Here is a 72,089-nt window from a genome sequence, read left to right on the forward strand (position 1 = left end):
GCATCTCCATTTGGTCATTGGGATGTATGTCTTTTACATCAAATTTAAATGAATTTTTCTTTTAATTTGATGTTGTCTTAGGCTATGGTATCTGTGCTTGGAGGAAGGCCATCTTCATTTTTCCTTTCTCAGAGTCAAAGGCTGACAGTAGGGAGCTAGAAGTCTGCTTCCAGAACTGATTATATATATTGATCTTCAAAGCTTCATTTCTTAATTTGATCTCCATGAATATAGCAAATATGATCTGTTCTTTCTCCCTTGTGGTAGATGTACTGGTTTTCATAGCTTGTTGCTAATCCTGTGAAGCTGTCGAAGTGGTAGGCGAAAGTGTAGTCTGATCACCTACTAGTGAGGAAAGAGGTGTTTCTTTAGTGGTGATAGTCTCCTCTTGAACTGAATCCTTGCTTAGCATTAGTTTGGAGTTGAGATTGGTCCTCTTCCTGTACATGATTTTGAAGTCTTCACTGGGAATATCAGTCACTGAAGCTGTCTCTTCTTCTCTGTTCCTTTTTCCTATTTTCTCCTTTGTAACAGGAGTCTGTAATGTTGAAGTTGACACAAATTTCTCCTCTGCCTCTTGTAGAGTGTTTTCAGTCCACTCTAGATGGTTCTTGTATTTCTTAATCTTTGGTCTGGATGTATGAAAATAAGAAATAGATTTGTTCTCTATCCTTAACTCGGAGATGACCCCTAATGGATCATATGACCATGTAAAACTAAGGCTGAATTGCATTTCTTTCAGCCATTTGTCTGCTTCTTCCCCTACTACCCTACTATTGCAAATGAAAGGTCCTATTTGAGTTTTGATTTTGAATTGAGATTTCTTCTTGGTAGATACAAAATGAATCTCATCAACATTGAGAATTTTCCTAATGTATTCTCAGGAAAAATTCCTCATGGGGAGGAATTTTGGTAGCTTGTAAGGAGAAAGTTCACAACCATATATCCTTAGCTCTGTGTAATTTTGGTAAAGATACCAATCTCCTATTTTGACTTGGTCTAATAACTGCAAAAATTTCCTAATTTCTTCACTAATTCATGGTTGTAGAGTGCTACTTAGGAGAATGAGTGTTGGATGTACACACATTTCTTTGAATTGTTTGTATGAATACTATTTTTTCTCCTTCATTACTAGCATAGTACAGAAGATGAATGATTGTTGATTTCCCTCTTCATCCAACTTTTATAGGGAAAGCTTGAGGCTGCCTCCCTAAAAATATAAAAACATGTATACTAACACAAAAGAATATTTGAATACTTCCTCAGTTTGGAATTTGGAAAACTGTTCATGGATGGAATTTGCAAAGAATTAGCTGAAATTGAACAAGATGGAAGGCTTGGAATCTATGGAGAAAATAGAAATGAAACCTATAATAGCCTCATCCACCCACTAATCTGAGTAATAACCAAGGAGGTAGTAGATGACTATGTAATCTTCTTGGATCTCTCAGGGAAAATGGAGGATGGATAGGGAGGATTTTTCTTGGGTAGTGGGGCATCTTCGGTAAAGAAAAGCTCAAGGGTTTTGGCTCTTTTTGCAAAGTCCAGTTTCTGGTACAATTCCATGAGGGCTTCATGAGAGAAAGGAGTGGCATTCTCTGCAACAGGAGATTGCATCATTTGATCTATTGATTGGGCAATTATGGTAAATAGAAATTCTCTTGTTGGGGCAATAATAACTCTTTGGCTAGCTAGATAACAAGCATGACATTTTCTGACGAATTCAGGGGCACTGTGGGTGCGGGGAAAGATATAATGAGGTAAATTTGATTCCCACAGTCCAATATCATCAGACTTGTCAATGAAATTATCTTCAAGCCAACAATACATTTCAAATAGATCAAATTGAGACAAGGTTTCATGTATTTTGTAGTCCCTGTCTGCCAAAGGTATATGATGAAAATCAATGGGAGGGTGGATCAGAAGGCTTACACATTTTTCCTTGGCCTTATCTTTAGGAGGCATGATCAGGTGAGGATGATAATTCTGGTGAAATCCTAATTGTGCAGGTTTATAGGGTGCAGAGATGGAATGAGGTTCAAGATAACAAGAAATAGAGGCGCTGGCTCGAACAAAAGTTAGCAGGTGTGATACTCGGCCGGGTGAAACTATTACAGTTTGAATTGGAAAATTGGTCATGCAAAAATGCTATTGGCAGAGTGCAAAATGGTAACCTGTGAATGGGCGAAGGGAGTGGAATATATAGTTTTCTGGCTTCCTGTTGATGGTGGCACAGGTCCGTTATATTAATTGTTAAGTAATTAAATTACTTAACAGACTGATTTTGGAGGGAGTGGATGTGATTGGCGGGATCTACAGATGGATGAGGTGGCAAAGGGGGATTGGCAGAGCGTAGTGGATAGGGCAGTGGTATTGCATGGTGGAGAAACCATTTTTTAGAGGGGGGCAAGGTGGTTAATGGTTTTGGCCCGGGGGGGTTCAAAAACATGAGATGGTGACACATTACAATGGGCGTGGGTTTGAATACCGCCCATTTTGAACCCCCCCCCCCTCCTGATTGTCTAGTTCGGATGGTGAGGGAGGGCCAAAATGTCATATAGGCCATCGGGTGTATGGGACCGGATGATGTGAGAGGTGGCAATACTTTATCGTGATGCAACAGGCGTATGGTGAGGTAGGGAAATGTATTTAATGGGATATGATTGGATCTGTGGTGGGGGAGGTGGATGAATGAAAATACAAGTGGAGGGGTGACTTTCGAGTAATGAAACTTTAGGAATAGTGGAATAATATACCAAATATTATTTGATATACCGAACTCTAGAGTAAGACTTTAATCCCTTAGCCTTTCTTCTGCACATGAAGATATATTTAAAATTCAACTTAGGATAAAATTTTCATGCTCATCCTGAAATCATCATTGTGCTTTTACCTACCCTTTCTCATTTCAATTCTTTTCTACGCTAAAATTTTTTTCTTCATGATTTGTAGGGTGCATTTAGACTAGCAGACCCAAGTCACTTTTTTAAGAAAAGCTACCATATCCTATCACTTATCTCACCATTGATTCAGATTGAACTTTTGAATCAATTTTATTTCTACCTAACTACTGATTTACCAAGATTAAACTGTTTGTTAAATCCTTATTCGCTAACCTATTCAACCGAAATTTAAATGTGTTCAATCATGATTAAACTGTATGACTTTAACACAACTTTAGTCATTTGTGGCATTCAAAAACAATTTGCACACAACCTTATTTGATAATAAACTAAAATAACTAACTTATCAGCAGTAGCATTTAGACTTGCAACACTTTCCGTATTATTTTCTATTTTTTCTTTTGTGGGGTTCTTATTTCCTTTTTTATTATTCATTTTTTTAACATACCCTCTTTTCATTTTTCTTTTTCATATATTTTTTGAAATCATTTGAATATTGAAATTATGTACAATATGAAATCACAAATGCGAAATACTCAATCACCTTGAGATCCTATAATTTATAGGACCCTAACACATCATATTTGGGAATAATTCTATGCAAATAGGAAGAATGTTTTCTATAGTGTTAGAATTAGTTGGTGAGTTTGTTTTCTTATAGTTATTGCCACCATACTTGTCCTTTGGAACTATTTCAAAATTTGTAATAGAAATCTAAGTATCTGCAATTAAATTTTTTGTTTCTCATGTTGTTCAGTAATTTGTGTAAGCACTAGCAATGTTAATGTCATTTTAGCATTCTTATCTATGAAATATGCACAAAATATTGGTCTTGTGTTATTTTCTTTGTCTAAAAAATTTCAATACATAACTGGCACATCCATATGGAAAATACTTGTTATTATATTGGTATTGATATATTCAATTTATATTTGTATAGGCTGGAACCTTTTTTTCTTAGTCATAAAAATTTGATTGAAATAAATTCTTGAAAAGAAAAGAAGATTGATATCTAACTGGCTAAACTTGGACAAAACTAGTTTTTTGATCCGTTTGTTCCCTATTTTGCTTGTTTCGTTGTCTTTGGTGCGAAATATACTTTGTAGTTGTATGATTCAGATGTATATTCCATTTTTTTTAATTATTTCTATATATTTGATATAATTCATATTTTTGGAGCAGGGAAGATGAAAACAAATATAACATATATAGTTAAAGAAAGTGATAAATTTGCTAAGAGGTGTTTTTATGTTCTATCTATCATCATTTGATTATATATTGTAATTACAAAATACACTTTTTCAATTTTTAGGAAACATATAACACATAGAGATACAAATCAAGGAGAAAAAGTACAAGGTAAAAGGTAGCTTGAAGATTTCCATGAAACATTTGTATATTTGTTTGTTTTTCAATTTAATATATGTAACAAGGAACTATAAATTAGAATTTGTTGAAACTAAAATCTATTTAGTATTTTACCTATATGCATAGAAATAAGATTCTATCTAGTAACTATGAACTTGATATTAGAATATACATTAGCAATGAATTTGCAATATCTGGTTTAGTCTTCATAACCCAATCTTACTTACTATCAATTATAATGTCCTTTCAAGCAGTGATTTCAATGCAATACTTGTGAACAGGCAAAAAATATTAGATTATGAACCAATCTCAAATAAATATATTATCAATGATGTGATGATAGACATGGATGAATAAGCCAACATGGCAATGAGAACAATTATAGAAGCAAATATCGCATGATACACAATGAAAGGAGCATAAAATAGACAAGAAATAGCAAGAAAGGTAGTTCTATCCAAGTTTAGCTAATTGGATATCAAATTTCTTTCTTTTCTAGAATTAATTTCAATTCAATGCTCATGACTAGGAAAAAAAGATCCAGTCTATGCCATTATCAATCAAAGATATCAATAACAACATAACATGAATCATTTTCCATGGCGATGTGTTGGTTACATATTGAACTTTTTTTGACAAAGAAAATAAGACAAGACTAGTACTCCATGCAGATTTTACAGATAAGAAGGAAGAAATGACTACAACGTTGTTTGTGCTAATACAATTTATCAAACAACATGAGGAAAAACTTATTGCAAATGTTGGTATTTCTATTACAAATTTCAAAATAATTCCAAAGCACAAATATGATAGTGGTGACTATGAGAAATTTTCACTAAATAGCTCTAGAATTGTAGACATATGTTGGAAATAATGATAATAATGAGAAAGGGGCGAATCAATATTAAGGCTAATTTTAACTTTTTATGCCAATTTACTTTTCTGATTCATTCTTGGCGACCATCCGTATAATGAGGGGCAATATAAAATCAACATACAAGCACACATCATGAGGATCATACACATGAGACACAAGGTTTTATGTGGAAACCCTTTCGAGAAAAAGCCACCAAAGCTTGATGTTGTTATTGATGTAAATAAGAGCATCTACTCTATTACATCAATTTGTTTTGTGAGCACCCACTTACAGGAAGTGCCAAATCCTTTTGATTGTTTTCTAGCAATGACTAGTAGGAAGCACCAACTCACTCTTTTTGTAGACACCTATCCAGCTTACCAGAAGCACCATGTGAGGCACCAACATCATGGATTTTTTTCAAGCACCAACTTGCAGCTCCAATTTTTGAAAGCCAACTTGCAGGAGGCACCAACCCCCAAGCCTTCTCAAGCACCCATTAGAGATGGAAGAACCAACTCCCTGTATGCAAGCACCAATCCACACTCAAATAGGAACTGAATGCTCTCTGTAATTTGGTAGCCACTCCTCTTGATATCAAATTTGTTCTCTCTGCTCACACTGCTCACTCTGCAGCAGCCCATTGATCTTCTCAACAATAGTCACTCATCGCAATCCACACATATCTGTTCTCTACTCTTCATCAATAGTCACTCAGCTTTCAACCTTTTTCTCTCCACAACACACACACAACTATTGACCTTCCTTCTTTGCACATGCACCTTCAAACTTTCTCACAACACAGGCACTTTTGGCCTTTCTCACACAACACAGGCGACATTAGCCTTGCTAACACAACACATACAATTTCTTCCTTTCTCACAACATAGCATAGGAAACTTCCACCTTACTCACAGAGCACACAGGAAATTTTTTCCTTACTCACAAATAACACAAGAAACTTCCGCCTTACTCACAAAGCACATAGGAAATTTTTGCCTTTACTCACAGCAGCATAGCTCTCGGGGTCTCGTACCTCTCCATAGGCATTCTCGACCTTTCTCTATAGAATTGGCTCTCTCTCAGCCTTACACAGTAGTGCACTCACTCAAAGATTTTCCACTTAGCTCACTTGCAACTATGCTACTTTCCCCCACTTTTCTCATCTGAGCTCTTGGGTTTTGTTCCTTTGTTGCCCCTGATCGATGTTGCCACTTTGTTATATGTTCACACTATGTGAGTGTACCTTGGCATGGATCTTCCATTCTGCTACTACGTCTACCTTGGTCTTTGCCACTGCATTAACCATGAGAATGGGCAATTGATAGTTTCTCCATACTGAGAATGAATTCTCAGTCTACCTACACACTCCACCAGGCACAATACTCTTTGTGTGCAACTCTCCTGTCACTGAGTCTCTCTGCGCATGGTAGACTCTGCTACATGTCCTATGGCTTTCCCCCTCTACTTTGGCATGGAATTCCTTGCTACTGTAGTGTCTCTTGTCTGTTTCTTGTCATAGTGTAAAAACAGAGATTGACCTTGCCGTCCTTCATCATCTGACTGCATGGAGCTCCATGCTGAGAAATTAATTCTCAAACGACCTGCACACTACTTCATGAGTCCCATACTTTCATTTAACTCATTGAAGACATGCATCAGAGCACAAATATGGCTTGTCTCATCTCAAGGCAGACCCAACACTCTTTCCCAAAGATCATGGTCCTAGTTTCCTTGACCCAACGATCTCTGACAGTCGCCATTAGTTCTGAGACCAACTCCTTTGTTTCTGCATTCAATCTCGCAGTTGCCGACCCATACACATTCACCTCTATGTACTGATCTATCAGAGAAATTTCACATTATTATACCATAGTGGTACAATGTTCCTGCCGGGGCCAATCTGCTTTTATGACCGCTCTGTGTGCTTGGCTCTATGGATTTACATGACAAAGAGCCTACCTAATATCGAACGCTACCTCCATCAGAAATTTTCAATAACCAATTGTTCTGAAGTTTCAATATCCTAATCCTCTTATTTCTGAGCTCCATCTTCTTAGCCCTTACAGTGGTTCTCACCATAGGACCACTACCCGTGACCTACCACTTAGCATTAATGAGCTAAGCCTTCAACTCTTGTCGGTGGACATTCTCCCTTTGTCAACTTCTCTGCACCCTTGGTTCTTTGGCCTCTCACAACCATGTGCCATCCCATTATTGAAATCCCTCTATATTGGAACTTTTCCAAACTCCAACCGTTCTAAAGTTCCGATGTCTTCAACCTCTAATTGCTAACTTCTGATATGACATCATCAACCCACATTGTGACTCCTTAGTGGTGACACGTGTTGGGAGTGGGATCCCCCAAGGGCATTTTTGGGGCTAAATGCCCATGTTTGAGTTAAATTTTGTAATAAATTGGTAAAGTCTTCACATTTTGTGGTTGCGGAGTGTGAAGGTGTTAGGTGTCATAAAGGGTAGTCTGCCCTTAGTTTTGTAAAGTAAAGTCGGTTGTAAGAGTTCTACCCACAGTTCGAGGACCATGGGATTGTATAAAAAGAGCTGAGATCTAAGTAGTTTTAAGGACATATAATGATGAATAATGTAAGAGAGTCGTAGCTCTGAAGTAAGAAGTCTAAGTCTTGGGTCGTAGCATAGGTAGAGGCTCTGCAGTTGAGTGTGTAAAGGCCTAGGGTAAAAGTTTGCAGCTGAGCGCGTGGACCCCTGCAACTGTGTGCGCAGGGTGGACAGAGTTTGTAAACACTTGAAAGATATCAATAAAGAGAAATATTCGGCAATTCTTGTGTCTTTGTTCTATTATTGCATCTTGATATGTTATGTATGAATTTCCTTTATTATGCTTATGTGATGTGTGAATGAATGCAATTACGTTGAATAATTGAACACAATTATGATTATCTATTTACATGGTGTTAAATATAATTATTTGATAAGATAAGCAAGTCACTTTGAGTAATTGGGGAATATCCATGACACTCTTCCATAGTAGCACAAAAGTACCTGAGCAACAAGCTAGGGCTGCGCAAAGGTCAATCGTACCCTTTCACAGAGGTATTGAAGATTGGAATAGAGGGCTAGCATTGCAAGCCATAGAGCAAAGCAACCTACGTGAAGGCAGGGATAGAGGGAATCAAACGACATCACAACCATCTCAGGGTGTGGAAACTTGGTTCCAACATCCCTCCATACTGCTTCAGGTGAGACTTCGGTTCACGCTTCGCGGGCTGATGCCGAAAGAGATAGTAGTGTAGGGATTTTCTTGGCTAACTAACGCTGAACCTGGGTCAGTCCCCCTCAAGCCAACAAATGTTTATGTTGCCAGGACCAGAATCTGAATAAGAGATGTGTGATGTCGTATCACTAGAATCCAAATAAGAAGGAGATTAGAGACTGGTTGGATAGAAAGTTCCACAAATTTGCAGCGCAGGAGAATAGAAACTTGCGATTGACAAAGGTACAATGGTTGGACAGATACCTGTATACAAAGATCCACGAGATCTATTTTTGCTCCTTCACAATTGAGCTATACGAGTGGATTGCGAAGCTAGCAGATAGCCAAGGAAGGTGGACACTTGACGGCCCTATTGTGTGGACCCCAGAGCTAATACAAAAATTGGAAGCATCTGGGGACTAGATCACCCACGCTGTCGATCATTGGCTCGATCATGTCATAGGAGGATTTGTGACTGAATTCGCGGTCGACACCTCAGTCAGCTACAACGAGGCGGAGAGACGATTTTTCAAAGGATCGTGAGGTAAGTATGTGAAATCTTTAAATACATGGATTAAAATGTTATTGTGCAAAAAATGGGTTATGTAGCTACCTTGATGTTCAGAACTACGCGAAGTGGAAAAAATTACAGAAATGAAGGAAAAAAGGGTCCGGAGTATATTCCATTGATTTCACCTCCGCAAGGTGACAATGAGGAGATAGTGAAGGTTTCTCCATGAAGTGATATTCAATTAATAAGACAAGGATTCCCGTGAATACCACCTCCACCCACACCAACTCCAACTTCACCCATACCACCTCCACCTCCACCACAGTTCAGTATGGAAAATACAGTGAAGCTGCCTTTGTTCAAAGGCTTATGAAATGAGGACCCAGACCAATTTTGGTTTTTTGTGAGGGTTGTATGGGAAGCTCAAGGTGTTACAGATGATCATATAAAGAAGGTGACACTGGTTAGTGCTCTGCAATATCAGGTGCTAACCTAGTGTATTAAGTACTCTAATGATAACCTGAATGCTGGAGTGGTAGACATCCAGACAACACTGAATAGAGAGTTCAATAGGCCTAAGTCTGAGGCATAGTCGATTGTGGGATTCAAGGAAATTGTGATGCAACCAGGCGAGACACCTTGGGAACTTGATCAGAGGTTGAAGTGTACAATCCATAAAGCCAACATGAATTTGACAGATGGACAACATCGTGAGTGGTTTGTGGCTTCTCTACTTTCACACTTAAGGGGTGCGTTGTCACAACAAAATATAACAACTTAGGAGGAGGCCTTGGAGATTGCCATGAGACCACATGAAACTCCGATGCAAGATCCAAATCTAGGAGTTCAGCAAATGCATGCACAACTAAAGAACCTATGCCTTGAGATTGAAAGTCTGAAGCAGGACAGGACAGTTTGATGAGAGGTGCACGAGGAGGTATGGTGCTTGAAATGCCAGAGTCTGGGTCATGACAAAGACAATTGCCCGATCTTTGCAAACTATATTACAGGAGGAAGACCGATGCCTTTAAAGCTAGAAGTTCAAGAAGGACCAAGCACGGGGCCTGCATTATGGTGTGCTATCTGTCAATTAGCAGGAAAACATGTCGCAAATAACTTCATTTTCTACAGAAGTTTGTACAGGCACCGCAACAACTGTTCTACAATTTTTGTAGGTCGGTAGGGCATGATGAGCATAACTGCAGGAGTTATGAATTGATGATGGATAGAAATCCTACCTATAGGGTTCAATTCGAAACACGCCATCATAACCAGAGCACAGGGATGGAGCAGACAGGATTCCAAGGGCGTGGAAGTGGCTGAGACGGAGGAGGACTTGGTAGAGGTTGGGGACAGTTGATTTTCTACAATTACGGAGGACCAGGACATTATACCTACGATTGCACTAACCCAACACATCCGTCGTGCAAGTATTGCACGTTGTTTGATCATGAAATGGAAGACTGTCCTACGATGATAGCTAGGAGACGTGACAAAGGGGTGCTACCACCTCTGCCAACTCAAAACCTGCAAATGATGAGGTTTGAGCCGCACGAAGAGGATCCCAATGTAAATATAGTGCTCAGAAGTGGAATTGTGATAGGAGATGATAAGGGGAAATAGCTAGAAGATGGTACATGGGTTCATAAAGCTCCAGCAAAGGAAACTAAGTTTGATTTGGAGCACGCACATGAAAAATTCATGGAAGTGAAGAAGAGCTTCGTTGAGATCTCCACCTCAGGAAGCAAGGATAAGCTTGATCAGGAGCTGGAACCCTCTATGGTTACAACTTTTCTGGAAACTTGTATGAAGTTACTAGCGATAGCAGGGTTGTGAAGGGGCTACAGGAGCTAATAAATAGATGCGCCAGAAACACTCTGACTGAGCTGCACATAGTGCGAAAGATAGGTAAGCATAAAACAAGGATGGGACGGGAGATGAGACTGACCGCGTAGATAGGGGAGTATGAAATGGATCAAGTTATCTTGGACCTGGGGTCAGATGCTAATTTCCCACCGAAACAGACTTGGGAACGGATGGGGAGACCTACACTGCAATGGTCTCTGATTCAGCTAACGATGGAAAATTAGCAAAAGATCATCCCCATGGGGCGGCTGCAGGGGGTGACTGTGGATATTGAAGGTGTGAGCTCACTGGCTAATTTTGAAGTAATAGAGATAGTGGATGAAAAAAATCCTTATCTTGTGCTCCTGGGAATTTACTGGGCTACTGATATGAATGGGGTAATTAGTCTGAAGAAGCGAAATATGATCTTTGAGAAGAAATCGTTGTGTGTAATAGTACCCCTCGATCCTGCTAAAGGATCACGCTACACTGAACCAATCTGCTATTATGAGAGTGATGATGATCTAGACTGTACCTATAAGATAACAACGCGAGACCAAGATTGGGTGAATCCAACAACGGATGGATGAATTACATGGGTTCATGAGAGTTCTTGGACCTTGGACTCTAATGAAGAATTAGAGCACAGGCAGAACCAGTTACATGAAGTAACTACGCAGAGCTGTAACATGATGACCATGTCGCTACGCTGTGTGTCATTAGAGGTAAGAAATATACCTACTTATGATGGCCTGAATGAGGTAGATATCTTTTTGGATGCATTTGAAAGAGAGGTACTAGAAAAGTAGCGCTTCCAAGCATTGGACTAGGCATTGTGCACTACACTCGCAAGGTGGTGGGGTACGCATAAGGGAAGCTTTGATGATTGGCGTGAATGTAGGAGAATGATGAGAACTCACTTCAGGAAGCTAAAGATGTGAATGATAGACAAGTATGATGGGTAGGATGATCCACGTGCATTGGGCCAAATGGGCCCAGGCTTATGGAGAAAATCCCCCACCTGAATGGGTGCACTTGTTCTGTCATACCCTAGATGTTGTCCTGATGAATCGGTACGTAGAAACAGAGCTCTGCCATGGGACAGGTGAATGGGATATCCTGCGTGAAGGGTTCATGATGAAATTCAGTTTTGAGGACAGGTTTGACAGTATTGATGAAGCGCTACAAGAAGTGAAAGAAGTAATATTTAAGATACTGCAGGATCCTTTAGAGTTGATTCAGCCTAAATGGGCTACTCAGCTGAGTTGCGTGCTAGAATGTTATAATATAACTGCTGAAGAAGAGGATGAGGATCCATGAAAGATTAACATTCTGGAAACAAAAGGTCATTACGAGGTTAAAGGACCACAGATTGAGAACCCTGATATAATCGTGCCATTGAAAATGAAACAAGTAAACATTGGTACGAAGGCAGAACCAAAATTCACGAAGATTGGAGACTACTAGGACGATGCAATGGTGGATAAGGCCATTGAATTTCTTTGCAAATATCAGGATTTATTCCCTACTAAGTTTACAAATATGAAGGGGATAATCGGGGACCTAGGTATGATGAATATTACATTGAAACCCGACGCGAAGCTGGTTAAGAAAATACCTTACCATCTCAATCCAAAATATAAGGAGAAGGTCCGCTTAGAGCTAGACAAGATGCTTGCAGTAGGTATCATTGAGGTTGTGGAAGAATCTGACTTGGTAAGCCCAATGGTGGTACAGGAGAAAAAGCAAAAGGATGAAATAAGGATATGCGTGGATCTCAGAAAGCTGAATGATGCTTGTGTACATGATCCTTTCCTGACTCCATTCACTGATGAAGTGTTGGAAAATGTAGGTGGCCAGGAAGCATATTCCTTCATTGATGGGTTCTCAGGACACCAATAGATCAAAATCACGTCGGAGGACAGGAGCAAGACAACCTTCGTGACTGAGTGGGGTTGTTTCTAGTACATTGTAATGTTGTTTGGATTGAAGAATGCGCCTGTAATATTCTCGCGCATAGTTGTGGTTGTGTTCAAGGAATTTATTCATAAGTTCCTAGAAGTATATTTTGATGATTGGACTGTGTTTGGGCTGGTTAAATGCCATGTAGCAAGCTTGCACTTGATGCTGGATACCTGTCGAAGATACCAGATCGTGCTCAATCTTAAGAAGTGTCTGTTTTGTGTTCCTTTTGGGAACCTGTTGGGGCATGTGGGTTGCAGACATGGACTGATGGTAGACCTCGCGAAGATCGCAGTGATACTAAACTTGGAAGCATGAGGAGTGTGAAAGAGTTGTGCACTACCTTAGGACATACGAGATATTATAGAAAGTTTATCAAAGGCTATGCCCAGATCACCACGCAAATGGAATTTTTTTTGAAGAAGGATGTCACATTCTGTTGGAATGATGACTGTAAGAAGAGCTTGGATGTATTGAAAGAAAAGATGGTCACCGCACTGATTCTAGTCTTCCCGGGTTGGAAGAAGGAGTTTCATGTACATGTCGACGTGTCATGTATAACACTGGGAGTAGTATTGACATAGGCTGGCAGAGAAGGCTTGGACCATCCTATCGCATTCGTGATCTGAATATTATCCGAAATGGAAAAGAACTACTCCACCAACAAGTGCAAAGGGCTAGCTATGGTGTATGCACTCCAAAAGTATAGACACTACTTTCTCGGAGGCCATTTTAAGATGTATACAGATCACTCTGCGCTGAAGTACCTGGTCAATAAGCCTGTGTTAGGGGGGAGAATCTACAGGTGGCTCTTATTGTTCCAGGAGTATGATTTTGAAGTTGTTGTGAAGCCTAGACGTTTGAACGCGGGACCAGATCATCTATCGCGCATCGAAATAGGGGAGGAACCCACTAACTTGGAAGAAGGATTTTCTGACACAACTATTTGCAGTGCACGTCGCAGAAGGTCATTTCAAGGATATAATACACTTCCTAATGATAGGAACTACACTGGAAGGATACACTATCCAACAAAAGAAGGAACTGGTGGTGCGCGTGGTAGATTTCTCTGTCATTACTGGGCATTTGTACAAGATGGGGACTGATGAGATATTGCAATGGTATGCACCTAAGATCAAAAGAAGTAGCATCCTCGCATACAATCATGGGGGTGCCACGGGAGGACATTATGCAGGAAGAGAAACTGTGAAAAAGATTCTATGCGCAGGGTTGTGGTGGCCAACCCTTCATCAGGACTCAAAAGCATATTGCAAGGCGTGCGTTGTACGTCAAAGAACTAGCAGGCCATCGCAGAGGGATGAGATGCCTTTGAATCCATAGATGACATTGCAACCCTTTGAAAAGTGGGCGATGGATTTTGAGGGATCCATTCAGCCCCAAGGAAAAATAGGAGCAAGGTACATTATCATCGTGACGAAATATTTGACTCGTTGGGTGAAGGCACAACCTGTGAAAGATTGCATAGGCGTTATTGCTGCAAATTTCTTCTTTGAGCACATACTGACATGATTTGGCTGTCCAAAGATCTTGATGAGTGATTGTGGTACGCACTTCGTAAATGAGACAATTAGCGCGCTAATGGAGGAATTTCAGGTATATTACCAGAAGAGCAGGCCTTATCCCCCGCAGGCTAACAGGATGGTGGAAGTATTCAACAAAGTTCTTGAAAACATGCTAACCAAGTTTTGTAATGCTCAGCGAAGCGATTGGGACCTACGCATAGCTACAATACCGTGGGCTTATCGAACGACATGCAAGAAGTTGACTAGACAAACCCCTTTTAGGCTTGTATATGGTGTTGAAGCGGTGATGCCCATGGAATATATTGTGCCTAGCCTACGCATAGTAGTGCTCATAGGTATGACAGATCACGGAGCCCTAGAGGAAAGGCTCGCACAAGTGGATGAACTAGATGAAGAGAGGTTTTTAGCTGGATTTCACCAAAAGGTCCAAAAGCAATGCAAAAAGGAATGGCATGATTAACACATCAAGCTATGCACATTTAAGGTAAATGACTTGGTTTTTTATATGATAGTAAGTTTGATAAATTTCTAGGGAAGTTCAGGATGCACTGGTTAGGGCCTTATGTCATTAAGGAAATTAATGATGGAGGAGCATGGTCAAGTTAAATGGAGAACCCTTCCCAGGAAAGGTGAATGGCAGTCGCTTCAGGCCATACACCAGTGGTCCGTCCATGTGACTAAATGAAGGTAGCATAGTCTTAGCACTCCAGGCAGCTGAAAGGAGGCTCGGGACTATAAAATACACTGCCTGGGCTGGGGAGCTGTGTGTTTGGAAGATGGTGTGAAGCAAGGAAGTGTCACTCGGTTCGCGACAACGTGGAGGGAGCTATGCTACTTAGGGAGAAATCACGCAGGTTGGATTGAAAGTAACCGTTATAGCCACTGTTCATGAAAAGAGGACAAAAGTGAGGCCAAATGGAGTGGGCGGCCGACATTTAAGACAAAATGTATGGTTTAGATCCTTGAAAATCTACCGCCAATCTAGCATTAATTAACTGATTTTGGGGGGAATGGTCGATTTGAATACAAAATGCCCTGTAAATTACAAATGGTTGTTTAACAAGAAACACTTGGTTTTCTAACAAGAAACACTTGGTTTTCTAACAAGAAACATTTTTAGTATTCAGTTGTTGAGTTCTCATACACCTATGGAGCCAGAGTTCTTCGAGGCTTTCAAACAGATTCCTGCATTTGCGAACTTGCCTGAGACGTTGCGAGCACTGATAAAAAGTGTTATGGCAGCACCCCCAGAAGTTATCAATACAAAGCAAGTAGTAGAAGAGCTATCACAGGAAATGGACATAGAGGTAGAAGTAGCTGCTCCGAAAGTGGCTGAAGTATTGGCAGAGGTACCTAAATCACCGAGAACACTGAGATCAAAGCCAACCCGAACTAAGGAGACTGTGAAGGAAAATAAGGGCAAGCAACCTAACATATCGGTGCGTGCATTGCCAAGAAGAAACCTACCAAAGCCCACTACACAGGAGAAGGGCAAGGCCATAAACCTAGAGCCAGAGGAGGAGGACATTGAAGACATCCCGATAGACGATGAGGATGTGGGAGCTGAAGTAGAGGAGGTTGAAGCCTAGGGTGCGGACCCTATTACGCATTTGTTAGAGTATGTCCCTCTATGCAAGCCTAAGTCCAAGGTCCCAAAGGACATTGATCAGAGTAAGACTCCCCTGCAAATCCCTCTGCTATCGGACAAAATTGTTTTCGATGGTTCGCATTTGGCATGGGTGCCAATACTGAAGCTTGAAGATTGGGACTTGGTAGACCATGAAAAGTTCCCACACTTGGTGACTGAGCAGCTGATGCATCGCATCATAGACACGAATATGGGGATGACTGCAGTGGAGCCGTGGAAGTGGCTCAGGGGAGTAGAGAAGGCAGGGTTTCTCAACCTGCTCTAAGTGTCGCACTATAACTACACCCCAGTGATAGTTTTGGTCATCAAGCAGCTGTTGTGCTTGGTGCATGATTGGTGTCTATTGCTGGAGGAGCTGATACCCATCACAATATATTAATTCACCGAATAATGTGCCTGCCATATACAGGTGAGAATCTAGCAATGATTTTCGGTAGCAAGGGTGGTGAGCAGGCTCTCACAGAGTCAATGAAGGAGAAATTTAAGTTGGTGAAGAAGCTGCGCGGGTACACTATCTCCATCATCTGCAACCTCGTTGTGAACGTAGCAACACAGATCATTGTAGGGAAGGTGATGTGGAAGTGTCGCGCCAATGAGGGGTTGACACTTGTCGTCGAGCTCGCACAACAGTGCGCCAAAGGGAGTCCAGTTTAACTGGTCGGACTACCTTCGCTGGGAGTTCCTAGAGAACTGTCACGAAGCACAAGAGCTTAGCAAGATGTTCCACTACACGTGGCTCTTGCTGTCGATTGTGCTGGTAGCGTGGGAGCTACCAGAGGATAGGAAATTCCCTTCGGTCGTGTCAGACCTCCCCGAAGCAGCGAAGTATGCTTCATTGTGGGAAACCAAGGACACACAACGAGTTTGTGACAACAAGATCTTCTGGATCTTGATGGAAATGAATATTAGGATGGCCATCAATCGCAAGCCATGATTGTCACCCACAGTGTACGCTAACCTGTAGAGCTATGCCAAGTTCAAAGCTAATTTCCATCGAGTCTCCATCAGGGTGTGGAAGGACCCTGCACAAAAGTGGTATGACTTGCCATATCTAGCCACAAATGATGCCATTGATGCGGTGCTTGATCAATGGTCGGTGGAGTGGCGCACTACCACAGACTTGGCAGTGGGTGGAAGCAAGTCTGTTGCATAGAAGAAGAAGGAGGAGGCCAAGCTGAAGATGGCATAGCTGGTCGAGAAGAGGAAAAAGGAGGCCACTGAAAAGGCCCAGGTAGAGCAGGTAGGAAAGGAGGCAGGAAAACAGATAGGTGGCACAAAGTGGGGCTCTGACAAAGGCACGTGGTTGCCTTCACCTGAGTCCAAAGGGGAAGACACAGAGCAACATGGCGTAGACCCTCAGGAGATGTCCGCCAATTTCCATCAAGTCTCCTTTAGGGTGTGGAAGGACCCTGCGCAGAAGTGGTATGACTTGTCGTATCTAGCCATAGATGATGCCATTGATACGATGCTTGATCAATGGCCAGTGGAGTGGCGCACTACCATAGACTTAGTGGTGGGTGGAAGCAAGTCCGTTGCACAGAAGAAGAAGGAGGAGGCCAAGCTGAAGATGGCATAGCTAGTCGAGAAGAGGAAAAATGAGGCCACTGAAAAGGCCCAGATAGAGCAGGTAGGAAAGGAGGTAGGAAAATAGATAGGTGGCATAGAGCGGGGCTCTGACAAAGGCACGTGGTCGCCTTCACCTGAGACCGAAGAGGAAGACACAGAGCAGCATGGCATGGACCCTCAGGAGACGTCCGCCCACATTAATCACTTGAGAGAGCTAGAAAAGGGAGGGTCCAGAAAGAAATCCAAGGCGACCAAGACCTTGCTAGACCCTATCACATTAATGGAGGGTGACTTACATGATATCAGTGACACAATCAGAGATGTCATGGCGGAGGCCCTACAACAATTTGAAAAACAACAACAGATCATCCTAGGGGCCATCTAGACCAGGTTATAGGAGTTGTAGACCCATGCATCGTAGGCTGGTACGGTTTCTACCAACTTAGCTATCAGTACTTCAGAGGCTACCAATATGCTGCGCATGAAGACTTCTAGTGCGATAGTGTTGCCAGATGGAGCACTGAACATAGAAGATGAGGTTGACAAGCCAACTATTAGCTCCTTGAAGGGAGTTGGGTTAAACCTGGTAGCACTTCCATGCGAAGCACTCCACCTCTTGCAGGATGGAGTAATTGTAGAATTGAGGGCCTGAGAGCACCGCACCCTTCCGGTGATCAATGAATAGTGTATCAACAATGAACATATGGCCCTACAAAGAAATGTTGCCATTGCTACTGAGACCAAGGCAATCAACCAGAGCAAGAAGATTATGTAGGTCATTGAGGAGGCATGTAGAATGGTCCCAGAGTTGGCCATTCCAGAGGAGGAGCCATTCGAGGTCCACATCCACAAATTGGCCACAGGGGTGTGCGACACTCGAACTGAGATGGCGTAGGTTCAATTGGAGTTGAACCCGCAGATTACAGAGCTATAGTTGAGGGCCCAACCTTCAACACTGCTAGAGGTAAAGAAACAGTAGGTGACCACTATCACAGAGATAGTAGCGGCAGTGGAAAGTGCAGTAGCAGACTGCATGTAGTTGTTCGATCAATCATTTGAGGTCCTGGCAAGCTTGTAGGAGGACCCAAATATACAGAGGCTAGAGATGGAAGTGCGCAAGCTACAACAATGCTACGATGAAGTTAAGGGCACATCACGAACCATCGCGCTGATTCAGAGGCTAGCCAAGCTATAGGAGGCCAAGCAGCTGAAGGAGCAGGTGGACACAGTGCTGCGCAAGGAAGCAGTGTTGAAGGAACGAATAATGCCCTGGATGGAGGAAGCTTACGTATTCATAGGAAATATTGAAGGCAAGCTTGCGACTCTGCAAGCAATGCAACAAAAGCTTCATGCTGACAGTGCAGGAGCAATGACCGAGAAGATAGTGGAAGATGGGAAGCAGGTGGCAAATCAGTGCACAGCCGAGGTTGTGGTCATACGATTCGAGCTGGACGGGTTTCGTGCAAAGATCTTCATGCCTACTAAGTGACTCAAGGGCGAGTCATGATGTTTTTGTTGGGGGCCTATTGGGAGCGGGATCCCCCAAGGGTAGTTTTGGTGCTAAAAGCCCATGTTTGAGTTAAAATTTGTAATAAAATGGTAAATTCTCCGCATTTTGTGTACGTGGAGCGTGAAGGTGTTAGGTGTCATAAAGGGTAGTCCACCCTTAGTTTTGTAAAGTAAAGTTGTCTATAAGAATTCTACCCATGGTCCACGGACCATGGGATTTTATAAAAAGAGATAAGATCTAAGTAGTTTTAAGGACATAGAATGATGAATAATGTAAGAGAGTCGTAGCTCTAAAGTAAGAATTCTAAGTCTTGGGTCGTAGCATAGGTAGAGGCTCTACAGCTGAGTGTGCAAGGCCTAGGGTAGAAGTAGCTGAGTGCGCAGACCCTTGCAATTGTGTGCGTAGGGTGGATAGAGTTTGTAAACACTTGAAAGATATCAACAAAGAGAAATATTCGGCAATTCCTGTGTCTTTGTTCTGTTATTGCATCTTGATATGTTATGTATGAATTTCCTTTATTATTCTTATGTGATGCATGAATGAATGTAATAACATTGAATAATTGAATGAAATTACGATTATCCGTTTACGTGGTGTTAACTATAATTATTTGATAAGATAAGCAAGTCACTAAGAGTAATTAGGGAATCTACATGGCACGCTGCCATAGCAGCGTGAAAGTATCTGAGCAATAGGCTAGGGCTTCATGAAGGTCGATCGTACCCTTTCGTGGAGGTATTGAAGGTTGGAATAGAGGGCTAGTCTTGCAAGCCTTAGAGTGCGTCAACCTGTGCGAAGGTAGGGATAAAGGGAATCAGAGGACATCACAACCATCTCAAGGTGTGGAAACTTGGTTCCAGCATCCCCCCATTCTACTTTAGGTGAGACTTCAGCCCACGCTCTGCAGGCTAATGCCAAAAGGGCCAGTATTGTAGGAATTTGTTTGGATAATTAACGTTGAACCTGGGTCAGGCCCTCTCAAGCCAACAACACGTGTCACCCAGTTCTAGCCCATTAGCCTACACAATATGGTTGAATATGCCTACCACGTGTCATACCATACTACCATGTCTTGTTGATGTTAGCTTCCATTGTACCTTATCATCGCTAATCAGATGTTGCCATGTGTCCTTATCGAAGCCAATCACATGCGTCCATGTGTCCTATTAGAGGAGAGAGAGGAGGACCCATCAACCTTGGTTTTGCACTGGAATACTTTGTTAATTCTCTTTTGGCATTCCTCAGTTCTCTTAAAGTCTTATCAATGCTTATCGATATCACAATATTTTAAAGGTTCCTCACTTGACAAAGATCTGACCTTGTGATCTCTGATATGGCAATGTTTGATATGCCGATGTTCCGATACGCTGATCTCCGGGATTTCAATATCCTCCAACCTTCAATACAACCTGCTTCGATGTATCGCACCTCTGATATTTTAATATTACAAATATTTTGACCTCCAACATTCCAATGCACTGATACATTGATCTCTAGGGTTCTGATCTCCTGACATGTCGATATGCTGAGCTCCGATCGCCAATGTACCAATATGATGACCTCCAATCTTCCTATGCATCGATATGCTAGACCTACGACATTTCGATCTCTGGTATGCTTATTTCCTAGATGTGTCGATCTTTGATATCCTAGACCTCCAATATTCCAGCCTTCTTAGGACTTCAAGTACCTGATCATTGGCAAGCCATAACTTTTGATCCAGGAGTCCATTTTTGGACTTCTACATATCGTTTCAAAGATCTTCTAGAGAAATTTCCAATGGATAGGGTCCAGTGTAGGTTTTGAGCCCATTTACTACCTCTAATATGGTTCCAAACTATCTGCCATTATTGTTCTCCTTGAATCTCTGGAAAGCTGAACTCATAACCACTAAGGTGATCCTTTGCATGAAGCCTACAACTACCATGAGATTCCTCCTGGGCCATCACTGCCAACATCTGTTATGACAAACATCCAAGCTAGTCTTGTTGACATCAATGCCAACACTCCCGTCAATAGTTAGGCAATGCTCTTGCCAACGATTAGTAAATGCCAACTTCCCAACACATCTCCCCAGCATGATTGTTGACATCAATGCCAACACACTTGCAGATGTCCTCACTATGCCATTGGCCATCCAAACAATTCCAGCTGCCCAACAATCTCCCCCTTTGGCATTGATGGAAACACTACATCCTTCTCTTCATGTGATGGAATAACCTCATGCTTCTTCCACACATCTCCTTGCATGAGACACCAATGGCTTGCTTTCTTCTACATAGGCCATCAAAACTTGTCCACAACTTCTCTCCCCCTTTGACATCAATGGAAAGGGGCTACAAATTGCCTTACTCTCCCCATGTAATCACTTGGCTTTGAAGACCATAGTCTAATTGTTGAGATGTGCATTCTACTTCGTAGACATCTCTACCAAGACTGTCACTGTTGCTACTCCATAAACTGGGAATATTTGATATGCTCCCCTTGAACATATACTGCCTTTGATTCAAATGCCTCCAGTTTTGGACACCTTATGGATGTTGGCTGAGCACTCTCTCCAATAATGCATATTTTGTATAAAAAAGATTGATACTCATTAAACTGCTCATGGTATTGATGATGCTACAAATACCAATTAATGATGATGCATTATAGATCATATTTCTTTGTTGTTGCTACTGCTTCTGAGGCTGTGCTCCACTTCTCCCCTTGAGATCATACTCATACAATATGGACCGTTTTTCAAATAATACCAATTTCTCCAAAGGAAATGATACAAATGGAACAATGTACAAAGAAAACTATAATATTTATATTCTTAAAAAGAAATGTCCATTTGCACACAAGGTTACTCAACATGAGCGCAACACAACCAATTGGCATAGCGATACCAATTGAGGGTTAAGGGACATGGAAAGCTTGCACCAATTGTGTTTCATGAACATAATATTTCTATGCATAAAAAAATTACAACTGAACTGAAATAAGGTTGTTTCACCATAGATGCAAACCTTTCATTTGCTGTGCAATCTCCATTTTTGAGGCTACCCATTGTTGCCTGACACTGCTTATCAAAGAAACTACCCCTGAGCCAATGCTCTTTGATCTCCTACAACAGCTTTCTTGCCTCTACTTGGGGACTAATCCTATGGACCTGACCTGACTATGAGCTTCCTATCATTCCGCTCTTCCACTGCAACCCATCTTCTTCCCACAAGATAAGATATTGCTGTGTTCTCCTCATGTTGGCTGCACTCCACCTTCATCAATCATATGCACCTTTCTGTTCATTCTTCTTGGCTTCTTACATATGACTTATTCAGCCTCGCTTGAGGCCTTTCTCTTCCTTTATAGAAGAGAAACAAAGGATGTAATCCCCCAGAGCATATCATCCCTTTCTTCCTCCATACCTTCAATGGTAGAGTCCTGACAGAAGAATTTCTCTCCAACTTCTTCTTTACCCATGTGTGGGTCTTCTCTTGACTGCGCAAAACTAGAGGAATTTCTCTTTCACCTCGTCTTTCTTTAGCTTTCCCTTTTGATATTGAGCATTAAAGACAAACTTGCATTCATTTTCTCTTTTCTTCCTTTTTGTCTTCAAATCCTGAGTTGCTACATTTGCATGCATATGCTGAAGAGCATGATTTTTCTTCTCATTTATGTAGCTAGCTCTCTTGTGCCCAACTTTTCCACAATTGTAGCATTTGATTTGGACTAAGAATGGGGCAAAGGAGTTACTCTTTTTGACAACATTCTTGCCAAAAATCCTATTGTGGCCAACATGCCTTCTTCTAGCCTTTTTATGCATTCTTAGGTTTCTTCTACCCAACACATTTTGTTTCCTTGCATGCAATATATAGTCTATGGATTTATGTCCAAAATTATTGCAAGAAAAACAATATCGATGAAAATTATTTTGATGACAAATGATACCTTTTATTTGTAAGCTTTCTCCTTGAGTATGAACAAACCTCTGTTGGTTGTTCATGTTCCTTATATGAAAACTTGCATTGCTATCATGCACTCTTTTTGTAGCTATCTTGACCTCTTCTGCTACACTACCAGCTACTTCTTCTTAGCCTTATGTTGCATTACTAGTTGACGCTTCTTATCCTTCTGCTGATGCCTTTTCTTCTCTCGTTGTTGTTTCTTTCCATGTTGTTGATGCTTTCCAAAAACATTTCTTTCTTTGCTATTGTTGGAATCTTGAACTCCCTTTACATGGTAATTTGACCCTTCAACATTCACAATCTTGGAGCTTGGGTTTTCCTTGAAACCCACACCAGTCTTGATGAGAGGGGATATTTTCTTGCCAAGCATCTCATCCAAGGGTTTCTTTCTCCCTTCAAGCTTATGATATTGAGACATCTCTATTTTTGACTTTTCTAAGTCATGTCTTAATGAGACTACCTCAATTTGTAGTCTCCCACAGTAAGCTTCCTTTTCACTCAATAGATTGGTTAACATCATAGTCAGTCTACTAGCCTCTTCTTGTTGAGCATTTCGTTCAACTATTGTTTTACTCAACTTCTCATTCTCAAGCTCATAGTTTTTAAATCTCTCCTCTTGCTTGATATTTACCTCTGATAGGTCCTTGACCTCCTTTAGAGCAGAGGTCAACCTATTTCTAGAAAATATCCTTTCATCTAAATTTGTTTCTTCACTACTAGAGGTGATATCTTCTGAGAAGCATCGTCTCTCTTCTGAGACTTCTTCCTCATAAACAAGAGTGTGATTAGCAACAACTTCTCCACATTCTAGTTCGTTGCTAGAGAAGCATGGCTCTTTAGCCTCTTCTTGAGCCAAATGGATATCTACACCATACATACATTGCAGTATGTCCAACACTTCCTTTGCTAACTCACAATGCCTCACTTTATCAACATCTGACTTAGATAGCCCCTTCATGATAATATTTTTGGCTTCTTCATTATGCTCACTCTTTTCTCCATTCAATACAAAGAGCCACATATCAACATCTAAGGCCATTAAATAAGTTACCATTCTAACCTTCCAAAATTCGTACCAAAGCTCATGGCCTCATCTATATAAAAATGGAACTCCTTCTGCTGTTAGCCAAGGTTGATTAGCCATTGTTTCCCTTTGATCTACCTTCTAGTGATTAAGCTGTTCCAAAAGGAACATGGCTCTGATACCAATTGTTGGAAACAATGATAATATTGAGAGGGGGGTGAATTAGTATTAAGGCTAATTTTAACTTTTTATGCCAATTTACTTTTCTAATTCATACTTGGAAACCATCCATATAATGAGAAGCAATATAAAATAAACATACAAGCACACACCATGAGCATCATACACATGAGACACAAGGTTTTACATGGAAACCCTTTTGGGAAAAAACCACCAAAGCTTGTTGTTATTATTGATTTAAATAAAATCACCTACTCTATTACATCAATCTATTTTATGATCACCCACTCATAGAAAGCATCAACTCCCTTTGATTGTTTGCTAGCACTGACTAGTAGGAATCACCAATTCCCTCTTTTTGTAGACACCTGTATAGCTTACCAGAAGCACCATGTGAGGCACCAACCTCATGGATTTTTTGTAAGCACCAACTTGCATCTCCTTGGATTTTTGCAAGCCAACTTGTAGGAGGAACTAACCCCCAAGCCTTCTCAAGCATCCACTAGAGATGGAAGCGCCAAATTACTGTATGTAGGAACCAACCCACACTCAAATAGGAACTAAATTTTCTCTGTAGTTTTGTATCCACTATGCTTAATAACAACTTTCTTCTCTCTGTTCACACTGCTCACTCTACATCAAACCAATTATGTACACAACAACATTCACGCATCGTAGTCCACGTAAATATATTCTCTGCTTTTCATCAATAATCACTCAACTCTCGACCTTTTTCTCTCCATAGCACACACACAACTCTCAGACTTCTTTCTCCATATAGGAACGTTAGCACAATCACTTTCAACCTTTCTCACACAGCACAAGCGACTTCGGCCTTGCTCACACAACATAGAAAAATTCAGCCTTACTCAAAGCAGCGCACAAGCAACTTCCGCCTTACTCACAAAGCGCACATGCAACTTTGGCCTTACTCACAAAGCAGACATGAAACTTCTGCCTTAGTCATAGAGCACACATGAAACTTCCACCTTTACTCACAACAAGACATCTCTTGAGGTCTCTTACCTCTGCATTGGAATTCTCAGCCTTTCTTTGTAGAACTGGCTCTCTCTCAACCTTACACAGTAGTGCACTCACTCAGAGATTTTCCACTTAGCTCACTTGCAACTATGATGCTTTCCCCCACTTTGCTCATCTAAGATCCTGGGATTTTTTCCTCTGCTTCCCCCCGATCGATGTTTCCACGCTATCCTGCATTCACACTGTGCGAGTGTACCTCGGCATGGATCTTCCATTTTTCTACTGCGTCTGTGTTGGTCTCTACCACTGCATTAACCATGAGAATGGGAAATTAATAGTTTCTTCATATTGAGAATGAATTCTCAGTCCACCTGCACACTCCACCAGGCACAATCCTCTCTGTGTGCAATTCTCCTGTCATTGAGGCTCTCTGTGCAAGGTAGACTCTGCTACTTTTCCTCTGGCTTACCCCTATACTTAGGCATGGCCTTCCTTGTTGCTGTAGCATCTCCTATCTGTTTCTTTTCGTAGTTCAGAAACAAAGATCAACCTTGTAGTCCTTCATCATTTAACTGCATGGAGCTCCATGCTGAGAAATTAATTCTCAAATGACCTGCAAATTTCTTCATGAGTCCCATATTTTCATTTAACTCACTAAAGAAATGCATTAGAGCATAGAGATGGCTTGTCTCACCTCAAGGCAGACCCAACACTCTTTCCTGAAGATCGTGGTACTTGCTGACTTGACCCAGTGATCTTTGACAATCACCATTACTTTTGAGACCAACTCCTATGTTTCCACATTTAATCTCATATCTTCCAACCCATATTCCTTTACCTATTTGTACTGATCTATTAGAGAAATTTCACATTGTTACACCATAGTGGTACAATATTCTTGTTGGGACCAATCTTCCTTTGCTACCACTCTATATGCTTGGCCCTATGGATTTACATGACAAAGATCCTACCCAATATCTAAAGCTCCCTCCATCATAACTTTTCAATAACCAACTATTCTGAAGTTTTAGTATCCTAATCCTGCCATTTGCAAGCTCCATATGCTTAGCCCTTACCATGCTTCTCGCCATAGGACCACTTCCTGTGACCTTCCGCTTAGCATTAAGGTGTTAAACCTTCAATTCCTATGGGTGGCCACTGCCTGTGACCTTCTCTGCGCCCTTTTTTCTTTGACCTCTCACGACCATCTTCCAGCCCATTATCGAAATCCCTTTATATAAAAAATTTTCCAAACTCCAACTATTCTAAAGTTCTGATGTCTTCAACCTTTGATTGTCGATTTCTGATATGATGTCATCACCCCACGTGGCAACTCCTTAGTGGTGACATGTGTTACCTAGTTTTGGCCCATTAGCCCACCTAATAAGGTTGAAAATACTTGCCACGTGTCCTGTTGTAATTCCACGTCATGCTAATGTTAGCTGCCACTATACCTTATCAAAGCTAATCAGATGCTGCCATGTGTCCTTATCGGATCCAATCACATGCGTCCATGTGTTGTGCTAGAGGATTGAGAGGAGGACTTATCAACCTTGGTTTTGCACCGAAATCCTTTATTATTTCTCTTTTGGCATTCCTCGGCACTCTTAAAGGCTTATCAACCCTTATTGATATCGTAATATGTTAAAGGTTCATCACTTGACAAAGTTCTGATATTGCTATCTTTGATATACCAATGTTCTGATATACTGATCTTTGGGATTTTGATATCCTCCAACCTCTGATACAACATGCTCTGATGTATCACACCTCCGATATTCTGATATCATCGATATTTCGACCTCTGACATTCCAATGCATCGATACGTTGATCTCTGGGGTTCCTCATATCATTGGAAAGCACTTCCAGAGAAATTTCCAATGGAGAGGGTCCAATGTAGGTTTTGAGACCACATGCTACCTCTAAATGGATCCAAACTCTATGCCATTATTCTGTTCCTTGAATCTCCTGAAAGATGAACTCACAACCACCAAGGTGATCCTTTACATGAAGCCTGCAACTACCATGAGATTCCTCCTAGGCCATCACTACCAACATATTTTGAGATAAGCATCCAAGCTAGTCTGGTTGAAATAAATTCCAACACTCCTGCCAACAGTTAGGTGATGCCAACTGCCCAACACATCTCCCCAGCATGACTACTAACATCAATTCCAACACACTTGCAGATGCCTTCACTAGGCCGCTAGCCATCCAGACAATGCCGACTGTCCAACAAAGTATTTTTCTTGTGTCTAGAGAGTATTGATTTTTCCAAAATATGACAATTGAAAATCTATTCCATAGTCAATATCCATTTCTAGTTGGCACAATTGGTGCCATTACTATTTCAACAACATACACATGGATAAAATACACACAAGAAATCAAAGACAGAAATGCTAGTTAGGACAAGGAAATAATAAGCTTAGATTTATTTTAATGTTTTAATGATAGAAAGTTATTGTCCACCTCTTGCATGATTTACATGTATTTTCTTACAAATATTTCATATGTGATAGCTTCAAGTACATGACAAACTTCTTCAAATATATCTTTCAATTCAAAGACAATTGCAATAAAATGTCTTTCCACTCATATTGCTAAAAACTTTAGCTAAAAGACAAAAATAGTTTTTCGAACTTCACAATCGACATTCATATGTTCATTGAAATTAGAGAAGAAAGTTGAAAGTCTAAGAAATTTGATTTCTTTGCCAAGTGGAGTATGCATTGAAAAATCTCTCTCTCTCTCTCTCTCTCTCTCTCTCTCTCTCTCTCTCTCTCTCTCTCTCTCTCTCTCTCTATATATATATATATATATATATATATATAGAGAGAGAGAGAGAGAGAGAGAGAGATTTGATTTTAGGTTGCTAAATCTCATTTTTATATATCAATGTTGCAACACTTGCAAGAACTAATGATAACCACTAGTGCATATACAAATCCCTTTCAGGTTGTGTGTGAAATGAAACAATCCAATTACAACTACTAGAACTATGGATGAAACTATGGTCTATTATACCATTTGTATGAAAAACACTCACTTTGTTTATTTCCATTGATTAAATTGTATGATACTTGCAGATGACAAGACTACAAAATATTATGTTCTATGAGACGTTTAATTGGAAAAACTATTTATTGATCTACAAAAAGTTTCCTATTAGTAATATTGTGTGGAAAAATCAACTGTTATTGATTTTTTTTCCAATTTCAAGATCCATGGCACATTTATAGTAAACCATCAAAACATTATTATGCATATACAATTATGTTCTCTTTATTTTAATTGTCAAGCAATCTAATGATGAAATTATACAGATGGTATAACATTAAACCTATATTATTGTCCAGTTATCAAAATTAAGAAGTCTTCGACGGAAGGTGAAAATATCCCTTTTACCAGTGGCTAGTAAGACTGAATTACTAGTGGCTAGTGGCGAGGGGTGTGGGGCATCCACATTTTCACACCTTCGATCTTAACTCCACCTTCTACTTTTTGCTTGAAAAAATTGATCATTTTCCCTTCTTGGTTGGAGTTATGACTCATCTTACTTCCTTCGATTCTCAATAATGAAGTGCTTGAGGAAATTTTCTTTCTACATGCATTGTCAAATATATGATCGGAGAGATTCTTTGGTCCTGTTGTATGTTTGGGATCTAGTTAGATCGTGTGGTTACTTGATATGTAGCTATCAAAATTGTATAAAGAAGTATTTCAATGAAGTTGATTGTTTAAGTTCCATGGTTTGAATTATGCTAGTTACTTATATTATATATACTCTAACATTCACAATATATAATGTGTAGCTAGCTCGTTGTCCTATGTAGTGTTTGCTTTTTTGCAATGTGATTTCTTGCATTTTTCATTGATTTATCAAAATTTCAAATCCTATGATTAGTAAAACAATATTAGAAAACATTTTTCCTTTGCACATAGTTTATGTAAACTTTCCTAAAGGAAGGAACAAGTTCCATCTGTTTGCAATTGTATAATTTGATTAGGAAAAAAAAAAGCAAATACTTCCATGGATAGCATTTACAATAGTCTAATGATCCATTTTGGCATAATTTACAAAAAATATGTCCCATGAACATTATGAGAGAATAGGATATGCAAAGTTATTGGAGTATTGTACTATATATTTCGAGAAAGTATTTGTTTTATTGACTCTAGACAATTGCAATAAATAGATTTTAACATATACTGAATTTCAAAATTGTCTAAGAAAGTAGAAAAAATTGGTAACTATTTCTTTATTAATCAACGATGGTTCCTGTAGGTTAGTGCTCCTCTTGATTTTGCTTCCAAAATGGAGGTCTATTTGCTCCATTCATTCTTTTCAAGAGATCTTCTAGTTGATTTATTATGGCATCCAATTCATCTTCTAGTTACCCAATTATTTTCTAAAGTTCTAAGATATTATTAATCACCATTAAGATATCTATGTTGACTACTTATAACTCTTGATGTATTCTTTTGCCATTACTTCCTTGGGCCATTTCTCTCATTTTTACTATTGCAAAAATAACAACTAAGCCACAATATTCTATAATAAAATAACTAAAATATAATGTCACAATTCCCCTTGTTCTTAAAGGAAGGAACAAGCTCCATCTGTTTGTAATTGTACAATTTTATTAGAAAAAAAAAACAAATACTTCCACAGATAACAATTACAATAGTCCAATGATCCAATTTGGCACAATTTACAAAATTTATGTCCCATGAACATTATCAAAGTATAGGTGATGCAAGGTCAATGGACTATTGTATTATATGTTTTGAGAAAGTATTTTTCTTACTAACCCCAGAAAATTGTAATAAGAAGTTTTTAGCATATATTGAATTTCAAAATTAGCTGAGAAAGTAGAAAAAATTGGTAATGATTTCTTTATTAATCAATGATAGTTCCTAGAGGTTGGTGCTCCTAATTGTGTTGTGAGAATGAAGGTCTTTTTTCTCCATTCATGCTTTGCAAGATCTATTCTAGCTGAGTTTTTATGGCATCCAATTCATCTTCCAGCTGCCCAAGGCTTTTCCTAAAGTTCTAATATGTTATTCATCAAAATTAAGATATCTTGGCAGACTACATATAATTCTTCGTGCATGCTTCTGTCAATTCTTCCATGTGCCATTTCTCTCACTGTTACTACTAAAATAGTAACAACTAAAATATGGTATTCTCTGATAAAATAAACAAAATTGAGTGACATAACCCCCCCGCTTCCAGGTTACTAGTTGTAGGTAACTACTATGATATAGTCTAATGCAACATGAAATTAATAAGGCAAAGAATATCGAAATCGTCTTTCAAAATCCTAACAAAGTTTCCATTTAAAGCATTTTTTTCTTAAAACAAAAACAATTTCAAAAGACAGTTCACCAAAAAATTAATTTTGACAACGATGACACCAACAAGACTTAGAAAATTCAAAAAATAATAGACATATGATAAATCAAACCTAAATAACACTTGTTAGTTTAAGAAAAAACAAAGAAAATCACTTACCTAGAGCTTTTAGAAACAAGTTCAAAGCTAATAGGCCTACAACAAGACTCAAGAAATTAAAAAAATAATAGACATAATATAAATCAAACCTCGATAACTATCACTAGTTCCAAAACAAGTAAAGAAAACCACTTTCCCAAAGCTTGTAGAAATGAGTTTAGATCTAGTAGGCCTACATATAGTGCATCAGAGACAATATGTCATTTGAATCATGAATTGAAATCAAAGTTCTAAAAAGAAATTTATCTTATATGCACTTTAATGTATTCATTTCCTACTAATCTCCATCAATCTAGCTAGTACGGATTTTCCTGATCTTCAATTAGAAAATATTGTTTCGATATTGATCGCTATAAATCATATCTTTTTTCTTAAATTCCCACTCAAGACAGTCCAATTCATATGGTTTTGTTTCATGATTGCTACATTTGGAACACTTTGGATATCGTTATCAACATAGTGTTGAGAATATTTTAATAGAATAATTTAATACAAATTTAATTTTCATAGAAAGCTAAGCTAAAAAAAGAAGTAAAGAAAGGGAAAACCTTACGAATTTTTCGTTTTTGAAGTTCATATCATATAATCATATTCAACTAAGTACTATTTTATTAATAACCTAATTCTGATTTTATTTAGATTTATGTATTGTTATAATGAAATTTAAACATTGATTTCATTTAATTGTGTTGGTGCTTGTTTAGGGTAGCGTTATTTTTCGCTTTAGTTCAAGCTTGATGTTTGATACAATGTTTTTTTACCAAAAAAAAAAAAACATAATGCTTAATCACATGATTAACTAAAGCTCCCCTGCTTGTAAATATAAGTATTTTTGGCATTATTTGGCGAATCAATTCATAATTAGGACATCAGTTGAGTGCTTAATGACATTTACTCTGTTAACTTGCTTTCCTACTAGCCAATGTTTTACTTTGAGTAGATTTTTGTTGAATATTTACATGCTTATTTTGATGTTTCTTTCGCATTAGTATTCATATTCATTTAAAAATTTCATCAAAGTAGAATCAATGAATCATGATATTCATGCTTTCTAAATATTAAGTGCATTAGAGTTTTCACATATGTGAATTAATTAATTATTATCCAATATTAAATAAAGTATCTTTTAAATTTGTGTGAGGAGGAAGTGTTGTGCGGGAGAATAAGTGTGTGAAGCAAGGAACACCAACTTTCTTCCACAATGTTCCACACTTCCACATACATTACCCCACCACACAATTCTTCCACACACCTCCCTCCTGCACAACACTACAAATTAATCAATTAACTAGTGGTTTTGGCTTAATAAAGTTTGGGGCATGAAAAGTTTGGTTTACCTATATACAGGGTGAAAAATAAGGGTGGGCGATTATCTATCCTGATGACCCCATTTCGAGCTTGCACGTGCACCCTTTTCCTAGATTCTGCTGAAGTAATTAAGTAATTCATGATATTATATTAGAAATTTGCTCCTAGTTTAATCCAGTTGGATAACTATATGATATTAGTTTCCTATAAGTCAAATCCATATCATTATACTTTTGATAAGTTTCCTTAATCTGCTCAACTTAACATTCCCTAGATTTTCCTTAACATTTATTTATGTGGATCTAGAGCTATTAATTTTCCAATTGAGCTTGAAGAAGAAGGCACATCCATTCCTCTTAAAATATCAAACCTACTATTGAATGAATCAATTTCCTTCTGAACTAATGTCCATTTCTGTTGTGCTTGATGGATAAAATTTCTATTCTTTGATAATATTTCTTGTTTGCTTGGAAGATATATTTCCGAACGCCACATGACAAACTCAAGAAATGGGTGAGTCTGGGGTATGATAAATTTGGGAAAACATGACATCAAAAATTGGTATTTTAAAGCTAAGTTCATAACTGTAAAATTAATTTTAGATTTTCATTTTAGAGCTAATTTCATAACTTGATTCCATAGGGTAGACATCTTTTAAATTTTTAGTATGCGGAATAACATATCACAATCCACGACTTCACATGAATTCTACTTCAGTTCATTTATTTCACACATTTCAAAATGTCAACTTTAACTAGATGCTACATAGTACTCTAATTTTCTATTGGTTCACATTAGGCTAAAAACTAGCATTTTAAAACTAAATTCATTTTTTCAATTTTTAATTTAAATATAGATTTTAAATTTTTAGTGTGCAGGATAAAGGGTGTGTAGAAGAGTTGTATGTGTTAGAGAACCTTTATTTCCCTTTTTCTACACCTCTGCATGCATTAGCACTCCACATCTTCAAAATAGCGCAAAAGGTCAAATTTTCACATTTATTAACATAAATATTTTCACATTCCACATCAACATTTTGGCAAAATTGTGACATCACCTAAATTGAGGGTTTATTGTAAATATTGTATATATATGTGTTTGCATTTTTGAATGTTTAAAGTCTAGAATACATATGAAGAATTGAACTATCAATATTTTGTTACTGATAATTATTGATTATAATATGTAATTATGATGTTTTTTTTTTTTTTTAATAAAGAGGTCAAGAAAATTAATTTTGGAGTAATTTTGGTTGAAAGAGATGAGACTACAAATTGATGAAGAATATTAATTACCATTAATATGTCATAGGCATCTAATCTAGATGATTATATTTATTGTGAAAATTATGGAAATTGACCATTTAATTATTTCCCTAAAAGACATGACGATGTCTTTGGGAGTGGGAAACAAGCGCTCAAGAATGAACCAGTAACTACCTGCCACCTATTAGTGAGATGGAGGTAGTTACCAACCACCAAAAGAGTGGTAGATGGGTAATGGATAAAATTATTTTTGTTCTACTTGCTTTTGTCTCTCATGTTGTGGGAAATAGAAGAATGAAGAAAAGCAAGTGAGAAAAAGACAAAAAAGGTTGCTCAGGGGGATATCTTTAGGAGGAAGTATCAAGGCTAGGAGGTGCTAAGTACTTAATTATTAATTTTACAGACAATCAATTTCAAGTTTGTATTCTAGCCTTATGTTTTGTTTAGAAAAGTAAATGATATAGTTGTGTTATGCTTTTAAGTCTGTGTAGTTTATGTACTGTTGGAAATGATGACAAAATTGAAAAGATTCAGAGCACTTGTTCTGTTTATTTTATGAATTTCTAATTTATTTGAAAGTAATAATTAAAAAGGAAACAACGAAGAGAAGAGGAGCAATTTACTTGTACTCTTCAAAGATTTTGTTTTTTTATATCACAGTAAAATGCTATCCGAGGTATTTCAAACTATAAAACACATAGAAAGTGATAGAATTTTAACTTGAAACCTTTTTTATTTCCTTTGTAATGAAAGAAATATAATGTAACTAGGGATTTAGGTTTATATGAGAGAGTAACTAAATATAATAGTCTACTTTCGAGTTATGAACAAAGCTTTTCCCTATTTGTAAAAATAAAATATCAATACAGTTGCGTACTTGAACTTAAACCTTTTTTTTTTCTAAGTAAAAGTAGTTTATTGATATGTACAGAAAATATACAAAGAGGACATAGCCTCGAACAAGTTTATCAAAGTGACATCAAAATATGGACTGCCCCAACATTGGGGAAACCAGTCCAGCAAGGTCATAACCTTCAAAAATGGTAACAGATTTGAGACCAGACCTCACTATGAGACTGTGAGACAAAACTCTGACATTTGGTCCTGAAAGGAAACTAACATCCACACTAAGATTATCAAAAACCAAAAAGAACCAGATAGAAGACATCAAGATGACCTTAACTTGCCACATTCTAACCTCCGTGAGCCTCTGCCGAAACTCAGTCTGCCGCTTTCTGCTACCTAGATGCCACAACATCTTAGCACAGGTCATCTGGGGGGGTTCCTCGATGATTGGGCAAGCCCAGTCATCAGCCATGTCTGTGGAAGCACTGCCATGAAGCATTCCCCCACCACCATGAGGCTCTCCTCCGACGCCAGAAGCATCCTGCAAAGTGGGACCGTCATGGCACGAATTAGCAAAGGGGTGCGTGGCAGTAGAGCGGCTCCCTTCACCATGCAACATACCACCCAAGTTCGGACCAGGGGAGGTAAGGAGACTATCAACCATCACATTGTTACCAGAGTCCCTGCAATTGTTGCACCTGAGAGCGCCTTCCTGCTGCGAGTTAGAGATATCAACCTGAGAGGCTGAGTGAGCCATTTCTTCAGAGAAGGAAATGGAAATAGAAGCAGTAATGACTGGCCGAATCAGAGAGCTACTGAATCTGAAATGAGTAGAGTGAGGAGCGGTATGAAGGGGCGGAGGAGAGTTGTCAGAATGGACAGAAAAATCATCAAGAATAACACCGGAAGAGCGAGCCCGGCTTGTTCTTCGCCTAGTAATAGGATGTCTACCATCTCCAGAAGAATGAGGGTGATGTAGTTCAGGGGAAGGAGAGGAGGTGGAGCACTCCACCGGAGGGCGAAAGCTTCCTCCCTTGGTTCCTCCCCTGCGACTACACATACGATGCCTAACCATATTGAAATCGCTAGCAAGGTGCTCAAAAGGAGCAGAAACCAGAGGGACAAAGGCAGAGAGGGCAGTAGCAGTGGGGATAAGAGGTGACACAGTATTGAACCGGGCAGAAATTATAAAGCATAGAGGCAAATGCGAATGATGGAAGCCATTGTCAAAATCCGCATAGCAAATAATCCAGCAGCGTCGGCCAGTTACAGTGTGAAGGCAAGGCTCAAAGGCCTGAGGCAGGTAGATGCTACAGAGTAGGGGAGACGGTGAGGAACTGAAGTGAGGTATCTCCATAACCCAACAATGACAAGCTTTTAGCTGAACTAAACCTGTATTGAATTCTGCCTATAGATGGTAATGAAGGCGCTTCAGGGTGAAATGGGGAGGGGTGCCATCGGACAAGTGGCCCGTCCCCTCACCGCCATTCTGCATAAAAACCATTAATGTTGCATCGTGTCACCCGCATCCGGGTGGCCTCCTACTTCCTGAGACTTCTCTTTCTCAACTAAATCATTGAATTCCTTCATCTGAGCATCAGTGGCAATAGCAGATAACGCATTAGCATTCATTGTAGTATTGCTCTCCACCCCTATGTTGGCAAGAAGGTCGGCTACCTTGTTGCCTTCCCTTCGAGTATGTTTGAAAGTTACTACTCTATGGTCTTTGAGCCAATCTTCAATAAGTTCCAGTCTTTCTGCCAGTCTCCAACTGTTGCCGATTTTGTTTGAGGGAGTTCCTTGAATAATTTTGTTCACCATATTGATTAGTATCTGAGAGTCACCTTCGATGATTAGGGGGGAAAAGCCATAAGAGTGGGCTAAAAGGAGCCCTTGCCATAGCCCTTCAAGCTCTGCTGAATTATTAGAGTCCCACCCCTTCGATCCTAGAAAGGTAAGAAGGGTGACTCCCTTGTGATCTCTGAAGATTCCCCCAAACTCGGCTTTACCAGGATTGCCTTTTGAGGCTCCGTCGAAGTTCAGTTGGAACATATTCTGAGGAGGAGGAACCCATTTATCTGAAATTGTGCTTTTTGCTGCCATTTTGGCCGAGATTTTTAGTTCTTGATTCCATTGTAGATTCCAGTTGTCCCAAATAGTCTTTTCCTGTGGTAGTGTGGGAAGATCGTCGTCATGCCAAGTATGGAGTAGAAGAGTTTCCTTGAGGTTTTGACAGACATTGTTCCAGATGATTTCCATAGGCTTTGACTGATTCTTGAAGATGTGATTGTTCCTCTCCTTCCATATAGTCCACATGAGAAGGCCTGGTATAAGCTTCCATAAGGAGTTAAGAACCTTGCTCTTATAGGGATTACTTACCCAGTTGCGAACAGTATTGGGGATGTTTTCCTTGATTCGACTTTCCCTTTGGCAACGAAAATTGACTTTTTCCCAGAGTTTGTGAGCCAGAGGGCAAGCGTCCATGAGATGCAAGATAGTTTCTTCTTCCTGGTTGCAATTGGGGCAAATGGACGGTCCATGGAAGTTTCTCTTCCTCAGATTATCCCAGGTGAGGATTTTGTTCTAACAGAGCAGCCAAAGAAAAGTGGAAACCTTCGGCCATAAGTTGGGAGCCCAAATAGCAGTCCAAAGTGGATCTTTGACTGCAGAATCTTTTATAATTATGTTGTAGGCTTCATGCATTGTGAACATTCCCCTGTCCTCATATCCCCATCTGAGTACATCCTTCTTTTCTGAATACCTTATGTTGCGATTGGAGAGTTCCGCTCCTAGGTTCTGCTGGTCAACCTCCAGGCCATTCCCAATGATGTGTTCCAGATTAACCCATTGCCTAAAGCCATGCATTAAGGTAGGCTTCCAATATTGATTGATCTTGTCGAGCCTACGGGCTTCCCAATTGGGAATTTGATGAGGATTGATCAAATATTTCAGTCTATGTTGTTGCTGCCAGGAATCTTCCCAGAATCTTGCAATGGTACCATTCCTGACCTCCCAGAAGCTATGCTGCTGAATGAGATTTTTATGTTGCTTTGCTGCATTCCAGACTAACGAACCCGGGCCTATATCCGTGAGTCTAATTAAATCCTCAACAGGTATGTTATTGGCATATTTGGTTGTCCATAGAGTGGCCCAAGGGGTGTATGGTGCAGAAATCCAGTTCCACCAGATGCGAGCTCCCATCACAGCATTGTTGTGGTGAGGATCTCGAAGCCCAGTCCCACCCAAATGCTTGGGTAAACATACTTTTTCCCATTTAACAAGAGCCCATTTACATTTTGTCCTGAGTTGCCCCAAAGGAAGGATCGTTGGAGCTTTTTAATTTCCTTGAGAACCCATTTTGGCACTGCCAAGATTGAAAATAAATACAGCGGCATAGACTGAAGGACTGACTTGATTAAGACTAAGCAGCTAGGCATGTTGAGAGATCTGTGGGTCCAAGAGGAGAGACGAGCTTCTAATTTTTCAAGGAGCAGCTTCCAAGAAGAGTGCTTTAGGGCAACATCAGTCAGGGGAGCTCCTAGGTAATTGGAAGGAAGAACAACTTTCTGGAAACCCAGGATTCGAGCAATGGAGGCTTGGGTAACTGTAGGAGTGTGGAAGAAGAAAATTTGGGATTTGGCCAGGTTTATGGATGCTCCAGAGGCAGCTGAGAACGAATTTAACAGAGATTTTAACATCCGAGCTTCTTGGACAGAAGGATGCCCATAAATCATGTTGTCGTCCACAAATTGCTGATGGGTGAAGGGAGGGGAGTTGGGAAAGGAAAGGCCTTGAAGTTGCTGAGAGTGAAGAGCATCCTTGATACTTCTACCTAAACCTTCCGCCATGATGACAAACAAAAAGGGAGATAAAGGATCTCCTTGGCGAATACCTCTAGAAGGATGAAAGGGGGAGGATGGAATTCCATTAATAAGGATGGAGAAGAAGGTTGAAGAAATGAGACTCATAACCCATCTGACCCATGGTGGGGAGAAACCAAAGGCAGTTAACATTTTTTTAATATAACTCTAGCTCAGACTATCAAAGGCTTTAGAAAGGTCTATCTTAAGTAACATACCTGCCTTTTTATGTTGCTTCAAAGAGTGGATGATCTCATGTGTTAGGATAATGTCGTCCGTAATTTGCCTACCCTCCACATACACTGATTGCTCCGGGGAGATAAGTAAAGGAAGTAACGGTTTGAGCCTTGAAGTAATGACTTTGGATACTATTTTGTAAATTACATTGCACAACGCTATAGGCCTGAATTTATCAGGGGTTCTGGACTGCGCTTCTTTAGGAATGAGGGTAATGAAAGTGGCGTTCATGGATGGAAGCATCCATCTGCTTGTTCGAGATTCTTCCACTACCTGCCAGACCTCCAATTTGATCATATCCCAAAAATTGTGAAAGAAGTTAGAGGTAAACCCGTCTGGACCTGGCGCTTTTCCTTCTTTTAGCTGACGAACCGCTTTTTCCACCTCCTGCAAGGAAATCAGCTTGAGAAGTAGCTGATTATGCTCCTCAGTGATGATCTTTGGGATGGATTGGGTTATTTTATCAATGGCCACCGTTCGATCCATTTGAGTCTCTTGATGAACCTGCTTGAAGTATGACAATAATTCTTGTTCTATAGTTGCGTGGTCCTCTACTTTTTCTCCTTGGCTATTCTGTATATGAGTTATGGTGTTGATCATCCTCCTTTGAATCGTCGAGCAGTGAAAGAACTTGGTATTCTTTTCACCCTCCTTCAGCCACCTGACCCGTGATTTTTGCCTCCAAAGAACTTCTTCTTGCTTGTCTCTTTCCAATATTTGAGATTGCAGGTGTGATTCTTGCTCCAAGAGCTGCTCTGTTCGCCCTTCTAAGATAATTTTCTGTTGCAGTTCTGTCATTGCATTATTTAGAGAATTTTTTGCCTGGAGAATATTACCAAAAGTGAATTGATTCCATTTTTTGATATGGAATTTGAGATTTTTAACTTCTGCTGGAATTGGAACATTTGTGATCCCTCCATAGGTTTGTAGCTTTTCCAGATCATGTTGACGAAGTTGTTGAAGTCCGGATGAGACAGCCAGAAGGCTTCGAAGCGAAAGGGCCGACGATCAGTATTGCCTGGCCGATTCCATTGGAGTGTGATTGGCCAATGATCAGAACCTGTAAGGGGCAAAATTGAGGCAGAGAGGTCTCCACCTAAATGTATTGCATTATCAGAGAGAAGGAATCGATCTAATCGCGAAGAAATTTGATGAGGATCTTCTCTTTTGTTGTTCCAGGTAAAAACCCCATTATTGAAGGGTAGATCGATTAGCCAGTTGTTTTGAATGAAGTCCTTTAGATGACAGCTATCCTTGTCAAGCCTGCTTCTTCCTCCCCTTTTTTCCTCCAATCTGGTTATCATGTTGAAGTCCCCCCCATGATCCAGAGAGGGTGGGTTCTTTCAGAGCTGAGGAATGAAAGAGTATTCAGTGTTTCTATCTTCTGAATAGCTTCCTGAGGAAAGTAAACATTTGTTAAGTGTCCATGGATATTGGTTCCTGTTAGATGGAACGAAGCCTGAATGAAGTGCTTGTTCGCGTGCATGTTGGAGAGGGTGATTGTCTGTGCATTCCAGATAATTGCAAGACCTCCTGATGCACCTAATGCATCCACTACAATTTCATTACACCCTGGCCAAGCTTTGGCCATGATTTTTTCCAGAGTTTCTGAGTTACACTTGGTTTCTTGAATGAAGAAGATGCTTGGTTTTTCTTGCTGAATCATGCTTTTTATGAATCTGTACTTCCCAAGGCTGTTAAGCCCTCTAATGTTCCATGAGATGAGCTTCATGATGAGACATTAGAGAGGGTGGTAAAGTACTTCGTGAGCTTGGAGTATCTTCCCGATTCCACTAGCATTTCCCCGATGCGAATGGTTCGTTGGAGATCGGTCTTCCTTCCTCTCTTCTTATTATCCTTAAAGAGTATCTTTCCATCCCATTGGCTTCCAGGCTGAATTCCAAAGGATCGTTGTCTCTGTGCTCTTGAGAGAATTATTTCCAGATTGTCCAACTGTCTTTCTGGTATTTTATCATAACTTTTTGTTTTACAGGCTTGCTCTAGTTCTAGAAGATCTAGTTCTCCTAGATCTATGCTCTCTGGTTCCTCTTCCATGTTCGTGGTTTCATTTCTTTCTTCGGTACTTCCTATTGCATCCTTCAATGCATTCACTTCATTATCCATCTCCATACTTTGAGAGATCCAGGCCGGAATGTCGCTGGGGGAAGGCGAGCTGAGGTTGATGGATGATTTTGATTTCAGGGGAATCTCTGAGCTGGTGGAGGCTGAGAGGGCTTTTGACTTTGGCTGCTCCTTGGAGGAATCAGGGGTTTCACGACTGACCAGATCCGGCTTAGCTAAAGTCTCGAAGCTGTTCCTGGTACTCGGTTTGGACGGAGTATCAGTAGAGGTTTTGGGATTAGAGCTAGATTTTCTGAGATTCTTTCTGCGATGGGAAACTCTGGTAAATCCATCAACATCTGATTTTCTGGGAGGAGGAGGGGCTGAGGTTTTCAGGTTGGATGGGAAATCTCGAAATAGGTGACCAAGAGCGTGGAATTTCCTACATCGGAAAGGTACATGTTCATAATCGATAGATTGGATCCATTCAAAATCGTCATGAAAGAGACTTACTGCGTCTGGCAGGGCATTGTTAAGGTGCATATAAACACATATACGCGCATATGAGGTGTATCTTCTGAGCTTGGTCTCCTCTACTACTTTGACGAACTCACCAAGACCATTGCCGATTTCTTTTAATGAAGTTTCATCCCAGTACTCCACAGGGAGGGAGTAGAGGTGGATCCAGACGGGTGCCCAACTGAGATCTTCTTTATCCGGGTTGAATCTTTCCACCCATTCTCTGAGATACAAACCAGTTGTGTTGAAAAAATATGGCCCTCCATCTATGATTCTATTTTTATCCTCCAGACAGTTGAAAATCATTGTGAAGAACCCCTTGGGACCTAACTGCAGGGTTATATGGCCTTTCGGCTTCCACTTGGCTGCAATCCATCCTTGCAACGCTTTTTTAGTGGGCCAAAAACCAATAAACTTCCCTATCAGAGCATGATCCCTCATGAATTGGATCTATGCATTGATCCTACTGCTGGGTAACTTGATCTTTGGTCTCGTGGCTGCAACTGGCTTGCATGTGGCTGAAGTCGCCTTGGGTACCTCCTTGACAGTTTCGTTGTTCCTTTGAGAGTCCTATCCTTCTTCTGAATCCTCGTGGACTATCTGTTTGCAGGTGTCCTCCTGCATTGAAACCTGTTCGGTATCATTTGGGGGAGGCTCTGTGCCCTCCCCCTGAGGTTTTCTCATTATTTGTTGACCTTCTTGTCCTTTGTAGTTTGTCGTGTAGCTAGAAAAGTGTTGGCCGATTTACTGAAGACTCTGCAGGCCTGTCATGACAGGAGAGTCCAGAACCCTAGCTACCATGGACGCGCGCCATCAGAGCCAGATTACTCAAACTTAAACCTTACTATTAAGAGATTAAAGGATATATATGAAGAAGTACACACACACGTGTGTGTGTGTGTGTGTGTGTGTATCACTGATCTAAATTACATAAGGTTACATACATATAGTTCAAGAAGTTATACAAAAACATTATGAACATATTTAACATTAAAACTTTGAAAAACAAATTACAACTTGAAGTTTTTCATGAGTAAAATATAGATGTTGTATACTAGATATTGAGCATATAAATAAGATAGGCGATATTATAGTTAGAAATTAAGAAAATATGAAGGAATATTAGTTGTTAAGGAAACAAATATTAAATTAATAGAAACCAAAAATATTGTATCCAAGAAAGCCAACAGAGAAATATACAATGTATAAGGATGAAATGATTTTAAACAAAATTATTTGCATATTTTATCATTCAAAATAAATGCAAAAAAAATTATCAAATGGAAGAACTACTATCAAGTAGTTAGGGTCTAAAACATTGACCCTAGTATAATTTACATTTATGGAAAATGTCATAAGTCAAAATACAAATACAGGCATTTGAACATGATGTTCAGAATTCTTCCAAAGAATTGGAAGTGTAAGACCATTAATACACTTAGAAAATTTATAGCAATTTGTGCAATAGAACTCTAATAGTGAAGTCACAGACACAAGAATTAGGTACAAGAGCATCCGACCTGGTAAAGGAAATGACATCAAAGGAAAAATAAAACCAATTGCATATAAACGAAGTAGTACCTGCAATGATAGAAAAACATATAGATATTAATATTAACAACCAAGAGCAACAATGGTGTAAATAATAAGATTATAAATTAAGAGATATGCTGGAAAAAAAAGAGAATTAAAAGTAACTTGTTACCTAATTAAATTTCAACACATAAATTCTCCAGTTATCGCTATGGAAAAAAAAAAAAGTTGAGTGAAGGTAAGGAAAAATATTCTATTTCAACAAAAAGAAGAAGATGCATCAATATACTAAAACTAAAGAAAATATTTGACTGTGAGAAATATTATAAAAGAAACGATTACAATATCATTATAACTTGAGAAGGTATAATAATCAAATTATATAGAGGGAATTAAAAACCTCATTTATAGTGGAGAAAACATGTGAAAAAGAACTGTACGTCTATAACCTTACAAGGAATAAAAAAAAAGAAATAACTATGTGCAAGAGGAGTTTAACTATGAGATTAAACTTTGTCGGCTAACACCTAGGTAGGGTTTCATTATAAAACTTATTAAAAAATAAATTCCTTTAGACGTCTGTAAGGGTTAGGGTTTCCAAAATGAAACTTAACCCTAGGAAATAAACAACACCTAGAATCCTTTATAAGAATTATAGGAACTAAATAAAAATGAAAACATAAAACTAAAGAAGTTTAATAGAATAAAACCCTATGAATTTTGATGAGTCAAGTTGTAACTATATGGACAATAATGAAGAAAACCAAAACACTAGAAATTGACGATCAAAAAAACCCAAACAAACTTATTTTCCACTATAAATATTGTTTAGGGTTTTGAATCTTACCAAATATGAGGTATCCAGACTACATATCTTTTATATATCATGAGAAAATGTCTAAAAGACCAAACACTAGGGAAATAATTGAGCCACAATAGTAAACCAATTCCATTGGGATAAAATTGCCTCCAATTTAAAGAGAAAAGGATACAATAAGAAGTAGGGTATAACAACGAAAATGTAAAATTAAATTTACATGTAGCAATCTAAATAGTTAAGGTGATATATAAACCTTGCTCCATTAAAGAAAAACTTACCTCGTAATCCAAAAATTCTAAAATCCTAGAGAAAGAACCCATAAAATAAATGAAAATGAGAAGCACTTAACTCTAGAAGTTATCAATAACCTATTACAATAGTTGTGTGCAATGTAACACAATAATTAAGTGACCAAAACACTAGAACAAAGATAGAAGAACAAAGTAGTAGAGCTTTGTCGACCCTAAAGTGAACGAGAGGAATGAAAGATAGAATGATGGAGCCACATAGTGATTAGGGTAGTTGAAAAACCCTAGTTCTTTTGAAACATTGATCATAACCATATAATTTACTACTGTTGATGATAGGCTTTCTGTAAACAATGTTATCTCCATAATCGTTCAACACGTGGAATCATCAAATTAGGTTAAGGTTTGAGAAACATGTAATAATAATTAGTGGGAAACGTGTATATAAAACCTATGAACCAAATTTGTTTTGTGAATATAGTTTTAAACATATATACATGGAGTTCGTTAAAGCTACATCATATATATATATATATATATCTATATATATATATATATATATATATATATATATATATATATATTCTTTAACATCATATAACTATGACACAATTGCTATATATATTAGTTATGATTGTTTTGAAAGGTTGTAGGCTTATTTTGAGGTTAATTTTTGAACAAAATCATCACTGAAAGTTTGGTGACAAAAAATGTCACATAACATTCCTCAAGGAGACCAATGATATGTCCATGGATCGACATCGAGGGATTCTAGTGAGGATAGAAAAAGTTATTTCCCTTGGATAAATTGCAAGGGATTGAGGCCAGGGAGAATTCTAATAAAATTAGCTAAAATGCATTGTAGAGACTATGGACACGTTGGAGGTAGATATGAATATCATCAGTTTGTAAATCATTTATTATATGTCTTTTTATTGTAGATTGTTTTTGTAAATATTCATATGTATATTGTAGTTTAGATTGTGTGTCTTTGTATTGTAAATTGTGTTATCTTTCTACTGTAAATGTATTTTATAATATTCTTTTGGGAGGTGTTTGAACTATGTTGTCATCTTGATGTGGACTAGAAATATTATTTGATTATTTTCGTTAGGGTTGATTAAGGGGTTAGGTCGATTAGGGGTTAATTACTTTATGGGATAATGGATAAGGGTTTGTTAATGTTAAAGGGCTTAGGGGTCAGGGGTCAAGGGCTTAGGGGTTATGAGTTTAATGGCTTAGGGGAATGGGGTTAAGGTGTTAGGGGGTTAATGTATGTTTCAGGGGTTAATTTATACCTAAAGGATTTAGAGGTTAATCATGGGTTTTTATGGAGCATTATTAATAATTTTTTTATGTTATGCAAAATATGACATTATAATGATGAATGAAAAACAAGATCAATATGTTTTTTTTATTATGGTCGTGACTATATATCTCAGAAAGTGTCTCACTTCGACCTACATGTTAAGCAAAGTAACATCTTTCTTAGATTTTTTCAACATATTCTTAACTATCTTGATAAATTGCACAAATATCATCATTGATTTGTTGTCTTTATTTCTTGGTCTCACCTAATTAGTTTTCTTTCTTTTTGTCCTCATTTCCTTCGTTTTCCTTATATATTATATTTGTAAACTATTGTTATATCGGCATTTCAATATTTTCTATATATACTAATATTACTTTATTGAATATAATTGTATAGTATCGCCACCCTAGGGAATTGATCGACAAGGAATAGGTTGTTGTACTACAAGAACTTATTTAATTACATGGAGAGATTAATATTAAGGACCAAGCTAATGATCCTATGGAAGAAGATAATGACGTTGATAACATAGTTGAAGAAGATGAGAAAAATATATTGATCCAGGACACATTTCATAATGTTGGAATCAATGGTGATGACAACCAGTATGATGACCATGCTTTTAATTTACCTATACTTGAGATGGAAACTAAAGGTGTTTATGAAGGCTAAAAAACATCTCTTCCCTTTGTTGTACTAGTCAACTTAAAGGTGGTAAATGGTTTGTCAAACACATGTGTGACACAATGCCTACGGTATGTAATATATTTTGTGACATTTAGTACTATATACATGATAAAGCAATTACTTTTTCTATTTTTTTTTAATGTTAGTATGTTCATTTGCATCATTTCGTTCATTTGTAACATCTGGATGCAATATGTACGATGAATATTGTTTAGCACATTAACCAATACAATTTATTTATTATTATTATTTTTGTGTTGTAGATTGTTAGGTGAATTTCTATTACCATCATCAAATGTTTTACCTTGTACGTACCGATATTTACATGGCATTATAAAATATATTGGAATGGAGTATCAAGCTATTCATGCATGCCCTAGTGATGATATTCTCTATTACAAATAGCATGCATTGAAAGAAAAATGCCCAAAATGTGATGAGAGTAGATATCAAACTGATAAAGTAACAAAAAGGGTGTCTCACAAGGTTCTTCGATATATTCCTATAATTTCACGTCTGCGACAAGTTTTCAAGTGTAAAAGCGTAGCAAAACTTATGGATTAACATGCAAGGAATAGAAGTGAAGATGATGTTCTTCGAATGCCTGTAGATGGATATACATTTAGGAATCTAGAGGAAAAGTGGCTAGAGTTTAAAAGAGAACCTTGTAATCTTAGTCTTTCATTAGCAGTGGATGGTGTCAATCCATTTGGAGAGACCAAATATACTTACTCAATGTGGCCGATTTTTGTTATTAACAATATAATTCCTCCATGGAATGCAATAAAGAGGGAGCACATAATGTTGACAATGGTTGTTCTGGGTTTTAATTTGTTTAGAATACATTTTTTTAGCACAATACCATCTCATTTGTCTTGTTTGTTTCATAATCATGTCCTATATTTTTTTGTTTATTTACTCATATATGTTCAATTATGCCTTATAATTACGTTTTATAAAAAAAATTATTTACTCATATATGTAGTAATTATGCATTATATGTTCAATCAATTAAGTAAGTACCAGGTCAAAGATATGAATGTACATATCGAGGCTCTTATCAATGAGTTAGTGGAATTATGGAATGGTGTCACTATGTATCATGATATCTCTAGACCAGTAGTTGCACAAAGGGAATTTGAATTCCATGCAATGCTTGTATGGAAAATTCATGATGCCCCAGGACTAACACATTTCTGTGGTATGTTATAATGTTACCTACACTTTAATAGTGTTTAATTTTATGAAGTTCATTTCAAATATGTTTTTTAAATAGTTCGACCTTCATTGTACATACTTAAAATAATTGATATAAAAATTATTCCATTTCTTGCAGGTCTTCAAACAAAGGGTAATTTTTCTTGTCCAGTTTGTGGTCCTAAGATGAATCTTGTCATTTAAGAAGCTTAGGAAAGGAGGTTTTTAATGAGTATAGGCACTTCCTTTCTAAGAACCATAGGTACCGAAGTACTAAAAAACATATTTTCAATGGGAAAGAAGAGGTTGGATTAAGAACATGAAGAATGACACCTTGTGCATGGAAGTTTCAATATAATAGAGTTTCTCAAGGTAAGGATTGAATCGTCTATGTACCAATATAAATGATATGTTTGGATCATTTTTTTTTTTTATTTTTTTTTTTTTATGGCATTTTATTAACTGTACTAATCAATAGGGAATATTGATGTGTAGTTGAGGTCGAAACCTAGCTCGAAACCCTTGCATTCATGGAAGCCGCCACCGACGTTCAGATTGGCTTATTATTTTGTGCAGATCTCAGGCAGGGGAACTGCAACGTAGATTCTTTAGTGCCCATCTCCCTCTCTTCCCTTGCCGTGGACCTAGAAGGCTGGAGTTTCGATTCCAGTGATTCTTTGCGGGCATCACACGATTTTTCTGTAAATCCCGCTCCGTGTTTCCAGCCCTCTCCAGTTCATGAAGTCAGTGAGCCCCTGAGAAAAATCGGGATTCAAAATTTCACACAGAATCACCCCTCTGTTCAACAGAATAATCTCTATGGCGAGTCTGCTCCTCAGGGAAGAGTCGACAAAAAGGAGCCAAATTGCGGATATTTGTCTGACAAAATGGATGATTTGATGGAGGAATTAGATGAGAATGCATAGCCCAAGGCATTGGTCTCTCCTAGTGCGGATCCCAGGATCTCTGTCTCATCCTCATTCCATTTTCGTGGCCGGAATGCTCCAGATCTCCTCTCGGCTGGAAGCAAGGAGCGAATTTGCTCCTCTTTCTCGCTAGATTTTCTTGCAGAGGTTCCTATTTTGAATCAGCCAGATCTGCCTGAAGAATCTCAGGAATTTCAAATCCAAGTCAAACTATTGGGCAAGACGAGGATGCATTGGGTTCGCGCAATAGATCTCGTGCATGATCTTCTGCAAAAACTCGAATGCCGGCTGGGGATCCCCTCCTCTTTCCTCAGACTATTATATAAGGGTAAGCAACTTATGAATCCCCTTCCACTCTCTTATTACAACATTCATAAGGATGCCTCTATTGGGGCTTCTTTTCGTTTAAGAGGTGGTTCCTTTGGGCAGACCTCCTCTGCCCCTTCTTTCTCTTATAAAGATGCAACTTGCAAAGACGCTGCCCAACCTCAGTCCTCTTCGAAAGCAGCCCATCCAAATGGGGCTCCTAATCCGTTTTTGGTAGAAAAATCAGAGGAAATTCCTTCCATCAATTTCTCTCATCCTGAGATTGAAAATCGCTTACAAATTTTTGAAGAATCAGCACTTGTTTGCAGATTTAATGGGCTTTGGCCTCGCACAGTAGATCTATACCAATGGATCCAATCCACTTGGACCAAAAAAAGCAAGATCTTCTTATGCTCAAAAGGGTTCTTCATAGTAGTTTTTAAATTAAATGAAGATTACCAGACAGCCTTAACGGGAGGCCCTTGGTTCTGGGGCTCGGCTAGGCTCTTTCTCACCCCTTAGTTTCCAGACTTCGACCCTTCTACAGTAGTCATCACCAAGCTTCCCATTTGGGTCAGGCTCCCGAATCTTCCTGCTCATCTATGGCATCTCTCAGTTTTCTTGGCCATTGGAAATACCTTAGTACGCTACCTGGCTACAGACTCAAGAAAGGAAAATGGGCTCTTCACCTACGGCGGACTTTGCGTAGAGATAGATATTAGCAAAGGACTACCGGATCAGATTAATCTAAAGATTGGAGATTTCCACTGGACTCAAACCTTGGATTACGAGAACACAGCCTTCCGTTGTCGCCAATGTCATCAAACGGGGCACCTCGAGAGTACATGTACCCAGTTCCTCGATAAAAAGAAAAATCTAAAATGCAAACCCAAATCCAAGCGTTGGAATCCTTGTGAGCCCCCCCGTCCTATGGGCGATTTAGATTTCTCCAGCTCGGATGAGGCGGAATCTGAAGCAGATGTGCAGAATGATGAGGATACTGCAGCGGATATGCAGAAGGATATGATTCAGAAGGATGCTCCCTCGGTTGGTTCGGAAGTCCCCTCTGGCCCTCAGATTTCTCAGAAACGTTCTCATTTTTCTTCGTCCTCAGACTCTGATAAGGATATTCCACCGCCAGTGCAGAATAGTCTTCAGCTTGTCATGTCTCAGCCAAACTCCTCTGGATGGGTCAAAGTAAGCAAGAAAAAAGGCAAAAAATGTCGTGTGGCAGGAACTGACCCCTCGGGGTAGTTCTCTCAGCTTAGTTCTTTCTTTTTGTATTGTTGTGCCCTCTATGGCCCTTTCCTTGTCTGTCTCTTTGGAGCAAGGTGGATAGCCTATCACCTACGTCTCCCCTACTTGTCTACTTAGCTTGAGTGCAAGCTTGATTGTACTATATTTTTCTTATCTTAATAGAATTAGTCTTTACTCAGAAACAAAAATAAAATAAAATAAAATAAAATTAAAAAAAAAAATTAAAAAAAATTAAAAAATAAATAAAAATAAATAAATAAATAAATAAAAATAAAAATAAAAAAAAAAAAAAAAATAAAAATAAAAATAAAAATAAAAATAAAATAAATAAATAAATAAAAATAAAAAAATTGTACTAATCAATAGGTTATACTATTGTTATAATATCTTTAACTATAATTCACGTTGTAGTTCATGAAGGCATTAATAACAAGGTACTTCCATGAGGAATGAAAATTTATCCTGAGCAATTGAATAGACTCCTCTACTATGAACACCTAGAATTTGTTCATTTTTTTTATACAATGTACATCGATAAGAATATAAGAGAGACCTTGTGGTGAATCTTAGAGGGAAGGAGAGATAAAGAAAGAACTGTCAATATTTATAATGACATTAAGGAGGCCGACCATGCATTAAAAAGTACGATAATTCAAATAGTGATGCAGATGACGAAAATATAAACACCCTTCCATGGTTATTGACCGAGCAACAAAGAAAGCATGTTAAAGAGGTTATTGAAAAAAATAAATTTCCAATTGGATTTCTTCAAACATAAAGAATATCATAACAACGAATGGTGAATTAGGTGTGGTAAAAACTCATGATTGGAATACTTTCATTAAGGTAATTATTTTTGTGTATATATATTTTATACATTGAACAATGTAAACTTTGAAACGATAATTTTAAACTCAAAACGGGAACTCTAGCAAAAAAAAACCCAAAAAAACATGAAAAATAGTCCAAAAACAAAAAGTTGTGTATTATGGAATGATGTTTTATTTTTTTAAGGATTAATTTTCAACATTTTTAAAAATTGACAGTAAAACCAATATTTTTTGGGAAAAGTAAATGTAAAAAACACACTATTTGTTTTCGCTAGAATAACATTTTTCTTTCCCAAGTATAATTTCAACATTTCTTAGTAATGGCATTAAAGATAAAATAATGGGATCCAAAACATATTAAAATTCCAACAATTTTCATGCATATCGTTAAACATATAATAACATGACAGTAAAGGTCACTAAAATTCTAATTGTTTTCAACCATAACATTAAAGATTAAAAACAAATTGAATTTTTTTCAACCATAGAATTAAAAAACTCTAAGTTTTAAACACATTTAAACCATGGCATTATGAATAAATTACATGACTAAATTAATCAAAATATCAATACTTGTAGATTGAATGAAACATAAATTATATCTCCAAGTTATTGTTGCATTGTGGATATTCTAAACAAATAAATTCATGACAATTAAAACATATAATCCAATAAACATAAAAATGACTCATAACTTCACGTAACATCATATGGAAATTAATTTTTTTATTTCAAGATACCATGCAAACATAAGTTATATAAATGGTCTTAGACAATTATTCAAAATCACTCATGGTCGTGCCCACTCGCGGCATAGTGGGCATGCAACACGAATTCTATGTCGCGGGCAGGCACACCCTCGTCTGGGCATACTCGCCAACAGGAATGCCCGCCCACATGTATTTCCTATTCCTGTGGTCAGGCACACCCACTTGGGGCAAAGCAGTCCCTTAGCCTGTCGACGACCGATTCCGGGAATTAGCACCATAGCCTAACGAGGGCTGATTCTGGTAATCAGTCCCCTGGCTTGACAGGGGCCGATTCCCAGAATCGACCTACTAGCCTGCCATGGAGCTTCTTTGCCCAGGGCGGGTACACCTGTGGTTGGGCATGCCTGCCCCCATGCACAGGCATGGCTGGTGGTGGGCCTGCCTGCCCAGGTCAAAGCAACCCCGTGGTAGGCCAAGGGGCTGATTCTAGGAGTTAATCCACTGGCCTGCCAATGGGTTGAGTCCTAGAATCAACCCCTTGGACTGTTGGGGGTCGACTTTGGGAATCAACCCCTTGGCTTGTCAGGGGTCGATTCCCAAAATCGACCCCTTGGCCTACAAAGGGCCGATTCTGGGAATCGGCCCCCAGTAAGCCAAGGGGATGATTCTGCGAATCGAACCCCAACACAGTAGGGGGCTAATTTCTGGAATCAACACCTTGGCCTGTTGGGGGCTGATTTTGGGAATCAGCTCCTTGGCCCAGTAGGAGCAGATTCCAGGAATCGACCCCTTGGCCTACTGGGGGCCAATTCCCAGAATCAAACCCTTGGCATGCCCAGGGCCTATTTCGGGAATCGTCCCCCCTGGCTACAATTGGCCCCCTAAACAGAATCAATCCCCTGGCCTGGTAGGGGTCAATTCCCACTTCGGAATCGACCCCTTGGCCTGCCTAGGGAAGACTCACAGAATCAACCGCCTAGCCTGCCAAGGGGCCGCTTTGCAAAGGGCAAGCACACCCATGGCCAGGAAATCCCACCCATAGGCACAAGCAGGGTACACCTGCTAGTAGGCACAAGCACTACCTATGCATGTGGGAAAACGCGCCCGATAGTGGGCGTGGTCGGACGGGTCAATGCAGCCTCCTATCAAGCCGATTATGAGAATTGACCCCTGGTAAGCTAGGGGGAAATTCCAGGAATCAGCCCCTTGGCTTGCAGGGGGCCGATTTTGGGAATCAGTGCCATTGCCTGCTAGGGGTTGATTCCATGAATTGGCCCCTTAACCTTTTGGGGGCTGATTCCGGGAATCGGCCCTTGACAAGATAAGGGGATGATTCCCTTATTTTTCCCCTTGGCATGCTGGGGGTCAATTCCCAAACCGAAATCAACACCTTGGCCTACTAGGGGTCGATTCCGGGAATCAATCCCCTAGCCTGCTGGGGGTTTATTCCAAGGCTCAGCCCCTTGTCCTGCTGGGGGCCAATTCCCAGAATCGGTTCCCGACAGGTTAGACGGTCGATTTCGGGAATTAGCCCCGTGGTCTATTGCAAGTAGATTCCTAGAGCCAGGGGCCGATTCCTAGAGTCTCCCCTCTAGCTTACAGTGGGCAATTCCTAGAATCATCCCCTTGGTCTACTAGGGGCCAATTCCGAGAATCGACCCTCAGTAGGCTAGGGTGTGAATTCCCAGAATCGGCCCCTTGGGCTACTAGGGGCCAATTATGGGAATTGGCCTTTAGACTACCGGGGGTCGACTCCAAGACTAGAATCAACCCCTTGGCCTGCCAAGGGCCGATTCCCAAAATCGTCCCCTTGGCCTGCCGAGGGTCAACTCCCATAATCGTCCCCCTAGCCCCCGCTTCCTAGAATTTCCCCCCTAGCTTGGGGCTAGGGGTCCGATCCCCAGAATCTCTCCCCCAGTAGGCTAGGGGGTTGATTCTGAGAACCAGCCTCCTAGAAAGCTAGGGGGATGATTCTTAGAATCAGCCCCCAATAGGCTAGGGGGTTGATTTTGGGAATCAACCCGCTGACTTACAAGGGGTCGAATATGGTTATCGACCCCCTGGCTTGTCGGGGGTCAATTCCCAAACTGAAATCGATCCCTCGACCTTCTGGGGGCTAATTTTAAGAATCGACCAGCTGACATGTCGGGGACTAATTCCCAAAATTTTCCCCCTGGCCTTCCAAGGGGCCACTTCCCAGAATTGTCCCTCAACATGCCATGGGGCCGATTCCCAAAATCGGCCCCAATCTCTAGCAGATGGAGGGGCTAATTCTGGTTTAGGAATCTAACCCTTGGCTTGTTAGGGGCCAATTTTGGGAATCAACCCCATGGACTGCTGGGGGCAATTGGCCACATGGCCCACTAGGGGAAATTGGCCCCTTGGCCTTTCAAGGGACCACTTTTCCCCAAGCAGGCATGCTGATAGTTAGGCGCACCCGCCCAAAGGCATAGGCACATTTGGCATGCACGGCTAGTCGTGGGCCTTCTTGCCATGGGAAAATTAGCCCCCTCTTCTGCCAGAATCACCCCCCAGCCATCTAGAGGGCCGCTTTGCCCAGAGCAAGCACACCCATAGTCTGGCGCGCCATCCCACTAGCACAAGCAGGTGGGTGGGCGTGCCTGACCATGGGCGTGCCTACCTATGTCAAAGTGGCCCCCAACAAGCAAGGTCCCCCAATAGTCCAAGGAGCCAATTCCAAGAATCAACTCCCTAGCTTGGTGGGGGCCGATTTCTAGAATCGATGCCCTAGCCTATTGGGGGTCAATTCCCAGAATCAGGCCCTTGGACTTCCGAGGCCCGATTCCCAAAATCGGCCCCTAGTAAGCTGAGGGGATGATTATGGGAACTGGCCCTTAGCAAGCCAGGGGTTCGACTCCCGAAATAGGCCCTTGGTAAGCCAAGGGGGCGGTTCCAGGAATCAACCAAACCCTTGGCTAGCCCTATGGCCTATTGGGGACTAATTCCAAGAATCAACTCGAGGCAAGACAAGGGGTTGATTCCCAAAATCGACACCTTTGACTGCCGAGTGCTGATTCTGAGTATCTCAGGGGTCCAATTCTCAGAATTGGCCCCCACCTAACCAAGGGTTGATTCCAGCAATCATCCCCCTAGCCTGCCAGAGGTCGATTCCTAGAATTGGCCCCTTGGCCTGTTGGGGGTCAATTCCTGGAATTGGCCCCCAATAAGCAAGGGGTTAATCTCAGAATTGGCCCACTGACAGGCTAGGGGTCTAATTCCAGAATCCGCCCCTGTCATGCTAGGGAGTCATTTCTGGGATCGACCCCTAGCCTACTGGGGGCTGATTCTAGGAATCAGCTCCCTGGCTTGCCGGGGGTCAATTCTTAAACTAGAATCAGCCCCTTGGCCTACCCCCTTGGCCTGCTAGGGGATTCCTTGGCCTGGTGAGGGCCAATTCTGGGATCTAACACCCCGCAGGACAAGGGGTTGATTGCCATAATCGACCCCTTGTCCTACCATGGGGAATCGACCCCCGCATGCCAAGGGGCCGATTCTGGGAATCGACCCAGGTAGGCCAAGGGGCCAATTCTAGGAATCAATTCCTTGGCCTACCAGGGGTCAATTCCCAAAGTGGAATCTGCCCCTTCGCTTGTCAAGGGCTAGTTCTAGCACCTTGGTCTATGAGGGGTTGATTCCTAGAATCAACCCCATGGCCTGTCGGGGGCCGATTCCCATAATTAACCCCTTGGCCTACTAGGGGTCGATTCTCAGAATCGCCCCCTTGGACATCCACGGGGGAATTTTTCCCTGGGCAGGCATGCACACAGTCAAGCATGCCCACCAACAAGTACAGGCAGAGTGCTTGTGCCTGTGGGAGGGCATGCTCGACTGTGTGCATGCCTGCTTGGGGCAATTCTGGGAATCGACACTCGACAGGCTAAGGGATCTAATCAACCCCTGGCATGCTCACCTAGGGGGAAAAGTGTGCACGTGCTTATGGACTGGTGCGCCTGACCGTGTGCATGCCCACTCAAGGCAAAGTGGACCCTGAGCTTGCAAGGGGGCTGATTTAGGGAATCTACCCCCAACAGGCCAAGGCTAGTAATCGACCCCCTGCCCTACTAGGGGTTGATTCCTAGAATCAACCCCTTGGCCTGCCAGGGGCCAATTCCAAGAATCAGTGCCCCAACCTACTAGTGGGCTGCTTTGACCCAGGTAGACACACCCACAGGCACAGGCTATTTGTGCTTGTGGGTGGGTGTGCCTAGTTGTGGGCGTGCCCTCCCGCAGTATAGCGGGTGTGCAAGTAGTACTCCCGTTGTGCTGTGGGCGGGAACGCCCACAAGCACAAATTAAATCTTATTAATAGTAGGAAAAAGTCAAATGTTATTAACCGTGGAGATCAACCAACTATAAGTGATTGTGAATTCATCCATGTTGAGAGTTGGACAAAAGATGATAACTATAAACCTATGCTTGTTAATTGGGTAGATGGAAAGGCTCATAGCCAAGTACTGGTTTATGATGTTGTTGTAAAAAGAGTAACATCTGAAGATAAATGAGAAAAATGATAGATAGTTAACATTTATCAAAAACCGCATTCATTGATTAACTATGTTATAGATGTATGTTCAAATGAAGAAGATTAGGTTCTGGATTTATTCTCAAGCTCAGGTAAGTTTTATTATATAAAATTGGAATTCAATATCTCATTTTTAATTTATATGTGACTATACTGATTTACTTCATTATTTATTTTATGCTTGATAATTAGGTACAACACTAGCATGTTGCCTACAAAAATCAAGAAATTGCATTGCCATTGAAAAAGACCCAATTTAGTGCAAATTTATTCAACAAAGAAGTAATTCTCTTCAATTTCTTCTAGATGCAATGCAAGAAGTTGGTTTAAGGAAAGGGGATTTTAATGAATCATGTGTGGCAAAAAAGGGAAAGGAACCTTAACCACCATTATATGGAATGATTGGAAAGGCATAAATTGGGAGATTCGTAGACATCGAAGATCCATCAAAAGAGGAAAATGAGCAAACTGAAGCAAAAAATATTGTGGAAGAAGACAATGATGAAACTCTAGAAGATGAAGAGTATGGATTACATGATATTATTGATTAAATTTAAGTTATTCTTGGAAATCAAGCTCTTTTCTTGTAACTATTAATTAGTTATACTTGTAATGTTTTGACTTTGACATTTTATGAGAAGAATAAATATTAAGTTAATGTTGTTATATGTTCAATATTTGTATTATGCGATTTTCACTTTAATTTTTATGTGAATCATTGTTTTTTGAAAACACCTGTGATTATTATTATTTTTTGACATTAAATTCATAAAAAAAACTATTATTTAACCATTTTTGTTAAATTTTTCCTATAAAAATTGTTATTTGACATCTCATTTTTAGCAAAAAAGTCTCAAAATGTGTAATTTTTTTGTTATATTTATATTCAAAATGTGTATTTTTATGTCAATTATTAAAAATTATTATTTTTTTAGAGACAATTAGTTGATGTGCACTAAAATATTAGTTAACGATATATAAATATATAGAAGGCTGAAACTTTAAAATATTGACATTTTTTTGTTTTAACTATGCAAAAAATAAAGATCTCACTATAAAAGAAAAATTAAAAGAAAAAAAAAATGAAGAAGACGACTACTTGAAAAATTGTTAAATTTAGAACATAATTATTCACATTTAACACATTAGAAAATTTAAAGTCAAAAAATAAGTCTTCTGAAAAAAAGGGCTTAACGTTGCATCAACACTTTTTAAAATCAACATGAAAATTACTAACATTTTGAAAATAATGTACATAAAAAGATTTAAAGTGTCAAAAACTATGGTAAAAAGAATATATATGTATTGTGAATCAACACTTTTCTAAATTGGTTGATTTTTTTTCTACCTCAAAAAAACGGGTAATCTTATCAATTCCCGTTTCAAAGTTTACATTGTTATTGGTGAAACATCTTGTTAATTAGTGTTTTTTTCTACTAATCTGGGAAAAATAATGATTGATCATTATTTTTGTTACATTATGTTCTACCTTTACCTCTCCCATATAACTTTGTTAATAATGTCAAACAAGTTATATATGATCTTTGCAAAGACATGAGGTAAGTGGAGATTTATGGGAAAAGTGTAATTTGTTCAATAAGTTGTTGTGTTGCATATTTTTGACTGCATGCATTTTTCTTGTCATCGTGTACTATATTATACATTTTTTGTTGAAACCTGTGATTTTATTGCTTCATTTGTAGATGGTTGTCATCTAAATAAACCGATAAAGAATATATAAATTATTGGAGAAAACAAATTCCTCGTCTAATGTGTGAAATGTAAAAGTATCTACCTCCGACATTTTTCAATGCACAAGAACACTACCTCATACACCAAGTCAAGGAGATTGAAAAACGTGGAACTGTACACACAATATCAATGTGGATGGTTGAGAGGAACTTGAAATCACTGAAGGATTTGGTTAGACAAAGAGCACGTCCTGAGGGATATATGGTATATCAAACCATGGTTTATATTCATCAATAGAGTGATGAAATAGGAAAGAGTATTAATGTATTGAATCACATTTGGGATGTCAACTCCGTGGACAATTTTGAAGGGGAGCACCTATTGAGGGAAGGTAGAATGAGAAAAGTAAAATGTAAGTATTTATATAGCGGAGATTTATAGCACATTTGACCTTTTTCTTTTATATATATACCGTACTTATTTAATTTTTATTATTCTTTCATAATCCCTTATTATGAAGGTATAACATGGAAATTAATTATATATATGTGTGAATTGTTTTATTTAATACAGTCAATCGAGAGTGGGATGCAATACATTTATACCTTACAAACACTTAATATTGGATGAACATATGGATTGAGCAATGAAAACAAGCTAATAATGGTAGGTTATCATGGTATGGTGTGTCTACATTGGTCAAAGAAGCTCAACATAGTGGAGATACCAATCTTACATAGACAGAAATTTATTTAGCATACAATTTAAAATATTATCAAGCAAGCATATTCACCCATACTACTTAGTGTTTTTACAATTATATTGATGCATATGCCATGTCTTTTTCTTAATTTTCATATTTTGCAAAGTATAAATATGCATGCTTATCAATCGACAATGCATTTTTTATGTGTTTGATATATTGCAGTTGAAACACCACAACAAAATGTGGTGTAATGGAAGTAAATTTCGCATCAAAGGGTTGGATGAAAAGATGAAAACTTCTGATAGTGGAATAACTTCATTATTTCATGTCATCGATGTTTCCTCTAGAGGTAACAAACATCCAAAATTCTTTGAGAATCAATACTATAGGTATCTGCATGATATACTTTAGTGAATTTGAATCCTTCAAAATAGTTGTATTCGATGTCAAATGGTTTAGGGTATGCATCCATGAACGTGACCATGATAGAATTGTTATTGCGCATGCTAACAGATTTACCATGGTTGATACAAGGAATATTAAGCCAAGATTAGGGTGATATGTTCTTCCAAGCCAACGTAAACATGTATTTTACGTAGACATTCTAGGTAAAGTGGGTTGGTCATATGTTTTTATATGTGATCCTAGAGGAAGGCCCATAAGGTATAATGTAGCGGAAGGGATTCATAGAGTGTTATATGAAGATGTCGAAGAAGTTAAAGGAATATATGTTGATTGAGACAATGCCAATTTGGATGAACTATATGATATTTCCATTATGTCGGAAGAAGAACCAGTGAAGAAGTATAACCAAATGTAGAAGAGCATGTTCTAGACGATGATATACTAGACGACGACGACGACGACGATGATGATATGACGAATCCTTTGTACATGAATTCTAAACTAGATGATACATATGATGAGATGGATAAGGAAAGAATATTAATGACATCAAAATTTTGAAAAATACGAGGTATGTATTTATATGTTTTTAGTTGGTTCGTTTCCTTTTGTTCACCTTAGATTTTATTTTCCTAGTTTTTATGTTTGAATGTTACTGTGTTTCTTTCAAGTATATTATAGTAGATAGATTGGATATTGGGGAATTAAGAGTGATGTGGTGGGGGGGGGGGGGAGGGGCCATATGAGCTTCCACCTTAACTTGGTCGAAGTTGTTAAGTAGAGAATATATAATTCTTGAAACGAAGAGAATCTCATTTACGTTTATACCATAATTTCCAATTTTGACTTTAATGGTTCATTAAGCAGATGTACTAGGCGAGTTGGGCGATGGGTGAACCAGGCGACATGATGGTTAGACAGACATGCGAAGTAAGGTTGTCCCATCATTGGACATGAATTAAGTTCCCACTAGGGTATCTCATAACGCGTTTTAGAAAATTGACTAAATTAATGTTTAGGTGTTAAAATCTGGTTTATAATTGATTGATTATGCAGCATGGATGTACTAAAAAATGATAATATTTTGTTTTCATTGATGACCTAATGATTTGTGTTGACTTATTTGCACAATGGGGTGAACACTTGTGCCTTGGACGTACTCACACGAAGGTGGAACACTCGCGCATCGCGAGCTGGGCACGCCAAGACATCTGCTCGGTAGAGGTGCCCATGTGACAAGTTGGTGGGCTGACCCGACTTGGAAAGGGGCATCTGCGTAAAATAAGTAAGGTCAGCCCATGATTTAGGTGTTAAAATTTGGGTTATAATTAATTGATTATTCAACATAGTATTAAAAAATTATAATATTTTGTTGTCATTGATGAGATAATGATTTGTGTTCACTAATTTTCACAACAATGTGAACGCACGTGCCATAGGCATGCCTAAATGAAGGTGGGGTGCCCATGGGGGTGTTGGTGGGTGCTGGTCGGCACGCCAGGGCACCCGTGTGACTAGTTGGTGGGTTAGACCAACTTGGAAAGGGGCACCCACATAAAATAAGTAATGTTGGCCCATGACTACCCATGAACAGAGTTCCCACAAAGGGGCATCATAACGACTTTTAGAAAATTGACTAAATTAATGTTTGGGTGTTAAAAGTTGGTTTATAATTGATTGATCATGAAGCATAGAAATAAAAAATAATGATATTGTGTTGTCATTGACGAGATAATGATTTGTATTCACTGATTTGCACACTAAGGTGAACACCCGTACCCGCATGATGAAGTCGGGGCACCCGGGCGCCCATGGGGGTGTCATGTGTTAGGCATGCCAGGGTGATCGACACCCATGGGGGTGTCGTGTGATGAGCATGGCAAGTGTCATGCCCCTATCCTGGTGGTAGTATTTCAACCGATCATAGGTAGGTACATAGGGAAAATTTTAAGAACCCCCCATAAATTTATAAATATAATAAATGGGCGAATCTCCATGGTATATAGGAAAAATGGAAGGCGATTTTATCAATAATATAATATGTATATATATTTTTTTTGGCGAATCTCTCACCAGGCATGGTTAATATTTTACTCAATTATAAAATCTTGTAAGATCTTGGCGAGTCTTTCACTAAATAATAAAACTTTGTAAAGTCCTATCGAATCTTAGCATAGGCTACATGATGGTTTAATTCCCCCATTTAAATAGGCTACATTCCAGGTGAATACCATGGGTCAATACCATGTGTCATTTTGGTGAATACCATGGGTCAATACCATGTGCCATTTTTATTTTTATTAATTCTAATATTAGGGTTAATAATGGTTTTTTGTATGGTATTAATAACAATCTAGTCCATGGTATTTGTCCCATAGTATTTTGGCCATAGGTTTCACCTAAATATAACCCATTTTTTTAGTGTTCGTAAATATAAGGTGACTTGTGGAGTAAATATAAAAAAATGTTTTATTTGTTTACCATACCTCTCGTTTATTTATATTTTTATTAATTTACCATACCTCTTTTACAAATATGGTATTTGGCCCATAGGATTCACTTAAATAAAACCTCTTTCTTGAGCCTTCATAAATAGAATGAGGGTTATGGACTAAATATAAAAAGAGGTTTTATTTATTTACGATACGTCTAGTTTATTTATATTTTTATTTATTTACCATACCTTTTGAGTAAGTATAAAAAGACGTTTTATTTATTTACCATACCTCCACTTTACTTATATTTTTATTTGTTTACACCCTTACATGTATATAACGTGACTTATGGAGTAAATATAAAAAATGTTTTATTTATTTACCATACCTCTCATTTATTTATATTTTTATTAATTTACCATACCTATTTTATAAATATGGTATTTGGCCCATAGGATTCACTTAAATAAAACCTATTCTTGAAAATGGGCGAATGGATTCACTTAAATAAAGCCTATTCTTGAAAATGGGCGAATGGAAGGTTGTAAGTCCTAATTTCAAGGGCTAAATTTAACTTTTTTACCCTCTCCCTTAAAATAAGGTGGGCTATTTGAGGTGATTTGTAAAAATGTACTATGATACAAAATATTCGCCCACTAAAAATTTAAAACCCCTTAATTTCGCCAAAGGGCGAACATTCGCCCTAAAATTATCCTTGTAGGTACAACACCACCACTCGATTTCTTTTCACCAATACTTTCAAGCATGGACTATGCCTAACATCCAATAATTAGAATTTTTTCACTTCACTAAGCATTCATCAATTATAATACACAGTAGAAATATTCATTTTAACTTCATTCATATACAAGTACACTTATTATTTTTAAAGGGAGGGGCAAATCCTTGATAAAATCTTACCGACAATATATAACAGTATATTTTTACAAGTTTATATAGAATCAACCTTTCCAAGGCAACCCCAAAATATCTTTAGCTAAAAGAATGCCAAACTATTATTTCAGAAAATTCACCTTGAACCACCATTCAGCCTACCCGCACTATCGTGTAGCCCCATCATTCAGGAGTTCGTGTTGCCCAACACTCTTGTCTACCTGGTCATAGGTCATGTCACCTGACGCCTGTGCCAAACTCATCACCCGGTTGCCCTCTCCACCCATTCACCTTTTTTTCCAACTCATGGTCGTATGGCTTTGCCCCGAGCTTAGGTTACCCACCCAGCTCATCGCACCGTCGTGCGGTGTACCCAGCTCATCTGGTCACCCTTCGACCATTCACCCAAACTTCGACTCATCGAATCACCCGGTCTGCCCATTCGCCGACTCGCCAAATCGACCGCCCACTGTCAGTCACCTCTACCCAATTCACCCGCCTGCAAACATTCACGGGTAGAACCACCCAGCGGTTTTCCTGGCTACACAAACTACGACTCACCCTGTTCTGCGGTTCTATTCTCCTTTGCCTATGCCTTGGTACTTTGGCCTTGCACTACCTACACCTCGTGTCCTCCATATGGCCTCCCACTTCACACTTCCAAGTGTATCACTTGCTTTCTTGTTGTGAGTTGTTTTCTCCTCCACCATGCATCCTCCTCTACTTATACCATCCACCTTGGCTACAACGTGGGTTGACCTACCTAGGCCAACCTCCCAATTCGGTCGTCCATGCCCCCACTCAAGGTCAACTCTCCCATCTCGTCACCCCGCTGGGTCCACTCACCTAACCACACTCCGTATAAGGTCGCGTCTCCACAAGTTTTGACACTTAGCGAACTTTTCATCTTCATTGACTCGTTGCATGCCAACTTGTCTAAACGTCGCAACTTTCGTCACAATGACTCGCCGCTCTCCAACTCGTCACACCGACTCTTCTCCCATTGACTCGTCACACACCTACTCATCGGTTTTAACTGAGGGAACGTCACCCCATCTCGTGGCACATCGCACGCATGACTCATGGGCGTGACACCAAGGCACCGATGGTGCAAGTTTGTTGGTTGACCCGACTTGGAAAAGGGATCCCACAAAAAAAAAAAAGTAATTTCGGCCCATGACTACCCATGAATAGAGTTCCCACAAGGGGGTCTCATAATGATTTTTAGAAAATTGACTAAATTAATGTTTGGGTGTTAAAATTCAATTTATAATTCATTTGTCATGTAGCATGGAAATATAAATGATGATATTTTGTTGTCATTGATGAGCTAATTATTTTTTTTCACTGATTTGCACGGCATGGTGAATGTCTGTGCCCTAAGCATGCTCGTAAGAAGGTGGGATTCCCAAGCGCCCATGGGAGCATTGCGTGCACGGCATGCCAAGGTGCTTGCCCAATAGGGATGCCCATGCAACGAGTTGGTGGGTCGGCCTGACTTGCAAGGGAAAACCACACAAAAGAAGTAATGTCGTCCCATGGCTGCCCATAAACAAAGTTCCCACAAGGGGGTCTGTTATGCTCCTATACCAATAGGTGTCATATTTCATGATTGACTTGATGGGCTATGTAATATGTTCATACCTTTCCTTGTTGCAAAGGTTTTCCATATTTTCAAAAATTCAAAAAATTTAAAAAATGTAAAGAGGGTATAACCCAAAAGAAAAATCAAAGGGTGAAAAGAATAAAATGGTCCAAAAATTGGAAGAAAATGAACCCCACCAAAAGAAAGACCAAGGAAAGTGTGCAAGTCTAAATGCCACTACTTTTTACTCTTATGTGATAAACAAATTGTGTGCAACTTGTAACCTATGCCACAATTGATGAGCAGTCAAACAGCTTAAACTTGACTTGTTCATATTTTTTCAATTTCATGTTTTAGAGATAGAGAATAAAATCTGACCAAACTGTTCAATCTTGGCAGATAAGTAGATAGGTAGAGTGAATAAAATGAGCTCAATAGTTTAATCTAAGCCCTTGGATGTAATAAGGTTAGACTTAGACAGATTTCTACATGTAAAATAAAAAATGTGTTAAGGGTTTGCCAGTCCAAGTGCACCCTAATAAAGAAGAAAAAATGTCAGGCTAAAGTAGGTAGGGTAGGTAGATGATGTTGCAGAATTACTTGTGATGGATAATCTCTCTAAATATGTTAATTTTCACTTTCATCATAAGTGCAAGGCAGACATTACACTTGATGCAATTCAAGCAAGACAAGGTCAAATAATTAACTTCCCTTCTCATTTTTCCCTAAAGATTTCACTAATTCCCCCTAAGTACTATGGTCTTTGAAAATTAGAGGAGCTCAGAGCATTTCTCTGACTTTTGGAGGGACCAGACCCTCAGCCCAATAATTTAAATGCCTAAATACTTAGGAAAAATATACAATATCACATAAAACCCCTTTTTCACTCAAGACTAAGTTAAATACTTATTCTAATGTTTTACTTAGCGCTCATTTACATTTTATGTCATATTAACTTCTAACCTATATTATATAAATCCCGCACTATTTTACCCTTTCCCATATTATTTAACTATATTAAAATCCCCGAAATTGTTACATATTCCGCCCCTTAGGTTAATTATAACCATAAACATGTTTTAAAAGGATTAATGAATTAATATGTAATTCATTAAGAACCTAAATCCCCCGCTCCATTTAATAGGGATTAATTAACCCTCATGGTTAATTAAGAACCCTTCCCAACCAATTACATTGCACTCGATACGATTAAATAATAGTTAATTGGGTCGAGCCCGCACACATTAAACCCCACCGTATTGTGCCTCCCGTCAGCCATCCGATCGCGCCTTCATCATCCAATGGTCCTTAAAAATATCGCGCATGACTTTGTGACCGCACATTAGCACGCAATCACAAAGTGGTTTTGGCACAGTGCCTTTCCACACGTAGCACAATCTATGGGATCGCTGGCTCTCGGCCAAAACCCGCCCGTCGCCAAAAGTGGTGCGATCACATACCGCTTACCGCCCTCCACATGTGACAAAATGTCTACTCCTACTTATGTCATCTGCCCGAATGATTAACTCCCGCCACCTTTTGACTTTGTTAATAAAACCAACAAAGTGTCGTTTTCTCTGTTATTTTATACTACAACTGTGCTCACATGCAAACAACATCCAGGTCAACTATCCCAATTTTCTAACTGCCACCCTACCAAGAAATTACAGCCGGCGTAGCCAGAACCTGCTAGCCACCATCAGCACCTTCCATTACTCTGTTCATTCCTCAAATATAGGTATTTAGCTGATTTCCTCCGAAACCCTAAAAGTTTAGTTTTACAATATAAATCCACTGAGAAAGGCAAATTCCTTGCAAAATTCAGTCTTTATTTTTCCAATATAAATTCCCAGGCCAGCTAATTTGCCCATTTTTCACCAAAAACCCAAAATTCCTTTCTAAATCCACAAGAACCAGAAATGGAAACCCCTGTGGCTCTGTCTATTACACCCATGAATGCCCCTCATAACAACTTAGACTATCTGCCTCTTGCAGATAAATATTTTCAGATAAGGGACTTATCCAGTGAGAAAAACCACCTGAAAGTCTTTTTCCAAGTCAGAAACCAATACCTAAATGGCTTAGATATCCTGGGACTGTGGGAATCAAACCTTCCCAGGTATTTTCTCCCCTCAGTCCATGTTTTCCCTGATTTGATTCATCAATGCCAGGAAAACTATGACCCTAATCTCAGAGCTGTCATGTCCCCAAGTCAAACAGTCCTTTTCCCCATAACAGCTGCATCCATTAATGAAATGTTGCAATTTTCCCTTGAACAAGCTCTCACTCCTCTTTCTATGGGATACTTACTTGAGAAATCTTCCCAATTGTCTCAATCAAAACTAACTTGTATATGTCATATGTTCATGGAGCCTAAACATCAGCCTAAAGGCCCACCTCCCTATCTGTAAGCTTTCTTCACAAACATAGGAAAACTCATTGTTGATATGATAGCCTTAATCATGGGATTCAACTCTAGTGAGTATGTTGATGATATAACCTTAGTGTTGATGTCAATTTTTACTCTTGGATAGCCCCTTGTTGTTAAATATGACTATGCCTCGTATATTGCCACCAAAATTCATGACTAATTCCTGAGACTAGACAACGAAGGAGTCTTTAAATACACCACTTTCATTTATCATCTTATTTTGTATTATCAGTCAGAGAACTTCCATTTCCCTGTGAGGAAACTTGACAATAAAGGAAATCCAAGGTCTGTTACCTTTTGGAGCCCCATCTTCCATGCATCTTATGAGTCTCCTTACTCATACAGTGAGTTCATTGACCAATTTGTTCATCCTGCAACCACTTTATTGACAGGGGTTTCCCCTCCTAGAATCAGTGGTGACATCAGGAGAATCCTACAGCTCTCCAAGAAATACAGAATAGGTGATTGGTACCTATACGAGAAACATACAGAGATTCAGATGTATGGATGTGAGCTCTGCCCTTTCAAATTACCAAAGTACGTTCCAATGAGACTGTTTGCATTGGAATATTTCAGACAAATGATACATACAAACCAGGTTCATTTTTGCAAAGACAAAAAGAAAGCTCAACTCAGAATAAAAAATCAGTTAGACTCTTATGTCTGCAATGATAGGGAAGCATGGAAAGAAGCAAAGAAAATTCTAGAAGATCATATTAAGTTGCGCAAAAGTTTTGGTTGGAGGCCATATGACCCCAATAGTTTCATCTGTGATAGGAGAATGAAAAATAGGTTGTCACCATACATTCACCATAGGATTCTAGAAATTGAACTATATGCAAATATGGATGAATGGAGGGAAGGAACCCTAGTAAAGCATGATAGTGAATAGGTCAATATTGAGAATGTTATGAAAGATATTGAGAAAACGCTTGACCTGGATTCTTTTGGGCAGGTACCATTTGAGATATCTCAAAGATTAGGAGTTGGTGCCTCCAGTACTAGAACTTCCCAGCAACCTTCATAGGAAACAAGCACACTAGCCACAGGAACACTAAAGGGCAAGGAATTAGAGACTAGCTTCCAAACCACAGAACAATCTACAATGTCTAAGCAACCTGAGACTTCCAAAGAACAGGCTCAAATACATACTCCTCCCACTCAGATCAATATGGGAGAGCCTCCAGTTCTACAAACTCTTCTAAATGTGGAAAGAAACAAAAAGAGAGACAGGGAAATAACTACCCCTGCCAGCAAATATTCAGGACAACCTGGGACAAAAAGACAAAGACTGAATCCCCTTTTAGAGGAGGAATTTGCTGAAGAAAATACAGAAAGTTAGAGGGAAGAAAGAGTGGAGAGTCAGCAAACTTTTCCAGCTAGAGGAACATCCACTAGCTCACAGAGGCAGGAGCTAGAAAGGCAGCAAAGTGTAGAGATATCTTCTTTCAAGCCACCAGGGACTGATGCCTCAGACATTAAGAAAACATTTACATAAATAAAGGCCAAGAATGATCCATTGAGACTTCAGGTTTATAACCAATATTTGAAGATGGCTCCCACAAATCAACAGAGATTGATGTCAGCCTATGACATCAAAGAAGGCAAAATGATAATGAGCTATTTCAAGCCAAAGGTGTAGTAGCCTAAATCAATAACAGATTATCTCAGAACAAATTTTGAAGTCATGGCAAAGGATATTCATCCTTTGGATCAGATTGAATTGCATAAGCAAACTGGAGAAATGATTTATTCAACCTTGACTGGTAAGGCAATGATGGCCCAAAGGTTGCAAAATTCTTTAGATAACACTACTGCCCAACTACACTTGGAGAAGGCTTCCTCCCAGGCCAAAGATAATAGAATAAAGTCTTTGGAAGAAATAATTATTGGATTGGGTCATGATCCCAAAGATGCAAAGGCTACAGAAGCCTTGATCAAAAAGAAAGATGAAGATATTGCTGCCCTAAGGAAACAACTAAAGCTGCCACCTTCAAGGCATCCACAGACTGATGAGGTTATAAAGCAAAAATCTAAAGAAGAGTTGTTGGATTTTCTCTTAAAGCTTAATGAACAACTGAATGATACTGAACAATCACTTGAAAAAGAATTGAAGGATAAGCAGGGAGAGTGGACCTCTCAGCCTCCCAATGTAATACCATTAGTTTCAACTGTAGTCCCATCAACTCTTGGAGCAGCATTGGCACCAAATATTCTAGTAGTCACAGTAGAGGCAGTTATAGGTACAACAACAATAGGAACAACAGGAGTAGCACAGGGCAACATTGCTAATTTGAGCACAGAGGGGCTAATCAAATCAATGGAGGACCTGAAACTACAAGTTTCAGAGCTAAATAAGCTAAAAGAGCAACATGCTAACTTAGAACAAAGGTATGATCTCTAAAAAATAAGTTTTGCAGAAAAGACAAGAGAGATTAAAGTTTTAGAAAACAAAGTTAAAACATTGGAAAATGATCTTACTTTTGACAAGCCTCTGTCAGAAATCAAGAAAATTCTTTGGACCAACATCACTCAATCAATAAATGATGCTTGGCCATCAATTCAAATAATTTTTTAGAAAATTGATTTAGTAAAACTAGCTCAAAAAGAAATTTAGAAGACAGGGGAAGAATTAGGAAATATGCCTGAAGAAGCTAACAATCTCATATAGTTTTTGAAAACAAGGAATAAATACCAGCTTGAAGAGTTGGGCATTCAAGATATAATAGGGACAATTTTGGAGATCAAAAGAGTTTTTACTAAAAGAACTCTGATGCAAAACTTAGAAAGAAGGTGCCATGACATGCAGGAAGAAATCAATGCCTTCATGAAGAGATTTGATGTTTTGCAGAATAAAGGGTTGCCAAGTCCTCTAGTTATTCATGATAAACTAATGACTCATAAAGACTATGTGGAGAAATTGAACAAGTATGCAGGCAACCAAGTAGGTTCATCAACAAGTGCATCAGGAACAAAGGCATTGCCTACAGGCAGAGTTCTCTATGACAGTCTAGAGAACTTGTTTTATGTCGAGCATGAGATGAAGCACTTGTTCCCCAATCCAGGTTACCTTTTTCAGGTACACAGAAACTGATGAAACCCTGAGGAAACTTCAAAAACACAAATTGCCAGAACCAAAATGGTGGGAAGACATATTGGAAATTTTGTAAAATTATCCTTGGTAAAATGTAAATTTTGGTTATTTATTGTAGTAATGGTAAAGAAGATGAATAGAGATGAACAGATATCAAACAGGTCAAAGTGTATCAGAACAGGTAAAGGGTATCAGTCAAAATAGGGTAGCCAGCACAGAGTTACTAAAGAAGACAACAGCAAGCCAAATCATAGGGCCTGCCTCCAGCACACTCAGTGAGAATAGGAATAGCACAACATTAGTTTGCCTTTTCTCCTATCTTTGAGACCATTTGTCTCTATTTTCTTGTAACTTATTCATAGTCATCCTAGAATATATCTCACTCTGTTATGAGATATTTTTTGTAATTTTTTTGTATAAATACTCCCTCAATTGGAGTAATGAGTGTGGATTCTTAGACATTGCTGTAATACTGATTATTTTGGAAAAAAGTGCTGTTGGACCAACTTTTGTATGGCTTGCTGGATAAAGAATTGATGCAAAGGACTTTCCATAGATTTCTTGAATCAAACATCGAATCAATAAGTCCTCTATACCTTGTGTTTTAAAGTTTTCCTTGTTTCATATATCATATATGTTTCATATCTGAATGATAAATGAAAAAGAGTAGTTCTAAAAATTCTTGATTGCACTCTATTTTCAATTGTTATTATTCTCAATGTTTTCTTCTGAACTAGGATAAACAGTGAAATATTAATTGCTCATGTTTTATAGTTTATTCACTTTGATTATTTAGTAAAGAATACTCGACTACTCTTTATTAGTAATCATTCAATTTCCTTTTTCAAATAGGTTGAAGGATTCTTAACTGCCCTTCACCCATTTTGAGTCCATTCTATTTATTCCAAGTCTTTATTTGTTCCCTATTTGACCATCTTCCTCTGTGAAACAATCTTTTGTTAAGAAACCAAATCCAGTTAAGCATCTTCTTTGACTCCATTAGCCCAATGGCCTAAATTACTCAGTCCTACCCCTCTGCTATTGAATCTCACCACCCAAACTCAAACAAAACTCCTAAACTTCACAACTAGCCTAATATCTTTCAAGACCAAGCTAAATCATAAAGAGAGAGCCCTCTTTGAGTACAGATTGGCTAGATTCTATACTTAAAAGTTGGTTTGTGGTTACCTCGGACCCCTTTCCTCTTCCCAACAACTTCAAGGAAAATCTCAGTGATAACAGGGTCTCATAATGATTTTTAAAAAATTAACTAAATTAACGTTTCGATGTCAAAAGTTAGTTTATAATTGCTTGATCACGCAGCATGGAAATAAAAAATGATATTATTTTGTTGTCATTGATGAACTAATGATTTTTGTTCACTGATTTTCATAGCAGGGTGAACTTTTGTGCCATGGGCGCGACCGCACGAAGGCGGGGCACCTTGTCGCCCATGGGGGTATTGTCTATTGGGCACACAAGGGTGCCTGACACTAATGGGGGCATCACGTGTTCGGCATGCCAGGGCACCCACCTGTAAGAGGCTCCAATACGATGATTTGGTCGGTCGACCCAACTTGGCAAGGGCCACCAACAAAAAAGAAGTAAAACTACCCATGAACAAATTTCCCACAAGGGGTTCTCATAATGATTTTCAGAAAATTGACTAAATTAATGTTTGAGTGTTAAAAGTTAGTTTATAATTGATTGATGGGCCCATGACTCCCTATGACTTGATAATAGGGCCAACATTGAAATTTTTTCATTTTGTGCTTTTATGCACTAAACTTTTACATGGTTATGGTAGATATATGCATTGATGATATGGGAGGGTTTTGAGACTCAAATACGACTCACATAAAGAATTCAAAAATCAAACGACAAAATTATAACATATATAAATGTCAAGGAGATGAAATTAGTTATGACTATTTATGAGTTGCAGGATTATAATGTACTCCATAGTATAGAGGTTGAGAAAACCCCTTACCCTTCCATTTGAGAAAACTTCTTACCCTTCATCATCATCTTTGTCATCTTCATCAACATCATCATCGTTATCATCATCATATTTTTCATCCACATCATCTTTAATATCATCATCGTTGTCTTCATCAACATCATCATCATCATCGTCATCATCATGATCAAAATCATCCTTGTCATCATTGACATCATCGTCATCATCATCAAAATCATTTATATGAAAAGGAATGATGCCTCAATGAATCACACATAATTTATTATATATCCCTCTTATGCTCTTGGTGTGAATCTTATTCTTACTTTTTGTAGACGTACCCCTAAGTACCAGTCCACCACTTAACATTTACCAATTAGTTAAAATTATGCTTTAATTAATTGATCCAACATAGAGTGACATGTGAAAGGAGACAACGTTGAAATTTTTTCAGTTTGTGCTTGTATGCATTGAAATTTGACATGGTTATAATAGATACATGTGTTGACGTTATGGGAGGGTTTGAAGGCTCATATATGAATATGGGAGGGTTTAGAAAAGGTGTATAAGTTAGTAACATGTTTTGAATTATTATCATTTTCTAAAACGAGTTTTCACCAAGTGCATAAAATGAACAATATGTTTTGAGTTATTATTATTTTCTTTTTATATTTTAAACAATTAGTCCAAACATGTTTCATTCCATTCATCATGGTGTTAATTTTTTTTTAAGATTCTCTTCAACCCCATATATCTTATTCTTTGTTTCTACTTCTTTTGGTTTCATGCCCACTTGAACATTTTTTTGACTCAATAGGTTCCTTGAGGTCTATCCTCCACCCTTATAGATTTTATCCTCTCTTGGTTCTCTTAGTCATTGGGTAAACCTAGAAAACTTATATTCCTCATACATTTTTATAGATTGAGTTCCATAGGATTAATAACCACCCAAACACACATGCACTTTATGATTTTGAACTCTCACTCCCAACTCTCTTATGTCACATCACCTTCTATACCTCCTATACACTTCACCCTATGATATTAACAATTCTATATTTGGGTTTCAAATGACATTTAACATTTACCCTAGCCATTTATCCACCTAAGATTTGATTTTCAACATTTACCCTATTCATTTCCCCACCTAAAATTTGATTTTTATATATCTATGAAAATATCCTGATTTTTTTATTTCTTCACACTTTTATGCAATGATGACTTGCCAAATGAGGAAGAATGTAGCCTCTTTACTATTATTTAGTTATTTTTCAACACATTTATTAAGCTCTACATTTACAACTTGGGAGTTCCACCCTAACTTCAAACTTTATACTAAAATTTCCTTATCCAAATATGATGGATAAATGCATAAACACGTTTTGTATTATTGGATTTTTATCTTAATACTTGATTTATAGACATGCATAAATATAATTGATTTACATGTGTTTCTTGCTACCAATTACTTAAATTATGTTTCCACCTTTCTCTCTCTATGTATTTATTTTTACCTCGACCCTCTCTCCTCCCTCCAACTCCATCCCTTTATGCCCCTCCCTCTCTCATTCTCTCTCCTCCTTTCCCTCTCTCTCATTCTCTCTCCTCCTTTCCCTCTCTCCCATTCTCTCCCACCTCCCTCTCTCTCTCTCTCTCTACACCCTCCAACTCCATCACTATCTCCCTCCCTCTCTCCTTCTCTTCATCTATCCTTTGTCTCTCTATATATATGACCCTAAAATAGACACACTCTTTGATCTCCATCTCTCCCTTGTCACTCCCCCTCTCTCTTTCTCCACTTTTCTCTCTATATGTATTTCTTA

The 72,089-nt window shown here is 38.9% G+C and overlaps 2 protein-coding genes across 2 annotated transcripts; both read right to left on the minus strand.

Annotated features, from left to right (window-relative positions):
* Positions 1 to 35,521: 35,521 nt before the first annotated feature.
* LOC149180871 (uncharacterized) lies at positions 35,522 to 36,502 on the minus strand. Its single transcript, XM_089414016.1, has one exon. The coding sequence runs from the start codon at positions 36,500 to 36,502 to the stop codon at positions 35,522 to 35,524; it is 981 nt and encodes a 326-aa protein (XP_089270142.1).
* A 716-nt stretch (positions 36,503 to 37,218) lies between these two features.
* On the minus strand, positions 37,219 to 37,866 carry LOC149180872 (uncharacterized). Its single transcript, XM_089414017.1, has one exon. The coding sequence runs from the start codon at positions 37,864 to 37,866 to the stop codon at positions 37,219 to 37,221; it is 648 nt and encodes a 215-aa protein (XP_089270143.1).
* Positions 37,867 to 72,089: the final 34,223 nt, after the last annotated feature.

The sequence above is a fragment of the Pinus tabuliformis genome, chromosome 3_2, assembly GCF_031772625.1.
Source record: "Pinus tabuliformis cultivar Carrire ecotype Pingquan chromosome 3_2, CPIR1, whole genome shotgun sequence".
Lineage (NCBI taxonomy): Eukaryota > Viridiplantae > Streptophyta > Pinopsida > Pinales > Pinaceae > Pinus > Pinus tabuliformis.

Excerpts from the sequence above, each read along its gene's own strand:
- LOC149180871 (XM_089414016.1), bottom strand. The coding sequence starts at position 36,502 with ATGGACGCTTGCCCTCTGGCTCACAAACTCTGGGAAAAAGTCAATTTT.
- LOC149180872 (XM_089414017.1), bottom strand. The coding sequence starts at position 37,866 with ATGGCGGAAGGTTTAGGTAGAAGTATCAAGGATGCTCTTCACTCTCAG.